Here is a 72,089-nt window from a genome sequence, read left to right on the forward strand (position 1 = left end):
AGATTGAAAAATAATTATAGTTGAAAAATCATCGTTGACAATAACAGATTATAATCGTGTTAAGTAATAATCAACCCGGTGATTAAAATAATAATAACCTTATTACTGATTCACATGCAAGGGTTATTATGAGCTGCATTCGTGTACTACAATTACCTAGGCGATAATTACTTGTCTGATATTACTCGAACGCGGTGGTGTGTCATAATTGTATGTGATATTTCCTATCATCGATCCTTGAAAGGCTTTTATCAAACTGGGACTGTCAACCAGGTATCAGTGATATTATCGCGGATTACTGTTGTGACAGCGTTGTATTTCTGCAATGATTTTTTTTACTGCGCGGTTTCAAGATTATCCTCGCGGGAGGCAAAAAAATAAAATTAATTCCTGTTGGTGTTTCAAGATTATTTTAGGACGCGGTCGTATTTGTGATGATATTCTATAGATGCCAAACAAAGCGAAATATTTATCACCGGGTGATATTATAGCAATCGTTGACGCGCGAGGACAGGATAAACCGAAAAACATTGCAGCGAAATACGAAATCGGGTTGACACGACTGTATAAGATATGGACTGATGCATCCGCGGATAAGAAATTCCCTGGTGGACTCGCCGGCACTGTTGCAGGTAAACATTTATCCGAGGAAATATCGAAGATTAACACTGAAATAGAAACTGCTCGTGAGACTTATAACCGATCACGGACACAATTACAAGAATATCACACGAAGACTAAAAAAATATCAGCGAGTATTGATGCGCGTCAAAAACAATTGTCGATCATCGCCGGTAAAATAATATCGTTGACGCAACAAGAAAAACAATTATCCGAGCTTGAGTCCGCCGCAACATCAAGAACTGTCACGATTAATGATCTCACTGCGAAGATCACCGAATACGATGCGACAATAGCACAACTCGAGGAAACAATAACGAAATTACAATCTCAGATAAATGACAAACGGGAATTAATTGCTGAACTTGAAACGACTCACAAGGATATCACGGAAACATTAAATAACTTCGATGATGATCCGATACAACAGCAACTTGATACGATTTTGGAAACACTCAGCGTTTCCGCGGTGTCATCGAAGACTGGCGGTGAGCGATGTCGCCAAGTTCATCTGAGTACAATATCAGAATTTGATTTCTCACTTGATGATTTACAAAATCACAGGGATTCTGAGAAAGATTCTTTTACCGCGACGTAAAACAGTTTCGGTGAGAATGCTTCGCATTCCCAGAAATGCAAAGTATTTCCATGGGAATCTTCGATTCCTGATGAGGAAAGTGGCAGAATTATATAATATTATAGTATCACTACCACTTTCCTCACTCGTTCAGGTCAAATAATATTTTATCTGAAACTCTTTGAGTTTTTATTTTTGTTATTGTACACCTGCACGGGAGATTCACAAAAGTCTTTAGGGGTCATCGAAGATTTTCTTGTCCGGGGATGAATGTGAACGTGAGTACTTCCGGAGGAGAATCTTCAGAGCATTTCCGATGGGGCAAGTGTCAGAATTAAAATTTATATATATAAAAATATAATCACTGACAGTTCCCCCACTTTTTGTCTTATTTTGTTAATCTGAACCTCGCCAGAAATGTGAAACATTTTCAGTTTCGGTGAGAATGCTTCGCATTCCCAGAAATGTGAAACATTTCCGATGGGGCAAGTGTCAGAATTAAAATTTATATATATAAAAATAATCACTGACAGATGCCCCACAAACTTAGAAATATTTTATCTGAAACTCTTTGAGTTTTTATTTTTGTCATTTTTATCATTTTGTGTCGGGGGATGTTTACAGCGAGTAAAACCACCCGTTGGTCTTCCACACTAAGAATTTTAATAATTTTATGTGTTCGGGAATGCGAAGCATTCTCATCGAAGAGAAGTCCAAGGACTTCCATGGGAATCTTTCGATGGGAATCTTTCGATGGGAATCTTCGATTCCTGTGAGGAAAGTGGCAGAATTATATAATACTTGAAACATATAATCAGTTTCGGTTTATGTGGAAAGTGTCAGAATTATTATATTATATAGTAACACTGACACTTTCCACACTTTATGAAACTCTGGGTTTTTCCCAAGTTAGTTTCGGTTTATGTGGAAAGTGTCAGAATTATTATATTATATAGTAACACTGACACTTTCCACACTTTATGAAACTCTGGGTTTTTCCCAAAATAGTTTTGGTTGATAAATGCAGAGCGTTTCCATGGGAATCTTCGATTCCTTATGTGATTTTTTTCTGACAGATTGCTCTGGCAATCGAATATTGTTCACATGAAAATGTTTCACATGAAAATGTTTCACATTCCTAAGAATCTTCAGTGAAAGTCCCTTGACTTCACAGCGAGTATAACCACCCGTTAAATTTCCATACTAAGAATTTTAACAACGCTGTGTGTTCACTCATCGCAGTGACATCATTACCAGCAACACCAGAATCATCTCTGATCATGTGAAGCCATTCCTGATCATCAACAAAGTCAGATCTGGGCCAACGAGGATATGATAACATATAATTATCCCGATCAGGATTTCTGCTATCCTTGGATTTCAGTGTGCTGCCAAATTCTTTGTAAATTATTTTAATTTTCTCGATAACGCCCTTGACTGTCAACCTACCGCGGCGATATCGCACCTGAGGAAATATTTCCGGGAAATGTTTTAAGAAATTCTCATACTGCTCGAGCTGTAATGGTGTCGCTAACATCCCTGTTATATTCTCATGTAATTGTTGTCGCTGAATAACTACCGGGTCTTGATCGAGACGTGCAGGGACAATATCGGGTAATTCAAGTATCGCGAACACGGATCTGATAATTTCTAGTTGCGACCGTGGACTAATCTTATCGGACCTGAACTGTTGCTGCGACACAACAGTACCATTATTAAGTTTATCAACAGCCGTGTGAAAATATCTCTGCAACCGCGGAATATTCTTGCTGATGCTCTCAATCTCGGATGCGGGACATTTGCTGATATCGGCCTGATAAAAGTTATTAAGGTATTTTAATTTTTTCACGTACGGTTCTGCATAATCATCTTCGTTATCGTAACGGTAATACTTCTTTGTTTTCGCGGAGGAATCGGAGATTCCCAGAGTTAATCCCGCGGCGATGATTCTTTCGCCGACTGTACTAAGCAGAAACTCATCAGTGATTTCCGATTCTTTCGGAATCCTTGATGGCTCATCAACGATATTATTTTTTTTTTGATTTTCTTGTGCCAACCACAATTCGTATTCGTCAGGCAATTCCCAGTCGACGACAAATCCTGATTCTCGCATGATCTTGACTAATCGCGGTGTGAAATAACAGCGGGAATTATTCTCGTCGATGGTATTACTGATGAATGCGTGGCCGTATCCGGTCCCGAGATCATTAAAGTTTGGTGCTCTGAATTTCAATTCTGTTTCCGAACAAGATCGCTCCCGCGACAGAACAGCTTCGGAGATATCCACGCGAGTCAACGGCAATGATATCTTTGGCGACTTCACAAACGAATAATGAATTTCAGTCACACATCTGAATCTGTGCAACGCCTGCTTGGTCGCTTCAACAGATCCAATCTCGTTACTGAAACAAAACAACTTTGTAAACTTGGGATCCGCGATTGAAACTCCTGCTTCGATGGTGTGATTGTATATTACAACATCAACATCTGTGAATGCCTCAGTGGTATTCGCGAAATCATTCTGTTTTTCAATCCTGTCAGTATCCGCGTGATAATATTTGACGCGACATTTTCCCGAGGGAGTATTTTGTCTCATTAGCGTTTTCGCCAGTTCTTCGACAGAATACTGTCCTCGCTGTTTGTTATGAGTGAATACAACTGCGCATTGTCCAGACTTGACTGTGTGCAGCAGTTTGTCAAGATTCCCCCGATGAGATTTTTCGACGATAAATTTCTTATCGTGATCGATCTGATAATTATTCACAATAAATTTTATCTCAGGACGATATCGCCGAAACAACGCTGCATCATCATCATGCGCGAGTGCATCAAGAACAATAACTCGTTTCGCTGCAGAGATCAACCCGATGAATTTCTCCCAGATGCATTTGCGGTTACATGAATTCATGACCTGTCGCAGAATACCGTGCCATTCATCAACAATAATAACATCAGGGACACCGACAACTCTTATCACAGATTCGATTTGTGTGATAACTCTTCGCGGGTGATCGTTGGAATCTTCGATTCTCACAGGGTCGAATTTTATTTCTCCGAGAATATCCCGATAACATTCGAGACCGTAATCGGATTTCGTTTTATCAGTAAAGGTTTTTCGATAAGACAAACATAACACCGACTGGGTTTCCTTAATGGATTTCCAAGCCGCGATTGATTTACCAGAACCGCAAGGTGACCCGTCTATGTAGTCTTCGTCAGGAATTATTCGACAACCGGGACCAGTCACGCCAGCGTGATCGCGTTCATGCGAAGGTAATTCACTGTAAATATCATCAGGAGTTTTTGTCGGAAATTCACCCGGATAATCAGTCTTACGATAGTTATATCTGCGTAAATATTTCTGATAACGCCTTTGTAATTCGATTTCGGAAATCTCTGATTTCTCAATCTCTGATTTCTCATCTTTGAAATCTTTGGGAATCGAAGATTCCTCTGGGAATGCATCGCATTCCTCGCGTGGTATCACAATCTTTTTACCGCTGGTTCGGAAACAACCTACAACGTAATTATCACTGTGAGTAATCACATAAGCATCAATACACTTGTCTGTGATATTCCCGTAAACGTCAGTACCGTGCCTGCGATCACAAATACTACAATAACTGCCAGGTTTTCGAATATACGCGACTGAATCCCCGCTGACATTATTTGGTCCGATAAAACAATCTGGAATTTTACTTAACGCGAGGGAAATCTTTTCAAGGTCTTGTTGTGGAATATCACCCGGGTCACAGTTAATAATTTCTTCGGTGATCTTTTCCACGCGCTGAATTTCCATAGGACACGATAAAGTGTCATTGGTGTCAACCGGGATATCTTCGTTGTAACCGTAAACGAGAGTTTTGCAAACACTTTTTGGTTTCCAAGACTTTGTTCCGACGACCTTAATATTGTGCAGTCCTGCAATGATGTCAACATTCCACGTGGGATTATCTTCAGCGACTTTCTTGAGTAACCGCACGTGATCGTCAAAACTGATTGCGCAGTCGCGTTTCATTACATGATACCCGCTTGTAGTTGTAAAAATCAGAATATTTTCACCGAAATATTCCAGGAGATCATCCTGTGACGGCGTTTTCGAATCAATATCGATTACAGGATATCTTCGACGAGATTTCGGTATTATTTCATTAACGAGAATTCCGCCACAGAACTGTTCCAAATCAGGATTGTCCACGTAGACATAAAATCGCATACCAGCTTGGATTATCACTCCCGGCTGCAATTCTTGTTGCTGTGAAATCTCCGATGAGCGGTGTTGACACCGCCGAGTCAGTAATTTCACAGCAGTCTTTTTCTTTCTCGTGGAAATCACATTAACGGCGGTGCCAGAATAATATTTGACCAAATCATCATAATTTTCAATTTCATCAAAATTATCATCGTAAATGTAATCATCGTTGTCATCACTAACGTTGTCAATATCAGACATATATATCATAAATAGTTAATCTAATTGAAAATAGCATAGTATATAATATGCCATATCACAAACTTGCCGTTAATAAATGCAACTGGTTATTCTACGGAAAAACCAATCGTTGTAATAAAAATTGTATGAAAGAATTGTGCAGCTATCACAGTTGGGTTTCCCGAACAACAGCATCACCAGGCCCTCATCCGTGCTTGATTTGTGGAAAAGGCGTGAGTGGCAAATTACAAGTCTGCGCGGGATGCGGTGCTCAACGATATCGCAACTACTGCAGTTATTGTCGCAGTCATAACCGAATTCCAGTATCCGAGAAAGAATTCTTTGGCGGGAATGCTTCGCATTCCTCTGAAGACACCTGTGAAAACTCAAATGTGGAAATCTCTGGAAACACCACCGAAGACACCTGTGAAAACTCCGCAGAGTAAAAAAAAGATAAAATATAATTGGAAATGTTTCACATTTCTGAGAATCTTTGATTCTGAAGTCTAAAGACTTTTGGAAATCTTCGATTTCTAGTTTCGGTTGGGAATCTTCGATTCCTGATGTGGAAACTGTCAGAATTATATTTTTTTATAGTAACACTGACACTTTCCACACTTTATGAAACCGAAACTAATTTGCCTCAATTATATATTTGTTATATGTATATGTTTGAAGTCAGCGCGAGAAACCCAGTTGATGTTGTTGCGGCGTATGCGCGTAGATATCCGCAGTGTCAATTCAAGGTTGTCAGCGGAGTCATTAAGACCAGGGACTGTTTTTACGCGATTGTACAGTCCCGTGATAACCGCGCCCGTAATCGACTCAGTAAACGCTATCATGCAAGTAAAATGTCAAACACGAAATAATTTTTGGAAATCGGAGATTTCAGTGGCAGTGTTAACACTGCTCAGGAAGTCCTTGGACTTCTCATCGAAGATTCCCGAATGCAGTTGTCGCTGCACTTATTTTTTTTAGATCGCACAAGTCTTAATCGAAGATTCCCAGAGCAGCAGGGGGGGGAATCCGGTCCGTGATTGTAAAAATAATAAGGATCTCAAAGATTTTCCAAAGGAATCGTAGATTCCCACAGGAATCGTAGATTCGGAGAAACGCAAAGCGTTTCCGGGCATAAAAACACTGATGTAATTTATGTTACGCAGCGTTATACACAAATTCCTAAAGTGATCCGCGATAACTGTAATCTTCTTGCTGTGTTTAATGGAGTTGATGTTCACACGCTGAGAAATATTCATCAAACCTGGTGCAGCGGTGATATGGATATTGTCAAGTTTAAGAATTTCTTTAGTCGCGCCCAAAAAATCCCGCACGGATTTGTTACAATAAATTTGTATGATCCGCGGACACGATACCGAGTCGGCCTTGATAAAATATTTGCAACATAAGAATGTTTTCTTAGGAATCGAAGATTCCCACGGAAACTCCTTGAGTTTCCTGGCGCGTGCTCAACTGAAAGTTCTCTCTCCGCATTTGAATGCGAAGCATTCCCAGGAATGCGAAGCATTCCCAGAGCAGCAGAGGGACTGGACTCCACCACAATTTTTTCATCACCGTATAAATTTTCAATCAAGCAAAAACAATTATAGTTTATAAGATAAACCCCGTAATTCAGCAAATAGACATCTCTATTGTCTATTTACTAAAAATAAGGGTTATTTTATCACAATAAGGGTTTATTTTATTTATTACTACGAGAAAGTGTTATTTTTACAAAATAGGTTGGTCTGTCCAGTCCCTCTGCTGCTAAAGGTGGAATGTATGCAAACCATGCTGGAAATAGATATGTGCCAGCAACTGCAACATGTAAGCTTCAATCAATTTGGAAACTATAAGCTTTATCCTGTAAATATTAACAGTTCACACCCTGTATAAAAGATGATTTTGTGTTTGATTAACTGGAACTGTTAATTTATTATGTTAAGGAATTTATTGTTTTAACCCTAGTAAATGTAATATAATTAGGTCAAAAGTTCCAGTTTGTTTATTGTTTCCAGAGTTGATTATTGTAACTTGAAGAACCTGTTTCTAAGTGTTAAATGAAATGAAAGAGATATTGTTTACTCAAGTGATATAAAATAAAAGTTTAAAATGAACTGAAAGAAATATTGTTTATTCAAGTGATACAAAATAAATGTAAAAGTGTATATTCATTAAGAAGTGTATTGTCAATTGCAAATAAATGAAGATTTATCTTATTTTGTTCTTTACTTGTGTACAAAATTATACCTGGATTGGGCAATAATTACTTGGACTCCATTTGGAAAAGAAAAATCTATATGTTCTAAATACCTAATGTTCATATCATAATGCTCTTTTAATGGATGATTATGCTTTTCAGCTGACGTTACCATATTGCCAAGTGAACTAATAGTATGGCCTTCGGTGTGGCCCACTAATCACATTTGTAAATGAATTATGCATACAATAGAGAAATAGCTCTTAAAATATCTTAGGAGTTGAACAATGTGTGTACACAAATAAACATAAAGCAAATCTTTGAACTTGTATGCCACACATGCAAGTGAATTGGTGGTTTTCATATGTAACTTGTGTACTCTTATGGCTTTTGTCTATATTACTTTTAGCCATTTCTATTCACACACCAGAACACAACCTTTTTTGTCTGATTCAGGTACTAATGCAAAACTTATTTCAGCTGTAACTGAAGTATACAGAATTTTTCCTGATACTGAGGCCTACTGTGTAGACAGTATAGCTGTAAGTCATCAAATCAAATGGAAGACAACAGTGTGCAGTTGAAGAAAATGATATATACCCAGTACCATTTAGAGTTATCTTAAAGAAAAGTCACAATGCACACTGATACAAGTAGTTTTAGAAAATGCATTTGTTCCACATACATTTTAACTTAACCCAAAAGTTCAGTCTCTTGCCTAAAATTCAATCAGATGTATGCATTTATTCCATAAAACACAAAGATATAATGAACCAAATCATTTTCATTATTGAGTTAGGTAGTAGGCTATGTTAAAGAGTGCAATCACTTTATCGATTTTTTTTTTTCCATTACATTTTTATTTATTATAAAATGACATTTCTTAGTGGAGTGCTAGCAACTGTAACTTGAGGAATATTTTGTACATGCTGGCCTAAGTGTCATGAATATACTGTGCTACATTTTGCTTTATTAGGTATAATACTATCATGAGACTTGCTTGATTAAATCCTGAATTTGTCAGTTACACTTACAAGTCCACTGGTAGAATTTAAAATCTGTGACAGTTTGGGAACTTTTTTGCAGTAACTGCAAATCACTTTGCCTTCACAGTCAATGAATTCAAGCCATTGATAATTGTCAAACCATTGTGACTGAAAATGTGATTGTCTCTTAGTTGTGTCCTATTTGATAATTTTGCTGCCACAGAGTCTGGATTGTGTCTCTGAAGAAATAGTTCATCTAGACTCTGTTGCAGTATTACATTTTATATGTTCAATTTAATGAATTTTCTTTCTTTGAATCATTCTTATGTCATAACTTGCGAAAATAGTTTAGTTAACAATATTTATTCAAACAGAAAAGATAACCTCACTTGACAAATCATCCTACTAAAGTGATCATGGCATACACTTTTATCTTTGAAATTCAAATATTGCCCACTCGTTAATTAACATAACTAATATTGCACATTGAAGGTGATCATATGTATCATCAGTTTTAAAAAAATAAAGACATAATACTATCATTTAATCACTGCATACAGGAAACAGACACTTGTGTCTGTAAAATGCCTTTCATTGGATTACTTTGGTTTATTAAAACCAAACAGCGATCCACTCAGGATTTTCTAGGGTAGATACAGAGAATATATTATGGTCATTCAGAACGCTATCAATACATCAGACCAGATTGTTTTTATTATTATTTAGGCAAAATAACTTAGTAAGTCAGATGGCAAACATGAGGATGGTGATAGGTTATGTGGAATTTGCATTGAATCATCTGATCCCAGAAGATCTGATACAATGTCACTGGTTGTGGTAATCATCAAGTGCAGTTGCACGGCACCATAAGACTTATCAAGATACCATAAGCTAGAAAGATGAAGAAAAAGAAAAACGATGACCCAAAGACAAATCCTGCAAACTGTGTGCAAAAACGATTCCACAGATTATAGATGAAAACTTTACTATATTTAGCTTCAAGATATTAATAAATTCGGATTACTTCCTCCAGTCTGCTACAGTAATTCATGCCCATTGCACTCATAAATTGATTATAGTCCTTGCAGTATTTTGTATGGGCCACAATATTTTAATTCATGCAACTGATGCTCCATTCTTCAGTTCAGTGTTGATTCAAACATAGCAATGTCCCTTTGGGATGTGTGCATAAATAAAGAATGCCTGTTCCTTCATTACCACACTTGTTGAATTTATCGTGTCTCTCTGAAAACTGTACCATGTGAGAAAGAATTTTATAAAGAAACTGGACATAAGTATTGCTAGACATATACTCAGACCTGAGACTTCATAAAAGACTGCTTACTTGTGAGGCATTATTAGTGCTAGGGTTTGAGGTAATAACTTGCTATATGTTTGGTAAGGCAAAATAAGGGGCCTTATGACTTAAATTGAAACTGTGAAAAAACAAAAGGTTCAAATGCAATAAACTTTTGTTTTTCCTCATTTGTTATATTACAGTGCCATGAAAGGTCATTTCTTTTATCTTTTTAATCCCTTGCCAATTTTAAGTCATCATCACTAACCAAGTCTCTAAATCAATTCTTGGCATATTTAGCTAAAATGGTGTCTACTGTTCCATTATATCATTGATTGTTTAGCTTGCTTGTATGGAGCTTAACACCATTTTTCAGGACATCATAGACTTTACATGGCAGCCAACATATTTATTGGAAGAAATCAACACACATAACGCTACTGGCAAACTTTCCCATATACACACATTGGTTGGACTAGAGAGAGTTGATTAGTGATGTGTATGCCTAGACCATTCTATAATCCAGGGCCCCATGATTGAATACAGCTTAAAGAAATTAACCCTAATTCAATTTCCTTGTTGCATTTAAATCATAACACCCACCATGCAAAGTGACACGTCTCAAGATTTTCAAATTTGTATATGTTTTGCAACTTTTAATTCTGAGTTGATGCATGTGGATGTGGAAATTCAGTTACTGAATACTTAGCTACTTATATAAGGAGCTCTCACACTGGTAAAAGCATGCAGTTGGGATTTTATTTGCAAGAGGGCAATTAATTGTTCAAAATACTGTTTTAGCTAACTACATATGCGAAGGGTTGATGTATAAAAAAGAGGATCAAGAAATCCTAGCTAGTAAAGATAATTGTATCCAACTTGATAGAAAGTCAGAAGGCCTTTTAATTTTGTACAGCAGTTTCATTAAGGAACCAACTATAATACCATTAGAAGTTTATGAGCAGCAAAAACCACATTTAGGACCAACTAGACATCAAAACCATATGCATAGTTCCATTTACGGCCAACCAGACATCAAATAGGTCATCTAGTGAAAGCACAATGTCAAAATGACCAGCCATCTAGGAGAAGTAGCAAGGAAGGGGTTTTCCAGATGCCCATTAAAACAGCCATATTGGAGGTTAGATTGGCACTATTTTCATTTACGTCCAACTAGACATAAGAAGTCTTTCACTGATATGACGATTCATTCAGGAGAAGTAGTTATAACAGGATTTTCAGGATGGCCACATTGGTGGCCTTATAGGATGTCTGTACAGCACCATAATTCTCATTCAGGACCTGCTAGACATCAACATAAGTATTTTGTACACATGTTGACACGCTGACACAATTATCCATTCAGAAGTAGCGATAAAAAGTTTCTTAATATGGCTACTGTGGCAACCACATTGTATGTGTGAGTGGCACCATCTTGTTTTTTCTTCCAGATATTTTCACACAAATATCATATTTAAAGATAACATGAATTCATACAAGATCTTGTCGGTTTATTTCATAACAGATTTTTCCCTCATATTAATATAATCTTTTGAAAACATTTATACATTATAGTTCTAGAAATTTTTCATGCTCTCAGAAACTATTAAAATCACAGCAGAAAGTGTTATGTTATATCTTTATTCAGCACTGAAAAATATTTATGAACTCTTAAAGTTTTTTCCCCTATATTAACTTAATTTAATGAAGATGTTCAGACTATAACCTTTCCATTGGATTTATTTTTTCAAACATGGCGTAAAAAGTATGTTATAGTAACCAATTTTTACATTGCCTTCACCATCGCAGAAATCTCTATAATCAATTTCCTAGTAAAGAAAAGCCTAGAAAATAAATGGACAGTTAATATTCACTTCAGGATCACAGACCTGAGGCAAATATGTCATTGTTAAATCAAACATTTTTATTGTGTTTCCTTAGACCTAAATATATATATATATATACTTGCTGTTACTCTAAACGAAGGCTGGTGATCCAGTTGATAACCTTTTGGGGGTTTTAAGGATGTCTTTAAAATTAAGGCCTTAAAAATGTTGAGATCTTATATTAAAAATGACAATTTGAGCCTTGCAGATTCATGTCCACAGGTGCCCAAATAAAAAAAAAGGGGGGGGGGTGCAAGGGGCAAGCTTGTTGGTGTGTTATAAAATAACTGACTTATCATCGGTGTGCTGACAGGTAATGTGTAATTAAATCACTGTTGTAATATTAATAATGAGCGAGTCTGCACAAAGGAATTTCATACAGCTAAACTAACTCAACAACTAGAGGCAATTAAGAAATATATCCACATTCGTGATTCTGTCAAATGGCAGATACAACAGCATCAGGAAGCTCAAGTGGCATTTACAGAAGGTAAAGAGCCGCTATACTTGTTATCTTTTTAGGGATGTGCTTGGATTTTGCCCTCAAGCTGGAGAAGTCATAGGATATATAATAAATCGCCACGGTCGGAATTTATCCCCAAGCTGGGGTAATCGATGGGTAAAGTCTTATCCACAGTCGGGGATTTATTCAAGCTTCAGGTGCAAGTTTTTGTGCATCTCCATGCCCTTGCATAAAACACAGTTACACGTTTTTTTATATAGATATTTTTCAGTTGTAGACAGGAATAATATGTATTTGCGAGTGTTTGAAATGAATGGGTTCATTATGAATTGAGTGGCACTACATTTCAAAAGCAAAATTGGATTGAAATGCAAGAACTGTAGTACGGAATTAGTGTTGGTTCTGGATCGTAGAATGGAATTGTGTGTGTGTGATTGGATTTTTAACGTAGCTTGAATAATTTTTCAGTCATATTGCTACGATGTCTGCAGTGTGGCAGTTTATAGTGATGTATAGCACTGGGGCATCATGCTGCAAACATGTAGTATGATGTTGCACCCAGTCACATTATCCTGACACCAGGCCGATCAGTCCTAACACTAACCTCTTAATGCTGAGCGTCTAGCGAGGTAGCTGTTAATACCATTTTTGTAAGTCTTTGGTATGACTTGGCTGGGGTTTGAACCCATGACCTCCCGCTTCTGAGGCGGACACTCTAACCACTAGGACACTGGAGTGGTCAGAATGGAATTGTAACAATTACAATGGAAGCAATTTGTATTATGCTTGTTGGGGCATTCCTCACTGATGGCTGTCAGTGACATCATCATGGGAATGTGTAACAGCCACATTTTGTAAGAACAAGGTGTAGTTGGTGAACAATACAGACACTTTTCTGCCATTTCCACTGGCATCATCTCATATGATGTTATTTAAAAAAACTTCCTACAACATACTCACAACATATAAAACCTTTATGCAAATCTGATGAAAGCTGCTTGTGTTTCTGAAACACATATTCCATACTGGTGGCAAGAATGTCCAAATCTACATTACAAAAATGAAAACATTACCATCCACCTAGGAGTTGCAAATGTATGAAATCCTCTTGTTGGGTAGTTTTACTAACAGGCTTTACAGCAGGGCCTTCCATTAGATTTAAATGTGGCAGGTAAGTTGACAAAGTAGGGTGGGGGGTTGGGGGGACCTACCCCAATGGGGATAATTCATTTTTTTTTTAAAGTAGCATGGTGTAAAGTAAAAGTAGATGGGCTGATAAGGAATCCACTGAATTTACAGACTAAAGGTTCAGACATTTGTTTTTAAGAGAAAAATGAAAGAAGGAAACAATACAACAGATATTTTAATATGACTTTAATGTTTATTTTCTAGATTTAATTAAGATTATGAATCAGAATCAGTCTCCAACTCCACTGTAAAGTTTATCTATTACTTCTTCTGCTCAGGCACCTGCAAATTAAAACAAAATTGTAATGCTTAAATAAAGTCATATCATCTCAGCACTAGTTACATATGCAGAAGTCATGTTAATCAGCATTATAAAAATGTATGAAATTTTCTTCACTGCACTTGTGCTTCCCTTACTATCGTTAAGCCATGATACAAGATAACTTTGCACTTACTTATCATTTCTGGCAAGTGGATGGTGCAATCAATTTGCACAAAGATGAATTTATTTCATCCAAATATTTCATGTGAATAAAAATTCCAAATGGAGGCACTTGTCCGATCAGACAAGATATATGCATATTGTAGTTAGCTGGACTCTAGCTTTGATAGTCCTGGGCAATAGGATAAGCTGATTTTGTTATCAGTTTAGAAATGCATCCGCTTTGCAAATACTATGCTTTAAAAGACGAAACTGAATCCAATATTGATGAAATAAGAGTCATTTGGATTACCTTGTTTTTTATCATTCTGCGTTGGTTGGGTGCATATTTGAGGGTCTCTGATATGGTCTCTTCCATTCCATTTGCCTTTGCTTTGCCATTAGTTTTCAAGCAGGCTTCTGCAAGAGTAATACAATGTTTTAAAAAAGTTTCACAACAAAGGATGCATTGCATTTTCTGAATGCCAGCAATAATCAATGGAATATTTTTAAAACATGTACTTTGAAATGTGGTCTCAAGTTACTTTATCAATTCATTTAAAAATCTCTGGCAAGTCACATGAAAAACACAATTTAAATCAAGCCATACTTACTTATCAAAACCTGACATATCACAAGCTCTTGAAATGCTTTTTTCCCTTTACGTCCCTTTGGACTATACTCTGGCCAGTCTTTTTGTTTTAAGCTTTTTCATCATCCTGCAGACACTATCCCCAATTGTAAACCTGCCAAGGGAGCTCAAGTAGCATATCTGAAAATAATAATAATAATAATATTACTATTTTTTGATTTTGATATTATTATTAGTAGTAGTATTTCATGATCGATGTGACAAAATATGCTTGTATATAGTTATTTTTTGCCATGGTTTTGCAAGCAAATTTAATTTCTCTAACTTGAAAAAAATTTGATAACATTAACTATGCAACACAATGTACTAATAGCAATTATAAACCAAATTAACCACCGTGAATCTATTAACTTCATAAATGACATTCACTCAAGGATTGAATTAAAGTAGCCACATAATATGTAATAGTGTATATGTAGTAAAATACCTGTTACATGTTCATCTCTAAACATGTTTTGGCCTACATCCGTAAGACAAAACAGCCGACCACTACATGTTCACCCCACCCCCAAAAATTATTATACAGGCACTGCAGAACTTGCATAAATTATTTTGAGGTTCACAACAGCAAATAAAGGTTATAACAGTTTTTTTAAATAGAAAATAAAGCCCCAATTTACCATCTTCTTGGAGAGTTTGGGATTCTCCTCCAACCTCTGGCAAAGGCCCTCTAGTTCCTCCACTGAATCACATGGCATTGCAAGAATTTCTTCTCTATATTCTGTGTCTGGGCCTTGTGTATGAACTTGGAGGGCCAGCTGCTCCAACAAATTCTCAATATTTGTGTCCAGTTTCATAAGTACATTGAACTGGAAATCTGTAACAGATTTGTGATGAAATTAGTTTTGAAAGATCAAGATCATTATTATAAACTCCTTAAAAAGATCTGTACAGTGAACATGGGTTTAACAATGAAATATATTTATGGAATGAAATACATGGTTTTTGTACAGTTTATATGAAAACTTTTCCCATAATCCTTTATTTTTTTATTCCCTGGATATGTTGTTTCACTGCTGGTGTCTGTAAAGTCTGCATTCAATGTAGATGGTTTAGGCGTCTGACTTACACAAGACAATGGTATACATCAGAAAGAAAAATAAAAAAAACCAATGGAATGATGAACAGTCGACACATCAATGAAAAACAATTCATTGTTTATTTGCACAAATAAGTCTTGAACAGTATGTTTTATGACCTATAATTTAATTAATTAACATCTCACAATGTTCTGAAATAACAGTATCTAAGCTACAAGAGCTTGTGCTTTCATGTCATAATCTTCCATTTTGCAAACAAATTTTGATGTTGAATCAATGTATATGACCTTAGCATTGAACACTAACATTCAAAATGTCTACAAGATGACAAGACTATTATCAACTGAAGTGACAACAAACCAATGAGTTTTACGTGCATTGAACATAAGCATTTTTAAATGCTATAAAATGTGTTTTTAGTGTATGGCCACAAATTACCCAATATTTTGTCAAACATAAAACAGTTCTACTACCTTAGATGAGAATTAAATTCATAAATACAGTGTATAATTGACCTACTCGTATTTAGAGAGCTGTAAATGAAATAAGAGATTATATAAAAGTCAACACCTGTAGTATTTGTTTCATTATTCTATAATGTACATTTTTTTTCCATCCTCAATACTTACTACTTGCAGAGGAACTGGCAGAGAGAAATCTTTATATTCTCCACTCCAGAGTGGATGGGGATGGTGATGGTGTTGTCCTTCTGGATGCAGCTAAGAGTATAAAGATTATCACTACTCCTTAATTGCAGTAAAAAAGAAACAAAGAAATCAGACTGGATTTTTTGGCATGTAAACAAAATGCATACTGGTTGCAATGACCACTGTATATAAAGCAGTGATACAATATATCACAAAATGCATTCTTTTTTAACAAAACATCTAATCTCATATATACAGCATCATGAGTAAGTAAGTACTCTTAAACACATCTTATTAAACAGACAGAAAAATGATGAAATTTATACATACTTTTGATAAAGAATTTCCAATTGTGGCATGGTATAAAAGCAATTGATAAAAAAAAAAAGAGACCAGATAAACTAAATAGAACATACCAGCAGGATAAGAGGAAATCTTGGAGTCTGCAAAATACTCTCCATTTCAGGAGGTTTTGGATGAGATGGCTGACCAGAAAGGTTTCCACTTGAGATTTTCATCTTTTTTCAGTTCTTCATTTTCATCTGAAATGTCAATGAGAACTTGTAAATACTGTATGAGTCCTTGAATACACTGACTCCTTGTGACATACAGGGTTTGCAGAACAATCGCTAGCAATATTCACCACTTTTTAATCCAGCTGGTGAATTTTCACCATGAAATGCATCCGAATGCAGTGAATAATCCTGGATTAAAGACAAAATAGTGTACAGAAATGTGCAATAAATTAGTCAAGCTCCAGACAAAACAAAGATATGATTTATCTCTGATTCATAATGACTTTTCTTGTGCTACACATTTTACCAATGCAAATTACATTGAATTTTGTAAATTAAATGGTACAATTAGGATATGTATGTCAAAAGATTACTAATCTTCAGCTTTCCAATTAATGCTAAACACAAGTATCAAGTCATGTATTTAGTCTCTCACCACCAATAAATGCATTTTTAAGTCATCATCCTAGAGTGCACCAAAGTCATGTGAACTTGATCCAATTCCAACATTACTGCTGCTTGAGTGCTTAGATCCAGTATTGCCTTCACTAACTGATGTTATTAATACCTCTCTCTCATCAGCATAATTTCCATCATTTTTCAAAACTCCCATTGTAAAACCTCTGCTGAAGAAACTAACACTACACCATAAGGATTTAAAGAACTACTGCCCGGTTTCTAATCTCCAATTCATATAAAAAATCTTACAAAAGGTTGTTCAATCCCAGCTTGCATCTTGTCTGAATTCAAACAGTCTTTTTAGCAATGTACAATCTGCATATCGCCCTTGCCACAGGACACAAATTGTGTCTGCAAATAGATTACACTCCAGCCCAGTTGATCTATGTTGTGGTGTTGCACAGGGGTCTGTTCTTGGACCTGTTCTCTACACTCTATACACTCAGCTGCTCTCAAGTGTCATAGATCATCATCCAGTGTCTCACCAGTTGTACACTGATGACACCCAAATATACAAATCTAGCCACCCAACTGAAGTTGATGCTACCATCCAAGGTGTAGAGATGTGCATTTCTGATGTGAAATCATGGATGACTTGTAACAAGCTGCAGATGAATGATGATAAAACTGAGGCCATTCTGATTACAACACAAAGACTTTCTCATTCACGTTCTTTACCTCACACAATAAATATCAGCAACACCAACATTAAATTCACACAATCAGTACAAAACCTAGGTGTTACTCTGGACAGTACTCTCACATTGCACCAACATGTCATGAACATATGCAAGGCTGCATATCTTGAGCTGAGACGCATCAGCTCCATTCTCAGATATCTTTCAGTTGATGCCACTAAAACACTTGTGTGTTCATTACTACTTTCAAGACTGGACTATGGTAACTCAATTCTGTCTGGTTCATCTTAATATCTACTGCAGAGACTTCAAAAAGTTCAAAACATAGCTGCTTGGATCATACTCAGAGTACCACAATCAGAGCACACCTCCCCGCTGCTCTGTACCCAACACTGGCTATCCATTCGATCCAGAATCAAACACAACATTAGTTCTCTGAGCAGCAGAGGGGGCGAATCGGACATTTTGTCCAATCGTTATTTTGCTTAATTATTACTTTCTGCACTCAACGATCTAGTGTCGTCAGCGCCTGGTAAAAAAAAAACGACGACGTCGTTGGGGGATCGTCGCGTCGTCATTTGGTTTAATTAACACCTTCTGCGCGCCGATCCCCCAGCGTCGTCAGCGTCCGGTAAGCACATCGACGACCGCGTCGATGTCATCGCCCCCTCTGCTGCTAAGTGGTTATTTACAATGAAAATTATTTACAACTAACCGAATATTTGGTCAAGTCCGATACGATATCGTGTCCGAGGATCATGTAAATTTATCGTTACGAATCCATGTGGGGTCGACTGAGCATGACTAAAAAAGTTTCGAAAAGTATTAAAGTCCATGTCACCGCCGCACCATGTCTGCCAAATATTTCGTAGCGTGTGTGTATCAACGCCGTTGAACACAGCAAGAATATTACAGTTGTCTCTAATTACTTTTGGAATCTGAGTGTATCGTTGAGTGACATATATCACGTCAGTGTTTTTATGCCTGCCTCTGGAAAATATCCTAGCTGGGTTTTTTTGATTGTCTAACATAACATCATCGTACACGACTAGATTGTTAACGTCGCCATCAATATCATCAATACCCGGTGCATCATTGATATCCGTAATAAACTCAATAACATTTTTTTTAGCGATCGCTGATGCATTCTCGTTGAAATCTTTCAACACCTCGTAGCATCGTTGATCATCTACGCTAGGAGCAACCAAATACAACTTATCCCACTTCATCCATCTCATTATTAAATTGAGTAACAATTGCGTCTTGCCGGATCCAGATGGTCCGATGATAATCATCCGGATCGAGTTTGGTAACGCTGCAACATGCTTAACTGGTTCTCTTGTTTTAGTCGCCGAAAAATCAATTATATTCATATCTCTATACATAAATTATGGATCTATATTGTGTGAAGTGTAGAGTGCGTACTGGCACAAATGATATGACAACCGCTACAACAAGAAATAACAGATCGGCGCTTACTGGTAAGTGTGTACAATGCGGTACAAAGAAATTTAGATTTATTTCTATTAGACCCGGAGATGTTTTAAAAAAAAGCGAGGAGGTGACATCGCAGCCAAATTGGCAAAACTCCCCGGAACACCGTGGGCAAAGTATCCAGGAGAAAAACACCTCCCAGGATATAACTACTGTGGCCCCGGAACACGATTAGATATTAGACTCGATGATCAAAATCAGCCCAAACCCGGTGAGTATCCAATAAACGCTATCGATAAGGCGTGTCATGCTCATGATATTGCTTACAAAAGTAGCGATCTGCAACAGCGTCATATCGCGGATGTAAAATTAATTCACGCGCTAAATGCTATTCCTGATAAATCCGTCAAAAAAAAATTGGCCTCATGGTTGGTAAAATCGGCTATGAAAGGTAAATTAATGATTGGCGCTGGTAATTAATAACAATCATCCAAGAAAAACGATGGATTCCATCTATTATTCTCCGAGAGGATACTGGAAGGGGAAGGCCGCAATTGGTAAGCTTGCAAGCGCTGCAAAGGTAACAAAGACCACTGCGGCTAATTGGTTATCCAAACAGGCTATATGGCAAATTTATCTACCACCGCCTAAACAAATCAACTTCTCGCGCTTTGATGTCAGCGTACCTAATGAAGTTCATCAGGCTGATATACTATTTCTGCCGCATGACAACGGTTACAAATACGCGCTAACCGTAGTTGATGTTGCGAGTCGATACAAACAAGCGGAGCCGTTAAAAACAAAGTCGGCAACTGAAGTAGCCGCTGCGTTTGAAAGAATTTATCGAAGAGGCCCTCTGCGCTGGCCAAATCTATTACAAGTTGATCCTGGTAGTGAATTTCGCGGTGCTGTTTTATCAACGCTAAAACATCATAGCGTCGCGATACGACGAGGTCATACTGCGCTACATCGTGATCAGGCAATTGTTGAACGATTCAATCGGACTCTCGCTGAACGGTTATTTGGATATCAATACGCGAAGGAATTTATCCAAGAAAAACGATCTCGTGAATGGGTTAAAAGGTTGCCAGGTGTAACTGCAGCGTTAAATAACGAGATTACCCGAGTAATCAACATGAAGCCCAGCGACGCGATTAAATACGAGTATATACCCGGAAAATTAAAAATAAATAGCGTTTCTAAGCCGATTCTCGGCAATGTCACCGTGAGATATCTGTATGAACCAGGAGAGCTTGAAGGCGGTAAAAAAAGAGCTACTGATCCTATTTGGAGTGTTACCACACATAACATATCAACGATAACACGATCAACTGGTAGACCACCGATCTATAGGCTGGATTCAACTGCTCCTCAGCGCGGATTTACACGCGAGCAACTACAAGTGATACCTAACGATACTCAATTACCCCCACGTGGTCTTAACTAGCGCCGTTGCGTCTATTGCACTCAAGACAGGTCAACCTCACATTGTTTTTGACATGACCGAGACTGTTATCGATCCTATCCACGGTAAATTGGCGAGTGTCTTTATCCGAATAACGCCAACTCATTATACAATTGCAACTTGCGCAGTGATTATTCTGTTGTTGTCGTAGCGAGATTATTAATTCGGCGTCAATATCAAAACGCCGCTGTTTTTTTTTATCCTGTTGGCGGTAACCCGAGAGTTTTCTATCAATGACGCTTGCATCGATGGTGACCTTGTCGCCGGCTTCGTCGGTGGCTTCGTCAATAACAATTCTTCGAAGCTGATTTATCCTTCGTACTCTGGACACTGCAAGATAGACTAGATTCGACCATTCGATGCGATTATCAACTATCCAAACAATTGTGTCCGTGATGGTTAGTCCCTGCGAGGAATGTATTGTTGTTGCGTATCCTAGCGTCCACGGGGATTTATCAGCACGTAGCGCGTCCTCGACGACGCTGATATCAACGAGCACGATATCATTCAGCACGAGAATTTGTTTTTCTGTCCGGCCTGGAATTTCAACTTCAATGTTCTGCCGCCGTGTGTCCGCGGGTCTATAACATAACGGCACTGGACGCGTTGGAAACTTTTCCTTATGCAACGTAAACAACTTTTGCTGAAGTGTGTCTCTGACTATCTTTCTACTCGCTACAATCAAATCGTTTGGTCTCCATGTTTCCCAGAATTCATTCAACGGCGTTTCCGGAATTACCTCGCGGATTATTTCACACTGAACTCTATCCGGCTGTAATCTGATTAGTTTTTTAACCTCGCGCAGTTGTTCATCAAGTGCTCGGTAATCATTATCGGTTTCTTCATAATAGTCCACAAAACCCCTTAACCAATCATGTGGACCCTCGCCGACAAATGGTGGTGGTTGGCCATGATCCCCACACATGATTACCGCTGTATTCGCGCGCAGCAACCACTCAAGAAACATTTGTAAAGTATCTAACGAAACAGTACATATCTCATCCCAGATGATAATGTCGGGAATAAATTTTTCACCCATTCGATCAGGAGTCCACTCACCGCCGCTGTATCGAAAAAAGCTGTGATAAGTAACGGCGTCAACATTTCGTTGTTTTATCTCTCGCGCTAGTCTATGGGTCGGTGTAAGCACGATTATACTTGCCCGCGTTCGAAATAATTCAATTGCCCGAGTCGTCTTTCCTGACCCGCCACAGCCGCTTAAATAAACCGTCTTGTGTCTACAAATTGGATCAGAACACGGTGGTGCATTAGACCATTCTGATAATTTATCACCGCGTAAGTAGTCGTTCTCAACGGTGACATCTGCTGACGGGGAATAATCGCGTCGTATTTCATTTTTAATTCTCCATGTACCCCAACTCTCGTCCGGACTAGTAAACTCGGCTACGTTTCCCTTATACGCTACGTCTATATAAAATGAATCAACGGCTACTCTAACCGCGGTGTCAGGAAATCTATTTATCATCGAGAATAAATTAATAGCGGCATAACCCAGCATAGACGCCCTCAAATGCGGGTATGCCGGGCTGTCTCCATCGCTGTAGGTAACAACTGTACCCAACCTCGTTCCATTGGACAAGAAAGCTGTTTTGCAGTTCACGTATCTATTTTTAGCCACTGCGTCCTTGATTACGAAATCATATTCTGCGTCATCTATAATCAGCCGTGAGCAATATCGTTTGTAGTCGTGGTTTTTTCCACCTTGTGTGAACTTACCAATTATTCTTCTACCGAGATCTTTTGCCTCGCGGTTTCGTTGGTTAAATATCCTCCTGGACCATTCGATGATATATTCCTCGTCGGCATCAATGTTTTTTCTGGACTCGTCAATTATGCTATCTAGACGCTCCGGTTCTGGTAACCAGACTTCAGTCTGTGCCCGGTATGATATAATCGCGTCACTGACAATCAACGAAACTAGCATGCTACAATCAATCATATACCGTAGCAGCGCTATTGGCAGCCACTTCTTTTCAGTCATGTGTCTACCGATCCAAATATAGCAACAGCGATGGAGTCCTGCCGCGAATTCAAATGATACTATGCGAGCGAATCCGGTTAAATCAAAATCAGGCAGTGGTCCATTAATAGCAACACGAGTCATTTCATGTCTGGGGTGTCCAAATCGTTTGAAATACTCAGCGGCGGATCCATACCCGAGAAAACTCGCTGGATAACAGGCAACCATATCAACCGAGATCATAGCGTCGCGGTTGTATTCAGTGTTCCATAGTCCACCGTGATAGTATTCCAAACAACTGGATTGTACATCCGGTAGAAATTCCCTGCGCGTTGGTCTCCACGCATTTTTCCTTGCTGCAACATGAGCTACAACCGATGAAATCGTAAAACAATTTGTTAGCAGTTGTTCATCATGCTCTTCAAATTCCATGGCGGTTTTTTTCATCCTGTTGTGAAATGCTTCAGTGCGATATAATTCGCCGTTTGGTCTTACAAACTGATCAAAGGTATCCGCATCGTTTTCAGCGCTGCGAAGTAACCACACTGATACAGGGTCGTTTTTACACAAGTAGGCAATAGCATCAAATAGTTTCCTCTCCGCGAGAAAACCTTCCTTGGAGAATTGTTCTCCCAGGAATTCTTCGGGTATATACTTTACTGTTCTATCCCGTGGAAATATTGTGATCACGGGCGTCCATGCGTGTTCGTTATGATCAATAATTTTGATTGGGGCTCCCTTCGATTTATACTTCGATTCGTATAATACTTCACCTGTTATCGTTGTAACGGTTATTGGAAATCTCAGCGATGTTTCTAATCTCGCTATGTCGCTGATGGTTGCTCCACGCTCTTTTACGGTTAGTTCCCACTGGTTGATTTTGCTACGTCGTAAATCAGTCAATTTGTTTCCTCGACATGCATTTGTAAAATGCTCTATTATTCGTTCTGCTACACAATTTATCCCAGTTGACTGTTTCATCGGTTTCAGTTTTCCGATATCAGGTTTCTTATTTAACGGGTATATTCCATAAACAACTGCTGTTTCAGGATACGCTCGTTCATAGTATGGTTTGTCAATTCCGGTTAACAACCCCGGCTTGGAGTCGCGGCTGACAGTGACTGTTTTCTTGTCGCTGAGAACTGGTTCAAATTTATCACGCATGATCCAATCGCCTGATTCCACCCGGACAATGAATTTTACTCTGAAGAAATACCTTTTACCGTCAAGTTGTGATATTATCATTGCTGCGCGGTTGTCGTTCATGGTAGCATCAACAATGCCATCAATTCGAAATGTTGACCAACTGTGAGATGCGCCATCACGCTTGAATTCATTGATACAATCGCGTATTTTACTCAACAGGGTTTTATCGTTTATTAACGCTTTTGGTGTGTCCTTGAGGACTCTATCGAGATTAAACCTAATATTTTTCCGGGGCTTAATTGCTGCCAATCTCTCGAACTCATCCATATAATTAAAACAAGTATTTAAATGAAAGAATATAGTATAATGAATCACTGCAAATGGTTGATGATTGGGTCGACAACCCCGTGCAATAAATCATGTAGAGGTGAATTCTGCGGGTATCATTTACAAAGCGTTCGTAATGGTTCTCTTGGCCCCCTCCCGTGCTTGGTTTGCCACGTCGGTGTAAGAGGAAAATCACAGTTGTGTATCAATTGTGGCGGAAAGCGATACAGGGAACTAAAACGCTATTATGACAAGCGAATTAAAAACGCCGTCATCAACCCCACCGCCGACTTCGTCATCAAAACCCCCCAAGACTACGTTGAAAGATTCATAATTAAACCAAATAATAAATTAGACAAGTAGTATTATTATACAAATGGACCAAGAATTTCAGCCGCATCCCCTGCTCGTCAATTACGAGGCATCTCGCGACGGCATTGTTAGAAATCGTAGACTGAAGAAGCCGGTTGGATGGAAAAACAATCACGGATATTTGATGTTTACTGCTGGAGGGAAAAAATATCTCTGTCACAGAATCATCTATGAATGTTTCCACGGATTGATCAAAGATAGTCTCGTTATTGATCACATTGATTCTAATTATCAAAATAATAGACTGTGTAATCTGCAAGCCATCTCTCAGAGTGAAAATAGTAAAAAAGGCCAAACTGGTAAATACTCAAAGAAAGCAAAACCCGTAAAGTCATTTGATACAACAACTCACGAGGAAAAAATATTTCAGTCGATGAATGAGGCAGGAAAATATTTTGACATTTGTATCGCCTCAATACAATTTGTTGCAGAACGAATATATCAAACAGTGATCTCAAAAAAGACGGGTCATAGAATTCGATTTTCATATATAACATCAAAGGGAGATAACTCGTTTTGTGATAGCGTCGCATGACAAGAGTTACGTCCCTTGAAGTCTAATTAATGTTGCGTCCCTTGAAGTCCAATTAATGTTGCGATTAATTAATCATTTTACGATGAAAACTAATGAAATACACGCTATTATCTAACAGCTTAATTCTTTTTTTTAATGTTTTATTTGAGTATTTGGTTTCATTTAAATGCCGTGAAACACCATTAATAAGTATTTAAGGATTCAAACGATTCAAGGGAATTCAAATTAACACACACCTTGTGACTGACGCCGCTGTATTAGTCACTTTATATATAAGATGACTCGTTATAAGCCTGGGGCTTTCGAAAGCCAATTCAACTAATCAAAACTAACCCACGCTCTTGACCCGGGCGTGTGGTTGTCTTTTGTTCACAATCATGCAACCGGGTTAATTTAATTGGGTTGCTTTTGATTGGTTGAATTGGCCGTAGAGTTCCGCCCCGCCGTTTTATGTTTGTGCTGTCTTGTGCCGTCCCATCATCCATCAATCATTTCATTGTAAATATATTCATCCTTAATTAAGTACATGTAGTGATGTCCCCCAAGCATATCTTCTGGGCGGTCTACGATGACGTTTGTCACCCTAGGCCTCCCTCCCGGAGATGTATGCTTTGGGGTTCCAAGATGTGAATGTCCTTAATTAAGTATATGTATATGCCTGTAATCTGCCACAACACTCGAGTGGAGATCTACGGCATTGTACTGTCCATGTATGCCTGCAATCTGCCACAACACTCGAGTGGAGATCTACGGCACTGTACTGTCCATACAAAAAACGAGGTCAAAAATGGCCCCAATAATTTTATTAAAATTTTTGATATTAGAAATAAGATGTTTTATAAGAATAATGAATATCGAAGACATCAATAATATATTAGCCGAGATTTCAAAATTAAAAAATCAAGGAATTGAATTATCTGATGGTCTTGACAGTGAAAAAATATTATCCGATTATGAGATTATTAACGAACAGTCGAAACGGGGGCGTTTTACCCTGGCCCGCGAGTACTTTTTTATAAAACGATTACAACATACGATTAATGAGAACCTGTACCACAATGACGCAAATGCATTCATTGGACTATTCACTGCCGTTGAAATAATACGAAAAAAACTCGGACGTGTTTATGAACGACGCCGGGAGATTTCTAGTAAGATCAAAAACATTAGAAGGATTATAGACGAAAACTCCGTGGAGCTCCCGATGGTACACTCGGCGGAAAATTAGAAAATTGCGGATCAATTTACAATAATGGTAGGTGAATCACTTACTACTCGGCTAGCCAGAGAGCGGCTAGCAGCGCTTAAAAAGTTTATACCGTTACGAGACAGAGTGAGAGAGAAACTTCAAACGCGACAAGAAATGCAAACCGATTTTACTGTTGGAAGCGAACAGTTATTTGCCCCGGTAACTAAAGCGACTAAGGATGTTACGGCGGCAACTGTACCCGTTCTTGGTGCGCTTGAAAAGATAGCGGCAGAGACAAAACAAACAAAAAGGTCTTTAGAAACACTCCCTGCAAAAATAGCGGCTGCTACAACACGGAGGCCACCACCACTCGCTATAACCGAACCACAAGAACCTTATGTTACAATAGCCGACGAAGAAGAACCAGGCGCCACCGCAAGAGAACCAGAAGAAGAAATACCCGAAGAAACACCAGAAGAAGAAATACCGGAAGAAAAAGAGGGGAATATACCCCGTATTGTACTCAAGAAGAGCACAATAGATCAAATTAGAGGCTTCAGCAACAGGGAAGAATTAATTAATTTTACTGCCAACAATTTTGCTAAGAACATACGAGATAAGAAGCATATCAATAGCGGTTACGAGAAAAATATAAAGTCGTTAAAAGACTGGGCAAGAATAGTGTATTTAGCAAGTAAACATAAAGATGCATTACCACATCGTAGTAAATCCGATTACGACGCATTCCACAAGGAAGTTAAGAGTATAACACCAAAAAAAGGAAAAGGATACCCTGTTGGTAAAGAATCCTACGGCGTTACCTGCCCTAATAGTGTTCTCAGTGATATATCACGGCTGGAAGTACTAATCGGAGGAAAACGAGCCGGAAATAACTCTCCGGAAATAATCAATGAGGCCGCTGATATTTGCAAGCGTTTATTTGCAGGCGGTATTATGGACATTAATGCATATCGAACGCTCATAGACGAGCTCGTGGATGATTAATTGGAAAACTGGTGTTTTTAATAAGGATGATCATACACTACAATCACGATAAACCAGTACTCGTCTACGTGGTAAACTCGCGATTGCCTGTTTACCGTGCGTACTATGGAGATGGTCTCGGTAGCACCATTGCGGGGTTATTTACAAGAATGGCTCCAAAAGTAGCGCCGTTAGCCAAACAATTAGGAATGAAGGCCATTGATGTTATTCGTGATAAGGGTATTAGTGCCATTGGAGATGTTGCCGGAAAGGCGCTTTCAGCCGCGCGGGACAAACTAATGTCGTTGGTGAGGAGAAAAAAACAGAAACCACCGGTGATGCCATCAACGACAGTGATGCCTGCAAATGTCAGTAAAGTAATAAATAACGCCGTGGAAGAAAAACTAGAGTCGTTGGCGGCTCAGTCATCCACCAACGCGCCCATGAACGCAATAGCGGGAGAGTGGTCTTAAACAGAATTTAAAGAATTTACGACGAAAAAATCGCAATTGAAAACATCAACATGATAAATAATAGAAATGTTTGCGCGAACCGCTGATCCCGCGTTTGATATGGACGCCCCAGTGCGCAGGGATGATTCTGTCCGTGATTATCAATATTATTCTTATTATGCAGCGCAACCCGACCTACGATCGCGAATTGAACTTCAGGTCCAAGATACCAGTAAATACTTTCTGCCGTGTGAAGCGTTTATCGAAATCGAGGGAGAACTCGTGACAAATGCCGCCGATAATGCACCGTACGCAGATGACGATCATGTTCGAGTTGGTTTCGTCAACAACGGTATCATGGCGTTATTTGAGAGCGCCAGATATCTTATTGACGGGCGAGAAATTGAATCAATAGAACGCGAGGTTGATGTTGCAACGACGATAATTGGGTTAGCGAGATATTCGGATGATTACACAAGATCGGCGGGTCCATCTATGATGTTTGCGAAGGACTCCGCCGACAACGCTGATCATTTTCAGTACATCAACGTGCTAATAAAAGAAAATACCACAATTGACCAGGATGAAGCAACCAATCCAGATCGCAGAGCAAAACCAGGCGCTAATTTCACTGTTATAAAAAGTCTTAACGATAATTACAATATGGGATTCGCAGCACGAATGTTGATGCTAAAAAGACCACGCCGACAGTTTTCATGCGCGATTCCACTCCATCACATATTTGGATTCTGCAGAAATGTTAGAAAAGTTATCTATGGGGCCAAGCATACAATCGCGCTGACGCGAAGGGGCGATGATAACAATGCAATATGGCATGCTGCTGGCGTCGCTGCCGGTAAGGTTGTTTTAACTAAAATGGCATTGTGGATGCCGGTGCTGACTCCATCAGTTACCACGGAGGCACGATTGTTAGCATTTATGGAACAGGGAGGGAAATCGTTGTTGAGTTGGCTAGCGGTAACAACTGATGCTAAAGAAGATAACGTCGCCGATACGTTTACATGGCACCTGGCATCAAAACAGGGTGTTTCGGCCCCACGTCATATATTCATAGCGCTGCAGAATAGGAATCGATTGGGCAGTCAAGAACACAGCCATATGATATTTGATCAATTAGGAGTCAGAGATGTTTCGCTGAGAATAAACGGACAACAGGAACCATCCGAGGATATACAGCTTAATTACGGCGACAACCATATCGCACGTGTGTATCATCGATTGCTGTCGTATATGGGTCGTGATCAAAACGTCGACACTGGTTTGCAAATATCACAACTTGATTTTAAAAACCGGTATCCGATTTATTATTTTTCGCTGGAACATCTTGATTTAACGAGACAATCCGTCGTTGATATACACTTCCGAGCTCGTATAGCCCCGGGTGGTGTTAATTATAGAGCGGTTGCTGTCATTCTCAGCGATAAATCAATGCTGCTAGAAGGTGTTGGTGGACGAATGAGAATCGTTGATGCGCCAGTGGAAAACATGTAATTGAAAGCACAAAACGCGTTTACAATAAAATGTCGTATAGTGTCGTCAGTGTAGAGTTGACTGATGGTCAAGTCAAGAAATTACGATCAAAGTCGGCTAAACAATGCGGGACCACAATAACGCTGAAGCCGTCGCAGATGGCGGGTGGTAATCATAAGATATCGTTGACGGCGCGTCAAATAAAACATTTCAATAATGCGATGAAGAATAAAAAGGGTGTTCAAATAGATTTTTCAGCCGCAGCAATTAAAAACATGGAAAAGACCGGTGGAATATTTCCGCTGTTAGCTGCGATTCCAGCGTTGATTGCCGCGGCCGCACCAGCAGTGGCTAAGGCGGCGGCGTTAGGAGCCGTTGGTACCGCGGCGGGGATGGCATTGAAGAAGGCAACCGGGAAAGGCTACAAAAAAAAACGACCCGTGGCCGGAAAGGGTCTAAGACTACCGGGAACCCCGTATTCATGGTACTCGGGAAAGGGTCTAAGACTACCGGGAACCGTTTATTGACTCGGGAGTCTATGACTCCTGAGTCAATGACTCCAATGTCTAATTTTGATTTAATAGACGCCGCAAACGCGTTAGCGATAAAAAACTTCAGAGGTGTTTTTATGAGGGATCAATTACCGGCGGCCCCAAGGAATACTGAAACCGGCATAATTAACCTCGATGGGTCCTCCGGAGCGGGAACTCATTGGGTTGCATACGCGATTGATCCGCGTGCGATCGTCTATTTTGATTCATACGGGTTACCCCCGCCGAAAGAGTTCATGCGGTATATCCGGGCGTGTTCAGCCCGGGTTTTTTATTCCACGCTGCCAACACAGCAATTAAGTGACCCACCGATATGTGGCCGCGAGGTATTGAACGTACTTGCGGCGATTTCATCATCGCGAAAACCACCTCATATGGTTGTAAACGAATACACTAGTGGGGTCGTAGAAGCTCAACGGATTTTAGAGAATAACATTTACAATAATAATGATTGATATCTGGGGGCGACCGGTTTCGGCGCTGAAAGAATCCACGGAAACGGCCGCCGCCGACATAAAAAAACTAATTGAGGATGAAATCGCTGATATGTTGAATCTAACAAGTGTTGACCCGGGCGAAATAGTTGTATTTCAAGACCGCCAGGGTAAATTGAAATCCGGTAATGTGTCACTGAATGACGTTTTAATACGACATCCTAATGTCGCCAATGGCACTATCGCGTTGTATACCGGCGACGGACGACTCAAACCGGGTAAACATATATCGGAGGTGACGAATGAGATAACATCCGTTCGAGACAGACTTACATCGTTGAATATATCTATGATCGAATTCGACGCGCGGGTGAAAAAATCTGTCACCGATATACAACTCACTACCGCTAGTTTTTTTGGGACCCCGACGGTAACCGAACCAAATCTTGCAATAATAAAGAATACTATTTCGGAGTTTACGACGCTGTCGGGCCAATTTTACACGTTACGAAAAAATGTTAACAGGATCGATGACAACTTTGATAAATTCTTTGGTAAAAAAAATATCAGGCCGGATGAAATCACAATAACTATAAATGATATCATTGCGTATAGACAGGAAATAGAAACAATCAAAACTAATGTTGCAACGAGCAAAGGGAATGTAGACGCGCATGAACGAGAAATAGGAATAATCGGCGCTAATGTTGCAACGATCATAAATAATGTAGACTCGCATGGACGGAAAATAGAAACAATCAAAACTGATGTTACAACGATCATAAATAATATGGACGCGCATACACAGGAAATAGGAACAATCAAAACTGATATTGAAGCGAACAAAAAGGGTGTGGACGCGCATACACAGGAAATAGGAACAATCAAAACTAATGTTGTAACGATCATAAATAATGTAGACGCGCATGGACAGAGAATAGAAACAATTAACACTAATGCTATAGCGAGCAAAAAAAGTATAGACGTGCATGAAGGGGAAATAGAAGTACTCAAAATTAATGTTATAGCGAACAAAAAAAGTATAGACACGCATATACAGGAAATAAATACACTCATTACTAGGGTTGCAGCGAACAAAAAAGATGTGGACACGCATATACAGGAAATAGGAACGATTAAAACTGATGTTGAAGCGATTAAAGACGGACTACCGAGAGTAGCAGAGCAATTCGAAAAAATAAAAATCCCTCATGAGAACATCATCAACACAGTATACACAATTCGGCATGGATCATTCGATTGGACTCCTACACAGAATACAGTAAATATTACCGCAACTGTTAAGGGTATTTATCGATTGACACTGGTTTCAATGATGCAGTTTAATATATTATCGTCGAGTTCATCCGGGTTTAACAATACAATATCAACAATTATAGACAGGAACGCAACTGAACAGTTTACAATTTATGCCGTTGATAGAAATCTAACCCGGGCAAACATTACATGGTATGTGGAATTTGCAGCGAATCTAAGTAATTAAAAACACTAGTTCTTTTAAAATAAAAATGACCACCAAGGAAGTTGAATCAGAGGTATCACCGACGTCACATCAATATCGATTCGATACCGCAAAAGAATTTTCCGCGAACTTGAAAACGCTTTCCGAACAATACCGTGTAAAAATAAAAAAATACCGTCGTAAAATAACCGCCATCGACGCGGTCGTGTACTCGGTGTCGGGTATAGTAGCTGGCGCCGGTGTTATTTTATCCACGGTGACCACGATAACCCCGATCGCTGTTCCAATCGCTGTCTCCGCAATGACAACAGTTGCTGGAGTTGCCAACGCAATCACTAGGAAGATATCATCGTGTTTTCAGAAAAAACTCAACGAGTATACAGTAAAACATCAAATAGTATCCGACGCATACTCGAAATTATCCGGGTTGATCTCGTTATCGATTGATAATTTGTTCGTATCCGATGTTGAATTCTCCACGATGGTCCAGTTGTATAGCTCCGCGATGTCAAAAATCGAGGATTTTCAACTGGAAGCCGGAACCACCTGGTTGTTGAAATTAGACACTAAAGACAACGAATAATAATAATGTCGCTGAACCCCGAAGGGTTTCAATTACTTCAGCGGATCGCGGAGAACACCACTCCGGTACAAACAAATATGATATCAATAACGTCAACGAAACCCGAATTCAGTGTGAACTTCCCGTCGCCGGTTCCAGTGAAGGAAATAGCGCTGGCAAAATTGCGAGTATATCACAGTTGGCCTAATATCCGAGCGGATGCATTTAACGGACAACAACCTAATAACTCGCTGGTTTTTGCACGGACAAATAAACCCGATGGGACCCCAGACTGGGAGGAGGTTACAATACCAACTGGGTCATACCAAATAGAGCAAATCAATAAAGAATTTCAACGCAGGATAAAATCGATCACAGGAAAGGAATCAAAAATCGCTATTACGGTTCATGAACCGACGTTATCGTCGACGATTGAAATAAGCACACCGGGGTATATGGTTGATATCTATAACAGTTCAATAAGAACCATACTAGGATGGCCTAAGAATCCACCTCATGAAATCCCCGCGGACTTGAGCACAAATGCGCAATCGTATCATGAGGTGAATCCCAGTTATCGAGATGTTTTGTTCGTTATGAAAAACGTGTCATCCCCCGACTGGTTTTCATTTCAAGACAGGAATACCATGCAATGGTATTTTCAGTACGAAGAAATTCCTAAATCGCGCATCAATGCCGAACTTAATTTAAATAATATCAATAGTTATTTTGCCGAGATTAATCATATTTACCAATCACAACTAGAACAACTACGGGAAACAAAAGCACGAAAACACGTTGAGGTATTAAATCAACTTATATCAGACATGGAATATATCAATGAACGAATCGTCGAGGTAATATCCACTGACAGAACTGGTAATAAACAAAAATTCCTAACCGAGTATAATATCACAGAAGCCGATTTACCTGATTTCAAGTTTCCAGGATACAACGCGCCAGAACTAAGAAAGTCTCTTAATGATTTTCTCGGTCCATCAACTCATATCCTCAGACACGATAACGGAGATGATGGTAGGCATATTGCTCCATACAACGTAAATATTGCATCGGTGATAGCAATCAATCTAGTGTGTGATGCTATCGAAGGGAGTTACCAGGTGGATACCAAGCAATCAAATCAGGCTCAACAGGGGTACATCCTTTATTCATTTTCACCAACAGCCCCTCCGGGATTTTTAATCGTTGAGAGTCCGATTAATCCGGACTATATGCGATGCCATGATCGGTTTTTAACGAGAATTAATTTTAGACTTACCGATCAGTCAAATAACCTAATTGATCTGCAAGAGGAGGAGTTAGTGATCACTCTGTTTGTAAGATCATAGCAGCAGAGGGGGCGATGACATCGACGCGGTCGTCGATGTGCTTACCGGACGCTGACGACGCTGGGGGATCGGCGCGCAGAAGGTGTTAATTAAACCAAATGACGACGCGACGATCCCCCAACGACGTCGTCGTTTTTTTTTTACCAGGCGCTGACGACACTAGATCGTTGAGTGCAGAAAGTAATAATTAAGCAAAATAACGATTGGACAAAATGTCCGATTCGCCCCCTCTGCTGCTCTCTGTGCTACGTTTCACTGACAGACTCTAGTCCAACATACCTATCCGACCTCACCTATGTGTACACACAAGCAAGATACTTACACTCCTCTTCCGACAATCATATACTCATTATTTTCACTATGAAAACAGTCACATGGACAGCATTCTTTTGCATATCAGGGCCCAGCAACATGGAATGAATTGCCCACTGAACTTAGACACAAAGATGCAGTGATCCCATTCAAGAGTGCTCTCAAAACTACTTATTCTGACTGCAAAAACAAACTTAATGACTTAATAATGTTAACTACCTTAAATATTCTCAGCATGTTTTTTATGTTTTCTAATTTCATGGTGTTTGTTTTTGTAATCATATCATTGTGTATGTTTTTATGTTGTCTAATGTTGCAAAGCGCTTAGAGCTTCTAAAGATTAGGCGCTATACAAAGTCCTCATTATTATTATTATTATATTTAGCTTGGATGAATATTTTTTAAATCAGTGGCCATAACTAAAACAATGGGATTTTGTTTTATGATCATAAAAGTATGTTGGACACCATCCATGATGTACAATGCTGTCTGACATTTCTATGCACCTAAGGTTTCCATCTCAAATATTAAAGCAAAATGCATACCAAATTTGACAGATTGACGAAAATAAAAAAAGCAATGCTTACCATTTGAAAAGAGGCAATTGTCACTAGAATATTCTATTCAAAATGATATTAATTTTGGACACAGGGGATACCACCCCCATGTTTTCCTGACTCGTGATATGTCGGCCTATTCTGTGCACAGCTTTAAAAGATGTAATGTTTATCCATCGAGCTATAGAAATGAAATACATTTACTGTAGACTGTTTCTGTCAGCAGTTAAGTTGAGTAATTAGGTCAGGTTTATAGCTAGTTTACAAAATTCAATGTAGAATGCCAATAAATGACAAGATATATTTTTGCAAACTAAAGTGATCTTGAAAAAAGATTAGTAAAGTTTAACATTTTATAAAAAATAAGCTATTATGTGGAAGAGAAACAACAATGAAATAGGATGCAATGTGTTTGCGTCTTGTTGATGGGGGAAAATTACTAAAGAATTTAGAAACAGACTATACGCTGGGGAATTTTTTGAGAATTTATGTTCTGGCGACAAGTCTACATATTGGGTAGCAGATGATTTTGCATGTGCGGGACAACTTCTTGCAAAATTGGAAACTTGGATTAAAATGCAGTATTGTTTTAAGGTATACATTACCATATTTTATATAATGTATTGTATGATTCTAAAAGATGCATAGTTAATCGGAATTTCTGGGTTACAGATTCAAGAAGGTCATGGAGTGGGTCTACATGTTGACTAATAAATTACTATTTGATCCCCTAGGTGATATTTCAATTCTAAATTAAAACTAATAATACTTAATGTATAACCAAAAATGCGACAACCTGGTGGAGAGGCGAAAATGGATATAAAAAACTTCCATATAGCCTCAGCAAATTTAAACTGAATAAATAGGGAAAAAATAATTTAACTAAACAACAAGACAAATTATGATATGATTTTCATACAAGAAACACATAATAAGTTGACTAAAGAACTAATAACTTCATATGAGGAAAAATTAAATGGGGTTATAATTGTGAATGATTATAAGGAGATGTAAGGGGAGGGGTAGCTACTTTTATCAAGAATAAAATGGGAGTAACTTGGGAGCAAAAAAACAAGGGAATCTTTTTTGCAGGAAGATTGATACATATTGTGATACAGGACACTCATTTTATAAATGTATAAATACCTGCTAATAAAAACAAAAAGCAACAATTCATTGAAAACCTGTTTAAATATGTAGAAACAATTTCAAAGGCCCCCCTCCAATCTGTGTTGATATTGATGGAAATATTGTGGATCTGATGTGCAATCTTACTGCATGCAAATCTTTCCAGAAAGCACCTATGTACTGTTTAGACACCGGTATTTGGTAACAGCCATATCTAGCGCAAAATTCAAAATGGTCATAGGACAGAAGGTTGAGTAGCTACAATGTCATAGCCTCAATGTCTCCACGAAGTAGGGATAGTAATATTTGTCCTAGGGTTGTGCTATTCCATGTCGATTTACAAGTAACCAAACAGGATTTGATTTGGAAATATTTTTCGCAAAAAGATCTCTTCTGCCAATGGTAGCTCAATGGCTGGGAGAAATACTGGCAAGTCAGATGTGTATAAAATGTACAGCAATGTGTGCAGATAAAATTGTCAAAAATGTTTGCAGGTTTTAATGAAAGGGCTATATCAGCCTTGAAAGTGCCAGAAATTATCATTATAGATGTGGCTTGGGTCTACATGTTTTCAGTTAACAAAAACAGAGTATCAAAGCTAGTAACTGGCATCCTTGTTAATTTGACTAATAACTATTTTTAATTAACCATTTCAGATTTATAAATATATACTCAATAGTAGTGAAGTGGGATGATATAGCATCAATGGGACTTACCATTAAAAACCACCCTGGGACGATATAGCGTCAATGGGAAATTTAACATTATGGAAACCCTTGGGACGATATAGCGTCAAGGGGAATTTAACATGGGAATATGGGACTGTTTAGCGTCAAGGGGAATTGAACAGGGTGGGACTGTACAGCGTCAAGGGGAATTTAACATGGGCAAAAAAAAAAAAAAAAAAAAAATCTTGGGCCTGTTGAGCATCAAGGGGAAATGGAACAGGGTCAGGACCCTATTTTAATAAGGTCCCGACCTGATGGGTCTATGGAAATGGAACAGGCGAATATTGAAACAGGGAGGGGTCTCTATTTTTTATTTTTTTTAAAACAAAACAAAAAAGAAAAAAAAAGGGTAGGCAATGAAAGTCAAGATCTTTTCGAGACCTATGAGTGGCCCTGAAAAGGGCCTTTGGGTTTCTTCTTCTTCTAACTCTTCCACTTCTTCAACCATCTTCTAACTTTTACCAATATTCCTGTCATCTTCTTCTTTATTTCTGACTCAGGCATCCAGTCAGGATGACCTATCACTCGGAATTTCTCCTGTATTCTTATCCAGTTATTGTTGAATTTCTCAAAGCTTTTTTTTTTCTTTCTATTTTCTTCTTCTTTTCTTTCCTTAGACCACTTTTCTTTGATGTTCTTTACCTCTTCCGTCAGCACTTTCCTCATTACTTCTTCCATTTTTGTCAACTGGTCGAACCCCCATTTTACGTATCACCACTCCATCCAATACAATACTTTTTCCAGGAAGCACCCGACTTGGATGACATGGTCCAGTGCTTCCTTCAAACTTCCCACTCTGACATAAGGTGGGTCAGTAAATCCGCTTGACTTGTTGACTTCTTCTTCTATCATCCCTGCGATGAGATCTCCGGCCACCTTTAGTCCTTTGACTTTAATAGTTAACAAGTCTTGCCTATTTCCATCACTCCATTCCTTTTCTATTCTTCCTACAACATATTCAACATCCATTATCCAAAAATAGATATCTCTTAATAGATTGAATAATTTTGTCACCTCCATCTTTGTTTATTCCGTGGAATGGTCTGAACGATTGTTGTTGTTGTTGAGTTGAATTATAGTGGCGTGCGCTTCGCATTGAGCATGTACCACTGGTTTATGATGCCACAGGCACCTAACTGATTACTCCTTGGAGGAAGGAATGGAGCCACTTCCTCCAGGCATATCTGTGTTCACAGAACACTAATTGATTGGGCCGTCAGGTCAAGGTACTTTTGTGTACACATCGATCTGATTGTAAGGCCTATGTTTTGTTTGAGTGGGATTGGACCCAGCACACACTCTGTCATTCATTTGCATTGATTAGCGACTAGTGGGATTGGACCCGATCTAGTCCGTATTTTTAATTTATGATGCATGCACTGCACGTATGTGTTTTGATGTCTGTCCGTCGCAAAGGGCGAAAGTGGTCAGGCTCGGGCGGAGTTGTCTTGCCACAGGTTAGCAGGGTTTTTCCGATCCAGGGTATTTTTGTTCTAAATTTCCGTCTTTGGAATTTTGAATCATAAAAACTCTGTGCTGTTTTTAAGAGAGATAGAGTCTATTGAGGTCAATGTTAGCTTTTAGGTGACAGTATTTGTCGATTGGTTTTGCAGCCTTGTGCTGCTGGCCCTGGATGGAGTTGGTGTTTTTTCCATCTTACTGAGTAATTGTTTTTGGGTCCTAATTATCTAGTTGTAAATTTTGGTTGCAGCCTTGTGCTGCTGGCCCTATAGTCACTGGTTTTTTTTGACTACCTTATACAAGTAATTTTTGGGGTGGTATTCTATATATTTGTTATATTTGCAGCATTGTGCCGCCGGGCCCGATAGTCGTTGGGTTTTTTTGACTACCTTATATGTGTAAGTTTAGGGTCTTAATACGGGGGATCCCTGATGGTCTATTCTTGCGACCACCTTTTACGTTCTATTTTGGGACTATATGGTTATACCTAGTTTTTGTCTTAGCTGTCACCTATGTAGAAGATAGACTTTTGGAGCTGTTAGGGTGTTAGGTGAGTATTAAGTTAGGAGAAGTGGAGAAGGTTTGTTTTGTTTTTCCCACCACCCACCCCCTGTATATTTCTTCCTGGTATTTGAACTAGGTGTTTTTTAATTTAATGATATTTGTTTGTAGAGTTTTATCAGTCAGTGGGCTAGTTTTGATAAAATGAGTTTTTCTATTGTTCAGAATTTGGTACTTGTTTTGTGAGTGTATTTATTTTGTAATACTTTTGGCTAGATTCGGATTAGATTCCCTCGTCGATCACACTCGCCTCTCATAAATGGAGAGTTCGGGGAGACCGAATCCTTGTCTTCGCCATTGGTCCAAATTTGATATATATATATTTTATGTAAGTATTTATTAGTGTAATTTAGATAATTTCATTGCTTAGCCGGTTTCGGATTAGATTCTCTCGTCGATCACACGGTCTGAATGACGAATACTGTAGGTTCTTATAGTTAAAGCGCAGACCTGAAGGAAAACATCCCCCTAAGACTAAAATCTTATATTACCAAGATCATCACTTAAAACGTACAATTCACAATATTCTCCTAGAGCAAAAGTAATCCACATAGTAAGTAATTTCAGACCACTGCCATTCAGGGTAACGTTCAAGAATCTCATTGAACTCTTTTGATGTAAACGGTCTAAAGCGATATAATAGTATGAATGCACCCTTGACCCAGAGAAATCTAACACACTGGTTGACTTTTTTCACTTATCTCTTGTGAATTTCTCGGAATAAAAGTTCTACAGTTATCCATTGAGATTTCACTCTGGCAAGCCCCTGCCAAACTTCCTTGTAAATCTTCTCTTGCAGTTCTTTAGGTAATGATTCAATATCGTTTTTGAAATGAAGTTTAAATACTGGTCTCGATGATGTCCAACATTTGACTCCTAACCAATCTGGTTTCTTCTTTAACGACATGGTAAGTTACTTCAATTTCTCGGTCCCACTAAGGGTAAGTAATGACAATTCGGTGACCAACGAGCATGTTCTAGATAGGCCGAATCTTGTGGTTCCCAGTGGTGAAGTGACACACCGCAACTGAAGCACTTGACTTTATCCCCTTCGTGCAAGTAGAAAAATCTGGCTCTGGCTAATTCTTTGGGGATCGGTCCTCCCAGATACTTAGGCCATTTTCCTTTGAATGATTGAAGACGATTTTCAAAGTCGCAGTATTCCGACAAACACACAGGGAACGAATATTCGTCTTTCACAGGTTCGTTTCGATGAGGGCTGGGTGACATGGACAGGAGTTTGCTCAAGTCTGGATGACATCCGTAGGGGGGTAGACGTGAAGGTGAACATCCACATTTAAAATGAAACCCAGTAAAGTGTCCAAGAGGACGAGCAGCATCGCTTTCGCATCCCTCAGGTTTGACACGCACAGCATCACTTTCCATGAGAGGGGTAGTGAGAACAAAGTTCTCATGATGCTTTACGGCATCGCTAAGGTCACAGCGTACAGCATCGTTCCCATCGCAAGGCTCACAATCACATTCCACTTCAGAAGCCCCAAACTTGAATTGTGCCTTTCTGAACTTGTTTTGTGTTTCTCTGAAAGGATTCATCTTGTTCGCTTGGTCTTGGTAGTCACAATGAACTATCGATCTTGACCATAGCCCCTTTTTATACTAGTCACAATGCAGTCTCAAGCTTGTACATCGTTCCTTTTTTATATCTAGGTTTTGAAGGTACTGTCTCTAAGGTACCGTCATAATTGTACCGTAGTGTAATGGGTGGAAAGGCCATAGAAAGGTAAGGGCAGTGCAAAGACCATCGAGTGTGTTCCAGAATAGCTGAACCTTTATAGATACATAGATCCATTCGTAACTTCAGTCCACAAGCGAAACACTGTACTTCGTATCCCAATCCTGACTCAGGTCCCAAGTAGACAAATCCTGTTCTAGCTAAAACATGCGAAGAAGGTAATCCTTCCCTATCCGTAAACTATTTCTGAAATGTGTCCAATCGACGGGCACAATCACAATAGTCAGGTAAGAAGACTGGAAAATGGTAGGGTTTGAACTTGGAGTTCTCATCAGGTTTCTCACTTGATTCTTGCTGTGGTGTAGTCATGCTTCTGGTGAGTGGCTATCCACTTACAACCAATGTTTTATACCGACATGTCCATATGGCAATATAAAGTGATTGGGAAGCCGCACTCGCTTCTTATACACGATTTGACAGACTTTTTCCAAGGGTCGACTGACGATGTGGTGAGTGGGTAAACGTACAATCTTGTTCGGTTGATAGGTGGTCACTTTAAAGTGTTCATCTTCTCTAGACTGCAAAGCTTCTTTCAATACGCCAAAGTTCACCACTCGACTGGTACGATAATTCAGAGTCAATCCTTTCACTTTACACTTCGTGTGCACTTCTCCTTGTTTGTCCCAGTATTCGTAGCCGTAATTTTTAAGACCGCCACTGGCGAAACTTAGAATCTTGTCGTCAGAATGCTCGTCTGTCCAGGCTCCTAAACGGTCTCCTTCGATGTTAGAGTGCTGTTGACTCGGGTGACCGATGTAGATGCAACTATCCGTGTCAAAGTACAGGACGCGTTCCCCTAACAGTTCTAAAGCTTCGTACAGTTTTAAGCGAGCATGAGCTGTCACGTAAGCTGCAATGATGACATTTCCAAAAGGATCGGCTTCTACAAAGTCCAGATCTTCTTCGTAATTGACTAAGATCAAATCTTCGCGAACGACGTCCACGTGTTTGATGAATTTAGTTTTGTTGTGAATCATCTGGAAGTAGCAGGAAGGTTCTGTCAAATATTCTTGGGTAAACACGGTCGTTGTGCCATTTTACCCCACAAGCAATTTAACATCACTTTGGCAAACGATCGCCTGCCTTTGTTTTTCTCGATGTGATCTAAAGTAATGCCTTCTTGTGCCCAGTATTTCTCTTTGAATGTCTTTTGGTCTTCGGGAGTGTGATACCAGGACGGATAACCACTGGCTTCTTGCTTTAGTTTCAAAAAGGCATCCACGTAGTCTGCCAAAATGCCTTTCTGAGTGGGGTCACCCTTGTTGTATTGTTCTGTCTTGGGAAAGTGACAAATTTCATACACTTCTAACAGTTGGTATCCCATGTCCAGAGCTTTGAACAATTCTACGCTGACCCACGTCCCCGTCAAGGCCCGTTCTTCCTGGGTGTGCTGACAAGGCTGGTCTTGGTTGCACGTTTCAGCACAAGTACGGCACAAAGGAAACATCAGTTTGTCTTGACAATGGAGAGGTAGAATGGGATGGTACAAGTCAGTGGGAGCCAAAACTTTACATTTGATCAAGCCTTCATATTGTCGAATGTTTTTCAAATCGATGTGTTCCGTCAACAATTGTGGGTGCCCTGCAGGAAAGCGACAATATTTGCACACGTAGGGATACAGTGAACACACGTCCAAGTATTTGATTTCTTCTCCTTTCTCTTCGTCGGCTTGGTACAGCAAACTGGTGGCATTGGTCCTTCCTCCGTACAAACTATCCCTCGTGTTCAGGGGGTCCATGAACTGGTAACTTTCCACGAGGTGTTTAAACTCTGGATCGGTTTTCAAACGGTGATGGTACTCGTGTTCCCACATTTCCACCACTTAGTATCCTTCCTGTTCTAACTTTAGGCGTTGCTGACATGTGGCCTGGTACAAGTCTTCCATGGTTCATTGTAAAAACTGATTTTTAGTGCCACGGTCAGGGTAACAGACGGGGCATCCGTGAAATAAGCAACCTTTAAACTCGTACACAATCTTGGGGTTTTCTAAGTCCCAACCATCGACCGAATGCATTCTGATGGTCTTTTCACCCCCTCCGTTGCGGGCATGCTGAATCCATTTGTCTTCCTTGTCACACAAGTAATGTAACCAGCGTAGGGCTTTGACCGAGTATTGACGTTTGACATAGTTGGTCATTTGAGGACTGATGACAGCCACGGTGTTTTCAGGCATGAATCATTGCCGGTACACTAAGGAACATGCTTTGGCAATGGTGCAAGCTTCTTTGAAAGGATCGACCCCTCCGTGTTCCATGAACAGTTCTCGAAATTTTCCACAGCAACACCGTAAAATGTCCACGTCGGAACGACAATACTTTAGCATTTCTTCCTGAAAGTCAAAAGGGTCAGAGGCGTGAGCCTGGTACCAAGCGTAGAAAGCTTCTCGTTGTTCGGTACGCATGTTGTCAGGGTCGTAATAGTGAGCCTCAGGCAAATGGGGTAGAACGGTGTGTTGATTGGCTTCCGTATTGAAAAAGTGTGGAAAGCACCCTTTAGCCATTTCTGTCATTCCAAACGTTTTAGGCATTCGACTCAAAGGCATGGCTAAGTAACTCATCGAATCTTTAAACTGTACTTGTCCCACTTGCATGAAAATGATTTTGGCTCCATTCAAAGTGACTTTAGGACGTTCGATGCCATGTTCTGTATAGTATCTGTGAAGAAACTGTCCATCGTATCCGGAGAAATTGTGAGCCATCACTGTGGCATGACGATGACAATCTCCGTAACGTTCGATGTCCTCTTGGATCCACGTCTTGTCGATGGGGTGTAAGACCCATCGAGCGAAATCAGCTAGCGTGTTCGGTCCTCGAAAGATTTTTTCACGTCCTCCAGAAATCTTGCTGCAGTGAAGGCAATGACTGAAAATAGGTTCTTGAATGCACTTCTCGCACGCTCGATGAGCCACGCAGAAATTAGGAATGTGAATACCAGTCTCTTGCATGCATTCAAAATCGAAAAAGATGAAATTGCCTTTCTTCTTGTGACCGATCTCTTTCTCTGGTTGGGGTTGGTATTTTTGCACATAGCATTCGTGTTCCAAGTCCACGATGTGGCAGCAAATGTGACATTTTTTCTTTCCTCGACACAGGTGTGCCTTGGCATTATTGGTAAGTATGCCTTGTCCACAGGTAGGGCACAATCTCAGCAGCTGACAAGCACATTTCTTCTGTGAACCTTGCATCTTCAAATGTTGTTGGTAACAGACAGGGCTGACAAACGTGCGCAGACCAGTTGAACAATGCACTCGTTCTTGTCCTTCGCTCAGACAGGGTGGAGAGGCCAAACATGCTGAGCATTTCAATCCACATCTCGGTGATGAACCCTTCTGCTTTCTCTAACAGTACTTCGGACTTGAAATCTTTAAACTTCACCGTGTATTTGTAAGCTGTAGTTCTAAATTTTCTAGAGGGATGCTCTTCCGTCTCTTGAATGGAATAGTACTTTTCACGGTTGACTAAGGGTGGTGAACTTTGTTTAGAGGGTTTGGATTCTGGTTCACTCATGTCCTCTTCAAAATCACTGGCATGAATTTGTGCCAAGACTTCAGCCCTGGTACGAGGCGATAAAGCACGTTTCTGCCTCTTACTTTCTTCTTCCTTCTTCTCAAATGAATTGGATCGTTTCATCTTGATAGCAAAAAGTCAAATGACTAAAGTTTAAACACCATGGACTAATTTATAGTCATAGCAGACCAGCGTATATAAAAGGGTATGTGTCTTGTCCTTTCACTATTCATTTCACTCTCAAACCGAGCACAACGATGGAAGAGACTACCCAGATCGAACGTTTCATCAGAGCTTTGCGAGGGGTCATCCAAAAATTCTCTTCAGACCAGCCGAGGGACTGCTCTCCTTCCTTTCAAGATAAAAGTCAAGATACTTGCTATATCTGTCAGAAGAAAGGGCATTGGTCTTCAGAGTGTCCAGACCGTCAAAAAAGAAAAAAAGGGGCTAGAAAAGACAAAAGTCAAGATACCTGTTATTATTGTCAAGAAAAAGGACACTGGTCTCCAGATTGCCCAAAAAAGAAACAAGGAGTCAGAAGAAGAGAGGGATTCTTCAGAGAAAGAAGAGGAAGAAAACAGGTGAAGAAAAAGAAACAGGAGAAGAAAAGAAGAAGAGAAGAAAGTGAGGAGGAATAGGAGGAAATGACTGTGGTGGTGAAGAAATTCAAAAAACTCAGAGAGTGAACAATGAGACAGAAGAAGTTTATGAACTTTTTAAAGTGCTCTGTTGTGAATTGTGAATTGGATTGTAAATATTTATAAAAGAATAAATTAGGTATTAAAAGGTAAGTGTCTTTGGGTTTTGATTTTAAAATAAGAACCTACACTCACACACTCATACACACGTACTACAGAGGTAAAATGTTTTTTTTTTATAGTTTGAATGGATGTTGGCAATTGAAAGTCTATCTCTTTTCGACAGACGTGGGTGGCCCTGAAAAGGGCCTTTTTTGGTGTAGGGGTGAGTTTAAGCAATCAACTTTAACTGCCTTAAGCCTTTGCCACGGCCAAGGCCTACTTCTGGACTGCGTAGTGTTGATGATGATGATTTGGTTGAAATCACTAAGGGTGGCACGGGAGGCTTAGTCACAGGGTTGGAGTGTTTAGCTCGGGAAGGTCGTATTCTCTTTGGTCGTAATAAAGAAGTCTGATAACATTTGATTCAGACTTCTTAACTCCGCTAAAATGTCTAACAGTACCGTGACCATTTGATTTTCACACCCTTGTTTCTTTGCTGCTGCTTCTTCTTCTTCTTGTTTTTTTCTTACCTCTTCTTTTTGCTGCTGTTGCTGTAGGAGAAAAGCTTGTTCCGCTTCCTTTTGCTGTTGTATAAATTTCTCCAATTCTTCTTTCTGTCTCTGTCTAAATTTCTCCACGTGTGGTAATGAAGGAGAAGGTGACGAAGGTTCCGGAACAAATTCTTGCGAGGTAAGAAAATCCACAAAATCCCAATTCACCTCTTCTGAAAGTAAGTCCGGTTTCCCTTGGGTAGTCTCCACAGCTGGTGCACCCCAATTTATCGTTTTCTGAGTTTCCGTCATGTTGAAAAACTGTCGCATGAATTGACTGCACACAGGTGCTAGCAAATCTATATAGACCACATGACGTCACAGACTGCTCTCTTCGGATTGGATGTGGACGTGTTTGGATTGGTCAGTGAACTCCGTTTCAATCCTTCCTCTCCCTATAAATAAGTGTAGTTCACTGCATTCCTTCACCTGTTCTCGGCGCCTCAACATGTGGACCAACGTTCAATCTTCTATGCTTGTGTCTTCGATGATGTTCAGGACAGACATACCGATGTACGTCCGATCCAAGTGGACAGTTGTCCATAGGACAGATACCAGCCTATGGATACGTAGGATCTATGTGGAGAGGCAAGGATGTCTCAAAAGAGTTTTAGTCTATGGTCCTGCAGTCAGGCGAAGCCTAAGGACAAGAAGAAGTCACAGATGCCCTTTATGTTAAGGGCATATTAACATAAACCCAAAGGCCCTTTTCAGGGCCACTCATAGGTCTCGAAAAGATCTTGACTTTCACTGCCTACCCTTTTTTTATTTCTTTTTTTTTGTTTTAAAAAAAATAAAAAATAGAGACCCCTCCCTGTTTCAATTTTCGCCTGTTCCATTTCCATAGACCCATCAGGTCGGGACCTTATTAAAATAGGGTCCCGACCCTGCTCCATTTCCCCTTGACGCTCAACAGGCCCAAGAATTTTTTTTTTTTGCCCATGTTAAATTCCCCTTGACGCTATACAGTCCCACCCTGTTCAATTCCCCTTGACGCTAAACAGTCCCATATTCCCATGTTAAATTCCCCTTGATGCTATATCATCCCAGGGGTTTCCACAATGTTAAATTTCCCATTGACGCTATATCGTCCCAGGGTGGTTTTTAATGGTAAGTCCCATTGACGCTATATCGTCCCACTTCACTACTCTCAATGTATTTATACCAATATTAAGTTTCTGTATGTCACTGTGTTTAAGTTTTGATTTTCTCTGTTTTATTTCACTTGATACAAACACATGCTGACTAATCTTGTCATGTGGTGTATCTCGATCATACTGTAAAAGTGCATAGCTTAACACAGGTTTCGAACTCTTGCTATGAGCAGCAGCAGTAAACATGGCATGTACCACTAGAAATCAACTTTTTTTCTTCTTGGCTATAAAATCATTAGGTACTAATGTGTAAACTATTAAGTTGGTAATTTTTTAAATATAATTATTGTGCAGATTTACTAAATGTACTTTTGCGATACTAAGTCCCATGTTTGTTTAAAGGTTCTAACAAGCTGGGGTTTTTATGCAATATGTCATAAGTATATAAGGTGTTGTGGGCTGCATGTATGAAGACAGCTCAGCAGCTTTCTAACTAATATTGCAATTACTATGAGCTTTCTTAAAAGTTATTTATTTTTTTTAAGTTGTTTCTTACTGTTCTGTATATAGTTTAGAAACTTTAAGCAATATTTTGGACTAGTCCGATAACATAAGACACATCACCCAATATATTTGTTGGGGGGCTGATGGGTCTTACTGCCTAACGAAGGGTGCTGTGTGGAGCGTTTTGATGTCGACTAACAGTGTAATGAAAGTCAAATTTTCTGAAATATCACACACAACTGGTAACCAATAACAATGCATTTCTACAAAGTAAAGTTATAATGTTTTTGTCAGACTTCACTTATCCTGATGTCTTTTCTCTAATAAATTCAAATTCTCACAAATGAACCGGACCTGTTTTCAAGTTTTGTTGGCCCACATTTCAGTTGGCTGGAAAGCGATGAAAGTCAGGAATGCCAAAATCGGGTTAAGCTGAAACATTATTCTTTAAGGAAACAAATAAAAATATGTTTTGCCTACTGGAACTGTAAGCAATGTTTTGTTTCATTCAAGAAACATATTCCCCACATGAACCTACTTAAACAAACTTTGGCGTACCTCGACTACCATTGCATTGCAACAAATTCAAATGTATGGCAATGGAACATGAAAATGTGTCCATTTGCTAGTGTCATATTTTCACTCCACCAGGATAAAGACAGCACTGCAAGTATATTAATTACACATAAATTAGTGGAAGAGTGTCGATATAGGCTGCCAAGTGTGTGAGCTATTCCTGAAACTTGGACTACTCATTCCGATGACAATTGACATTGGAACACATATACATGGCCGTTATTTGGGTAGTAAGACATAGCACTAAAACAAAATATTTTGGACTTGTACATTTTTGTTTAAGATTTTATTTCAGCACAAAATATTTATTGATGGAATTTAATGTGCTTTTCTCTATTCTAAATTATATAATTAATATTCATTCCTAACTTATTTTACAAGCAAACTACATATAGTTATATCATTTGTTATAAGAACTTGGCTATATTGTCAAGTGAGTGTTATCTTCACATACCAACACGTGTATGTACTGATTTTCTGTATTTAAGACTCTAATTCCATGCCTGAGAAATTTTTCTTATGCTGCAATACATGATTCAATTTCTTATACAGTATAGGTCCAAAAATGTTCTTAGGGATATAGAATACCCAAGTCATTGTGAGTGTTATCCTTGCTGATTTGATCTTTGCAATACAATTTAATCATTACTTAATCCATGATATGACTGAGGTTTTTTTAAACTAGTAATTTTTTAAATTACATTACATTTTTTTGTAATGTAACAAATCCAAATCACACACACACACTTAATCTAGCACTTCACACACATAATTCCAATGTCTTCACAAAAAGCTCAAAATGTCAAAGTCACTGTGAGTGTTATCTTCACTGACATAATATTCTAACTTCAAGTCAACAATAACTTATTAATCTAGCAATCCAGAAAAGCATAATTTAATGACATTTTTCTTTCATAATTTACTAGTTGTCTAAGTCTGAGGTGGGCAAACTATTTTTCAATGTAGCCACAGGTGTGGCGAATGAGAAGTGAAAAACATCATACGATGCCACAACTGAGCCAAACTTACATGGCCAATTTGCCACTTGTGGCAATTGGTCACAAGGTTGCCCACCCTGGGTCTAAGTCAGTGTGACCATTGTCATTACCAGCCTGAAACCCAATTTAATGCCATTTGTATAAATTCATTTCAAATAAATATTATGATATAGTTGAAGTGTAAAGTCAAGCGAGTATTCTGTTTGCAGATTTTACATTTTAGATATTACAGTAAAGTCATATTTTCTCTTGTGTAGTGAACTTTATTGCAACTGGTTCCAAAATAGTAAAACTTATTCAGTTTTCATTCACCAGAATAGGTATTAATACAATCCTGAACTAACTGTATGGTACTAAAATATACCCTGATCTTGTGTGAGATTGTAATATACAGAACTATACCTCAAGACAACAATAATATATTGAATTTATATTATATCAAGACTGTCATGGTTATGAACTCCAACTTTATTCAGGTTTTTTCATAATAAATGATCATCTTGTGTTATGGCTGAAAAGAAATCAGAGTTCATTTTAACTCCATTCTCTCCACATTTGTCAGTTGTTATGAGGCATACTCATCATCAGTGTTATAGTAAAATGTAATCTTATCTGGATCAATCTTGCTGGTGTAATATATGAATGGAGAAAGAATATTATCATCCAGATTAAAATATTTTTTATTCAGACTCTACTGAAAATTTTAGCTGGATATGTGATACGGAGCCTGATGTGTACGAACAAAGCAATGTGTGCCATGACCTTTTTAATTTAACATTTTAAACTCCTGCAGAAGAAAGAGATTTTTAGATCCATTAAATTGTATTAACAAAAACATTTCTTCAGTATGATTTTCCTTTACTTAGTAGTGACACAACTCATATTTTAAAGTTGTTGTTTTGTGTTTGGTTTGGCTTTTTATGGTAAAGCAACACAAGTAAGTTATTTAGTGCCAAGGCACTTTAAGTATAGTGCCTTGCCCAAGGACGCACCATGGTAGCTAACCCAGGTTGGTCCGATGGTAGAATTTGAACCTACCTTATTTCACAGGTCCAGAAAGCTAACCACTGAGCAACTACAGCTCCCCATCTTGTAGTGGAATGCTGGTATACTTTATGATCAAGAAGGATGGGTTGGGGTATGCATGTTGCATCTGAAAAAAGTGATGGAATTTTTGTTTACATAATATTTTAGTCATACAATATGAATCATTTTCTATAGATTTAAGATGTATCAGATCAAGTTAAGAAAAATTATATATTCTGTTTCCTGGGAATGTACTAAAATTCACTGTTAATGTTTGATTTTTTTGGTAGTAAGTTTACTTGGTATTTTTTTCTTTTTAACTTGAATACCTAATTTGTTAACATCCTGTCCTAAATCTTCATGGTTCTGTCTATAAAGTGACAACTGTTGATACATGTAGGGAAGTTTTTGTTTATATCTTTTGATTTTTGTGGTTCTGGAAGTTGCAGTATTTGTTGTTGTATTATTAACCATTTCAGTAATTTAATGAATGCAGAGTATACTGCTCTATAAATGAAATTTATGGGAAGATAATGTAAAAGTATGTTTCACTGCAAATATAAATTGTTTAAAATAATAATATATCATTTATCATATGACTATTCAATTGTGGTAACTAGTATTCCATCCAATATCTATATATTAAAATATGTCTTTTCATACAGCTGGTGATCATTTAGATACAAGTCCAATTGAACATAATCAAATTATCAGTGCAGGTGTTTTTATTAGTAGTAGTATTGCAAGTATAAGTGTTAGTATTAAGATTTCATATACAGGTATGATAAGTGTATCATAATGTTTAAATGATGCTCCTTGTTACAACATAAAATATGTTCATTGAAACAAATGGTTCACTGGTAAATTGGCAGTAAAGGTCTTCACTGAATTATGTTGCATAAACTATTTTACAATAAAACATATATGATGCATCTCAATTATGATGATGTGGAGGAGGAGGATTAATAATAATGCAGTTTAAGTTATCTTCATCACATAAGTTCTAGCAGATGTGTCATTTTTATGTGGCTCATTATCAGTTTGAAACTGGTCTATGATTCCTGGATCTGGACATATCTGGCCCCCTGCTGTTGTGCTGCTATGGTCTTTACAGTTCATTAGGATATCAGTTACACTTGGTTTACATTTAGAACCCCATGGGATGGAATGCCCAGTTTGAAACTGAGAGAATGGTTAATTATCCATAATATAACTCCTGCAGTTATTATTAGGTTTGATATCAAGGTCTTTCATTAAAAGCTTTTCAACTCATGTTCTGTTCTACCATACAGATAAATAAAGTCAAATTCAAGGCTTTCAGAATTGTCCAGTTTGTTTCATGTGTTGTCAGTTTAATGGGCAGGTAACTAAATGTGCAGCAGACGGACTGTATATTGCCACTGTACCACATAAATATCAGTGCTTAGTCTGCTCTCAGTGGCTGTGGTTTGATTAGTTACAAGTATCATCACATGTGACTAATTATTAACCAATGTAATGAAACTTATATAATTAGAAGGCTGTATTTAAAAACTCTAAAGATCTTAAATGTGTGCTAGAGGGTAGGGTTAGCAGTTATAATCCCAATTATGTTGTGACGAGCAAAAAGCACTGCACACATTTTAGCTTTTAGTTTGGTTCTGGTAGGGTCAAAACATGCAGGTACATTTTGATCTTTAAAAATTAACATAATTCCCATGTAATACTTTCCAAACCTAAGTATGCAATTGATCTGATAAAAGTTTTGAGATTACTGTTTAGGCTCTGTTCTTACAATACTAGATATACCTGACTACTCCACAGTGAAATGGCCAACTGTTAAGTTATATAAGCCAGATGAGTAATGTTAGCCATTTGTTTAAGTGTTTTCTCATTAATTTCATTTGTGTCACAGAGTTGCATGCAATATTTCTTTCTAGAATAAATTTATTTTATTTTCTAATTGTGTATTTTATGGTCTCACTGGACAGTTTATCTGGTGAATTTTCATCCGACAATGACCAATTACAGAAAAATGAGAATAATTTTACACTGAAGATACTAACAAAAACAAACTAATGATTTTTGTAGAAAGCATACATGTGAGATTTTGACTGCAGTAATCAGGTTAATTCCTGATGCAGCTATTGATTTCTATACTGAACCATCACTGCCACCATCTCCTAAATTTTACATTCATTTTTGACAAGAAATAGCTATTTTCAATATTTTTCTGTGACAAGGCAGCTAAAAGAATCAGTATGTGGCTTATGCATGAATAAAGTTCACTAGTACTATAACAAATTAGCATACTTTTTTCATCAACCCTCAACCATCTAGATTTTTTTATATTTGCCTCTGTAGCAGACACACATCAAGGTCAGCAGCTCATTTGCAGATCAAGCATTTGATCTCCAATGCTCATCTAACTGTGACAGGCAGTCACTAACAAGCCAACCTATTTCCATGCCTAACTCAAAGTAAATCTAAACCACATTATAGATTTAGCTTATGTGTGAATTTAGAAATGCTAGGCTTGTGATAATTAGGTTCATGCCTTCTACCTTAAAAATTAGGTGTATGTCAAAATACAAAATTATCCAGTGAGACCTATGATGTTAATTTTAATCCCTATGGGATTTGTGACATAAAAAACCCAAATGCTTTATGTATTAAAAGGTAACTAATGGTGGCAGGATCTGCAGTGAATCAATGGTATGTATGATAGACTCCTGATAAAAATGTTTGTGTTACAATCCTGTTATCAAGTCAACCAGGTTACCTACTACAATGTACCCTTGCCTTACTCCAATTCCCTCAGTACTCAGTAAACAACTAGTGTTGCTGTACATAACAAAACCAGTCCATATTGATTTTACCTATTTTACTAAATCCTGACAAAAATAATTCTCTAAATAAAGCATGATTAATATGTGAAGGTCTCGCATGTAATCAAACTCTTCCAAGCTTTTAATGATATGAACCGATTTATCAATGTTTATCAAATTTGCATGAAAAACTATTTCTTATTTGTTATCAAATATGTTAGATGTTTTGATCATATAAGCATTTCTGCTACATTAGATCAAAATAATCTTTTTGTCAGAAATAGAGCCCTTATAGTATTTGCAAGGTCAACCAATCAGATGCAGAATTTGAGTTTAATATGAATGAATATTTTTTTTACAAAATTGCTCCTTTGCTATATCTTGATGAGATAAATCTATTTACCAAGTGTGATAAAATTAATGAGAAATAGTTTTAAGAGCAGTAGCAAGAATGGCGAGTGAGATGTAGAACCACCACATTATTTGCATAGAATTTGCTTACAGCCTCAGACATACAAGCAAATAATTAAACAAGTCAGATCTAAATTTGACCATAAACACTGTTGTGCAAGTCGTAAGAAACTCTGCCAATCAGATGCAAGGTCACTTCATTAACATACCTTTATCACACTCATAATAAGCATCATTGTGAAGCTTGACTATAGAAGCCCAATGGCCAAGTATGATCAAACTTGAATCAGCAGTAGTGGTTATAACCTCGTGTATTTGTATGCATCTTCACTTCTTCAATCTAGATCTCATTTATATAAGCATGTATTCTAAATTTAGTAAAAACTGCACTATATGCATAAATACTGCATGCGGTGGTAACATGCTCAGTCAGGTGAAAGATCACTTTATTATTATTAATGGTTAACACTCATCAAACTTCGAGGACAACTTAATGATTTTAGTCGATATTGTGGAAGTATGGCTTTTAGGTTGGTTAAAAGAACTCAACTAATCTTATACATGATCACCTCGTGTATATACTTGGATTTTGCTGAATTCCTAAAGCATGGAAACATGCCATAAAAAACCACCTAGTACATAATAATTTTGATAAGCAGGATGATAAAATAACGAACTTGCGAAAACAAGATTCACTCAAGTTTATTTACAAAGATCTTTGACAGGAAGCTAAAAGGCAACACACTGCGAAGCAAGAAACTTGGATGCAAGTATTAAATAAAAATATAAGTAGTGAGGAGTGGTCTGATATATATAGCCGGGCAAAATGCTGTACCAAGGATACCAAGTTGATCTCTTTTAACTTTAAATTAATCCATAGAATAATCGCTACTAATGATATTCTTAAAAGAATTAACATATTTGATGACAACAAATGTACTTTCTGTAAGAGTGAAACTGAAAGTATTGAGCATCTCTTTTATGACTGCAGTATTACTTCACAGTTTTGGTACCGTTTCAATGAAGTTTTTGCACCTTTTTGCCCAAATATCGTACATCTGTCCAAAAAAGAAACATTTTTAGGAAGTGAACAACTGGACAGTTTGGATAATTTTCTGCTTATTTTGGCAAAATATTATATTTATACTTGCAGATTCAATATGAAAAATCCTTCTATTTTTGCTTTTAAGCAAATAGTTGCAATGCATAAGAACATTGAAAATTACACTGCCAAGGTAAATAAAAAAGAGGACCAATTTCTTCAAAAATGGACCTCAACAATGAACATTTAACTTGTCTCTGACTTGAGGGTAAACAGGAACAAAATACTGTAATATCACAAAAGCCATGTCACCTAGATTTTGGACATATGCATGTGTATATGCGTGTGTGTGTGTGTGTGTTTTTCTTTTTTACTTTCTCTGTAGATTATATTTATTATCCCTAGATTATCTGATAACCAGAAATGTTTGATTGTAAGGTGATCCTGGGATGGTTCCCCGACCCAGTGGTCAACCTATTACGGGGTTAATAAAAAAAAATAAAAAAAAAAAATAAACTTGGATTTTGCTCATTATTAGATTTATCCAAGATGTTGATTTAAGCCCAAAACCAAGTTTTATATAAACAAATTGATCAGAACTATGGACTCCAAAGTAGCTAATTTCTTACTGTTGAAAGACAGAAGGGATGTGAAATAAATAACACACTCTGGACCATTACATAAACCCACTTAGCCTTTTGACCAGTTGAGATAAAATAGCAACAATAATGTTAATTCAGATTGATAAATTATGTTTTCTCACATTACCTCTAGCCCTTTTCAACATGGATGGTATTTTTCTTCCACATATGTCAGCTCTTAATTAGTGGCCCTTTTCCATCATGAATGTTGTAGGTGAAACTCTCAGAATTAGGCTTTTTAATTTGTATCTGAAAAAGAAAAAAATTATTGGTCTGCATATATCAATGTCACCTTTTCTGTATTAAATTAAAATACCATATGTGTGTGTGTGTGTGTGTGTGTGTGTGTTCATTTTAGAATTTAAGCATACTTGTCTCCATGTGTTTATTTTACAATTGATGATGATAACACATAACTGGTTCAATTGATAAAATGTTATTTCTGACTTCTTACAACTGCTCATTATATCTGAATTTACATTCAATGTTTGTTTTAATTAACATATTTTGGATAATGGGCAAATTATTTATTTTGTAGTTTATCATTATATCATTTATCAGTAATTTATCATTCAAATATTTAAAATATAGTACCATTATACTGACTTCATATTCTATATGATATCCCAGCAATACATGTTAAGCAGATAAGTGCAAATAAAAATGTTTAGAATGTAAAAGCTACTCCAAGCTCAAAGAAGATCTGCAAAAGATGATCTCCAACATATTACCAAACAAAAAGCGAAGTTAACGCAGTTACCTTTTTTATGATGTCTCAAACACCAACGGTACTGTACAGCTACGTCTTCTGAGTTTTACCGTCATCTTGTCTTTCAAACCAGAATTAATTTCTTGAGCTCTTACAAAATGAAGAAAATTTTAAATACTATAATTTAAGCAGCTTCTTTACATGACATAAGATAAATTATGGCACAGTGTTATGTCTTTCAGCACGACGCAACTTCACATTTGGACGGCGTGCTGTGTGGGCATCCCTGACACAGCAACTGACATGAATCCTTTAATAGCAGACAATAATTCGGAATAAATCCTCCGCAAATCTAACATTCTCGATTTTTCATAGTTCCACTTTTTCACTGTTGCATTTGTTTGATTGTGCTCATGAAGTTCAATGAATCAAGTTCATCTGCTGTCTGAAATCCCGGTTCAGTTGGTATTTTCTTCCGCGCATGATGCCGTGTAAATACAAGTTACGGTCGACATTCAAAGTGGTTTAGGTTAATTTATTATTTTCCTTTATTAAGGTCATTTGCAGAAAGTGTTTCGCTAGGATGAGATAATTTTTAAAAAAATATATCAAAAATAAAACTTTCTTTTCCAACGCTAATACTGGATATATTTCAATTTGTGATTGATACTATAAATAAATATTTAAAAAAACATTTTAGCCCGTGGCTTCGGCGCGCCACTCGTTTTTGTGGGTTTTTTAAAATGTTGTTGGTGTTGTTTTGGTTTTTGTGTGTGTGTATCACACTAAGAAACATACCAGGTATTAGGCCTAACGTAGGAAAAGAAATTATCCTCTATTTGTTACTATTCTTACTGTAAAATGACGCAAAAGTGATCAAATTGCTATTAAGATTTTGTTTTATATAACACTTACCGCTCGTTTTCCTCGAGATAAAGCAGCCACTTCAAAATGATTATAAAATCTGTGACAGATGAAGAATGTGGTTTAAATAATTCGTAATCGCCTGCCTTAAATACTGTAGGGATTTGCTAATGTATTTCATGGCCCTCGTTTGAATAGATAACAACGATCATGTATATCGACCAAAATTTGTATATTCCTGCCCACGATCATGTATTTTGTATTAAACCGTATATTACACGAGCGCTCTGTGGCGAACTCGGCGGGGGGGGGGGGGGGGGCTCTATTATACCCGCTATATCAGTTGAGAAATATATTGAACTGATCAGGCCCAATACTCTCGCTCTGACAAACATTAAAATAATTATATGCAGAATATCGGTATGTCTCCCTCTTGCCGAAAATGTCAGCACCATATATATTTTGCAAGTAATGTAATGGGTATAGTAACACACACACGCACACACAAACACACTTTTTTTTTGGGGGGGGGGGCGCCGGAAATATGCCCCCCCCCCCCCATTTCCAAAAAATTAAAAAGTATTTTATGTTTGTGTCTTTCCCCCTCATATGTGTTGTATGTTTTATTTAAAACAAAATTTTATATAAAAAAATTTAGTTTGTAGATATTTTGATGGGGTATTTATGTTTCCATAGTGTTATCTAAAGGGTTGTTCGTCCGAGTCTGGTTTCCCTCACCTTGCTCGAAGTTCCTTCCCTTGAAATATTTTGTGACCTTTGCTATATGTCGCCTAGGTCTCAGTGTTTGCTATATGTAATGGTGCTATATTGTATGTATGCTATATTTTCTTTATGTTTGAGACAGCAAGTATAGATCAACTATCTTTCCCAGTTGTATTTCTTCCTTTATGATGTTATATTGTATCTTTTAATTTGTTTTATGGTTTTCTAATTTTGACGATGGAATGGTGTACTATTTAGATTTTGTTTAAAAAAAAAAATAATTTCTCATTTTATTATTCGAGTGATAATATGATCGTTCCTCATAATAGGTTTTAAAGATGTTGATAGGTAGGTTACGCTCGATCCAAGGTTCACGCTTCTTTATTCTTTATGTGTTTCTCCTGGGTCGCATTAGGCTTCCTTCATTTAGTTTATCTGATTATGCTTTATTGAAAGATCCAAACGTATGTATGAGACCACATTATTGTGCAGTGGTCAACCATGCAGTGCGGGAGCTGTATGGATTTTAAGATATAGAAGTTAGTAGGGTTTTAAACTAAGTGTTATACAGTATGTATTTGTGTCTCTGTTTTGTCTGTTTATGTTCTACATGGCGTGTTTTCAAAGACTTTTGATGGGCCTGTCCACTTCGCTTAGCGCCATGTGACTTAGCCCCATGATGTCATCGCTATTTACTTCCCCCTTATATTTTCCCTGTATCCCTTACTATATATGTCTTTAGAATTTTTTTTCATAGAAAGAAAAAAAAAATAAATTACAAAATTCTTTTATTGTTTTCTTTCTTCCTTTCTTCCCTTTTCTCTTTTAAAAAAAATTATATGGGTTTCTTTGAAATATTTGAAATATAATTTGAAATTTTCTTTAAAATATGGCTGTTGTGGGGTGCGAGGAGGGGGTATGGGTATGGCATCAGCTCGCAATTGCGCTACGCGACCCTTCGGTCTGTCATACCTATTCCTCTCTCCCCCAATTCCAACATAAATTGCGTTATATCAGCCTGACGGTAAGTATCTGTTCGTCGTAAGACGTACTGAGTTCGTATTGTGGTTAATATTCTTATTTTTACGGCGTATCCTATTTAAAAATCTTTATCACCTGTTCACAGGATATCATCGTAGTTACTATATAGTCTATACATTTTTAGAACGATTTTGTTTTCGTAGTCTACATCTATGAATAAAATGTTATTTTTGTTATACTTATATTTTTTTTGCAAATTTCCATTATTAACTTTATCCTATTATGTTTAGTTTTTTTACATTGGGCAATCGTATGTAGTTTGGTGAAGTTCGCTGTTTTACATAAAGGGCATTTCGGCATTATCCTGAGCATACGACGTTTGATTGCTTCTTCGTCTGTTAGCCAGGTGTTGTGCAGGTATTTAAAAAATTATACTTTGTGTTTGACAGATCTTATTTTCACCAATTTTTCCAAGTGTTTGTCCAATTTACCCCCCAGTTGTCCTGCTCTAATCTACATTTTATATTTTTGGTTACCTCCTCTCTAATCCAAGCGTCACTTTTACTTATTTCTATTTTCCATAAATCTGTTTTGTCTCTATATTTTAAAATTAGTTCTCTTATATATTTAAATTTGCGTGGCACTTCAATTTTTTATATTAATTTGTTATTTTTGTATATCTCTGGTCGGTTTCTCAAGGTGAAGCCGAACCAGTAGATGTACAGTGCTTCCCACGCTGTAGCCGGGTCTGATTGCAATTTTTTAATCTATTGATTATGTTAGTTAATTATAGTAGTAGGGGGCTCGGCAACCCCAAGCCCCCTTTACTTTTGGCCCTATATAATGTCTCTTTTTTTACATAATGCATTTTATGATTCCATATATAATCTATTATTTCCTTGTCTGTTTTGTTTAAAATAGTATTATCCGTATATATGGATTTAATTATGTAGTTAATATTTGAGTATAAATAAGTCTTGGCCACTTGGGCCCGCTCCATGATACGTAATGGCGCCATGGCCAGATTTTCATATTTTCTCTTATTTTGTTGATAATATGTTCATAGTTTTCTACAGCTTCTTTTCTTTTTTACCAAAGTAAACCCTTAGAGCCTTTACCGTGTCTCTCAGTAGGTGTGTGTGTGTGTGTTGGGGGGGGGGGGGCAATCCAGGGTGGTTGCCCCTCCAGTTAACTATTTTTAAGATTTCGTGCTTGTTGTGGTTTATTTTGGAACCCGACGCTTTACCAAATTTTTCAAATTCTTCTACTAGATGCATATAGCATTTCCCCTCTCTTATAAAGTTGGTGCAATCATATGCATGTTAGAGCATTTTTTATTCTTTTTTAGGTTTGGTATTTGTATGCCTTGCATTCAGGGGCGGATTAAGGCTCACTGGTGCCCTAAGCACTGACAAATCTTGGTGACCCCCTCCTTTCAACGTACACCTGGGAAGATAACCCTAGGGTGTACCATGATCAAGAAACAGAACATTATGATCAATTGGCACTAGTTTTATCAATTTGTTTTTACAAATCTTCATTCGCTTTTTTTTTTCTTTTCACCCTTTTCTCAACTTTGTGGTGCCTCCTTTGGCCCTGGTGCCCTAAGCAAGTGCTTAGTCTGCCTAATGGTTAATACGCCCCTGCTTGTATTTCTGGGTTGTTTCTTATCGTGTGACTTAGGATTTCTATTGCCATTACGTATTGTAGCATTGATAGTGGACATCCTTGTCTCACTGATCGTTTTATTTCAAATTATTTCGTGCATTTCCCGTTTAATTGTACACATGAAATTATCCCAGTTTGTAGGATTTTGGTCCATTTCAGAAACTGGGTCTGAAACCAAATTTTTTAAAAACATTCTTTATATAGTTTTGTTCAAATCGGTCGAAAGCTTTCTCCTGGTCGAAGAGTACCATAACACTCATCATACATGTTTCATTTATGTAGTTAATTATAGTTTTAATGTTTAAAATTTTGTTTTGTATATCCCTCCCCCACAAGTTTGATTTACAATAATTATTTTGTTTATCCTACCCGTTACTCTATTTGTTAAAATACTACTTAAAATCTTATAGTCCGTGTTTAAAAGTGATATGGGCCTCCAGTTTTTAATCTCGTCTCTATCCCCTTTCCCTTTGTATATAAGTGTGATAACTCCCTCCCTCATAGATTTAGTCATTTTATTTTTACTTAAAAATATATTGTTATACAAAGCGTTTAAGATCGGGGTCAGTTCACCGTGGAACTTTTGATAGAATTCCACGGTGAGTCCATCGTTCCCTGGCGATTGTTGTGAGTGTAGATATACTTTTTGTGATTTCTTGATCTGAGATGACGTCATCACATTGGTCTCTATGTTCTGTTGATGTCATCTCACAGTCGACATTTTTTAAGTAGCTGTCGATTGTGCTGAAGTATATGTTCTGTGTGGTGTATAGTTCTTTATAATATTGGGAAATATTATTTAGGATATCTTCTTTTACAGTATGGGTTACATTGTTTATTTTGATTTTGTTTAAAATTGTATCACCCCCTTTTCTAAATTCTTCTCGTTTATATAAGTTTTTTGCCTTGTTGTAGATCTCTATAAATTTTCCCGCCCTTATTATTCCCCCCTGATTTTCGTCTTCTTCAACGATTTATAATTTTGTCTGTCAATCGTTTTTTTTCTCCATCGTCGTTTGTTGTTTTGCTTAGTTCAAATTTGAGTTCGTGTTTGTCTTTTTTCTGTTTTTCCGCCCTCTATTTGAGTACTGAATATATATTCTTTTCATTATGTTTTTCAAAAACATCCCAATCAATTATTATATTAATATTTTCTTCATTTTTGAAGGTTTCAATTTCTTTTTTTATTTTATTATTTGGCCCATATTTTTCTATTATTTTTTTTTTCATTTTTAGGTCAATAGTGAACATGAAATGGTCTGATAGTTTTTGGTTGGTTATTGCAGCATTAATATATATTAATGGATCATAAAAATTCCCGTAAAATTTATAAAACCTGCTAGACTGGTTTTATTTATAGTTAAAGGTAAATTCTCTTCTTAAAATGTTCAGTTTTCTATGAATGTCATGTAAATTGTGTTTATTTAATAAATTTACCATTTCAGTTCGGTATATTTTGTTACTTGTTAGGTCAGCCGTTCTGTCAATTTCGTCCCCTACCCAGTTGAAATCTTCCCCTATGATTAGATTTTCCATCGAATATTGTTGTAGGTAGGTATGTAAGTTTTCTTTAAAATTAGTTTCTTATTTTTATTAGCTGGCATGTACACATTTATAATATGGCAATTCAACATTTTAACATGTAGCAACCGTCCCTTAAAAAAATTCCCCCACCTCAAACCTTTACTAGCTTACTGCCTGTTTTATTAAAAAATATTATTGTTGCAACCCACTCTAATATCATTGTTTGTAAAATTGTTGCATATCTTTATTGCGTTAAGTTTGTCTTCTACTAAAATTTTGAATTCTGGCTTAATTCCATAGTGTGTTTCTTGTATCATTATTATCTCAAAGTTTGTTTCTTTGGCTATTTTGTCTGCTTTCGCTTTGTATATCCCCTTGCTGTTGATAGTAGCGATCCGGAAGTTTGTTTCTTCCATTTTTGCTTTACTCCCAGGTGCCGCATCACTTTTAAATATAATTTAATTGTATATATTTCAGTTAAAGTTATTATATTTACACACACACCAGCACGCTCGACAAAGAGCGCTTGAGTAATATACAGTTTGATACATCCTACATGGTAGTGGGCAGGAATATATATATATAGGTCGCTATCCTTCTGGACCGAAGTAGTAATATTGTTCCAATGTTACCACTCGACGTCCTCGATTTGTGCTTCATCGTATTTGCAGTCTATACACTTAAAGTTACAATGGAAAAGTGTACATGAACATATTTATACCATAGACAGAGCCTTGAAGTACTACTTATTTCGGTTTAGAAATGTAAATTAAAAAAAAAAAAAAAAAAAAAAAAAAATTATAAAAATAAAATAAAAACCCGGCTTGTGATAGTTCATTTCGATACATTTGCACAAGAGCATTTGACGTTCATTTTGATGTCAATATTATTTATATCGACTAAGTGCGATTTGTTTTCAAAGTTACTTTATTGCTGGTAGTGCTTCTGTTTTCAAGTTCGATATATAATAAAACCATGGAGCAGTAGTAATAAAACAAATCATGAACAGCAACCATCATCATCATCATCGGGATTATTATTATCGTATATGTTGGTCACAGCTATGATCATTAATAAAAAGCGGTTGAAATATGAACAAGATTCCATCTCTTTAAATAGCAAATACCCTAGTAAAGTGTGTGTGTGTGTGTAATTTTTTACGTAGCTTTAAAAAAATGCAATCATATCGCTACCATGTCTGCATTGTGACAGTTTATAATGATGTGTAGCAATGTGGCATCATGCCACAAACATACAGCATTTTGTCCCACCCAATCCCATTATCCTGACACCTGTCCGACCAATCCGAACACTAACCTCTTAATGATGGGCGCCAAAAGAGGCAGCTGCTAGTGCCATTTTTACAAGTCTTTAGTATGATTCGGCCGGGGTTTAAATCCGCGACCTCTCGCATCCAAGGCGGACGCTCTGTAGAGACACTGCACCACCGGAGCGATCGCTTAACAAAGAATGTACGATATTGGTTCCTGTTGTTCTTGACAACTCGACCTGGAGACCTACCTGAGGGAAAATGAAGGCGCATTATAAGGTTATAATATACGAATCCAGAATTTTTTTGATAATTATAATTTTCAAGAAAGTTAGTGCCTGTTAGAATTTGACAAAGTGTGCTTGCAGTAGCGTACTAAGGGGAGGGGGAGTTTACAACATACTTCGATGCTGACACTACTGATTTCAAGCATAAAATTAAAGCTAAACAACAGCATAACATGTTAATATATTTTATTAAGTACGTCTTCATTTGTCTTACCGTGCGCCAAATGCCTTCCTACACGAACATGTTCCACATAGGTAAATAAGTTGTACCAATCGTAAACGACCACCGATTTCGACATATTTGATATCAATTTATAGGTTTCTCATCAGTTTAAATCGATCTATGCCACACACACACACACACACACACAATAAAAAAATATGGCGAAAATGAATAATAAAAAGTTGCTATTTGTGACTCATTGTCGCTTGCGACTTTACCGATCTTCGTATCCTTGATGCTTCCATCCTTGCCGTTTAGGATGGTAGCACATAATTGGATGCTAATACTATAGATTTGAAGCATGTAATTAAAGCTGTATAACAGTAAATAATATGTGTATGTATCTTATTAAGTAAGTCTTCATATATATGTTCGTGCGCCCAATGCCTTCCTATACGAACGGTTTCGATATAAACGAATAAGTTATACCAATAGTAAACAAACACCAATTTTGACAAATTTCATATTATTATATAGGTTTCTCATCAGTCTAACTCTATCTGTGCCAATAGACATGTGTTAACATGCAAAATACAAAAAAGTGTACTTTTTACTGAATATTGGGTTCGACTTTACTGGTCTTCATATCCTTGCTACGTTCATACAGCGTTCCCGTTCTGCGATGGTCGCACATACTTCCATGCTAATACTATAGATCTGAAGCATAGAATTAAAGCTGTACATAATTATAAAATATGTGTATGTATCTTATTAAGCACGTCTTTATCTGCCTTTCCGTGTGCCTACATCTGACCTATACGAACGTTTTCCATATGGGCGAATAAGTCATACCAATCGCAAACAAAGAACGATTTTAATACGTTTGATATCAGTTGACAAGTTTTTCATGAGTCTAAATAGATCTGTGCCAATATAAATGGGTGAAAATGCAAAATAGAAAAGTTAATATTTTTCACTCAGTATCGCTTGCAACGTTACCGATCATCGATTCCTTGCTACGTCCATCTGCCATTCCCGTTTTGCGATCGTATCACATTTTTACGATGCTAATTCTATAAATCTGAAACATATAATAAAAGCTGCACAACGGTAAATAATATGTGTGTATGCATCTTATGAAGTACGTCTTGATTTGTACGTCCTTGCGTTTAGTGCCTTCCTAACCAAATATTTTCCATATAGGTGAATAAGTCATACCAATCGCAAACAACCAGCGATGTTGACAAGTTTGATATCAATTGATAGGTTTCTCATGAGACTAAGTCGATCTGCCAATAGACATGTGTGAAAATGCAAAATCAATCGTTTTGTTCTTTTTACTGAATATTGGATGCGACATTACCGATCTTCATATCCTTGGTACGTGAATCTACCATTGCCGTTTTGCGATCGTACCACATATTTCGTTGCTAATACTATATATTTGAAGCATGTAATTACAGCTGTACAACAGTAAATAATATGTGCATGTATCTTATTAAGTACGTCTTCATTTGTCTGTCCTTTCGCCCTCTCTTCCTATACGATCGTTTTCCATATAGGTGAATAAGTCATAACAATAGTAAATAAACCCGGATTTAGACAAATCTGATATCAGTTGATATTTTCTCATCAGTCTAAATCGATTTGTGCCAACATAAATGTGCGAAAATGCAAAATAAAAAAGTTTATATTTTTGGCTCGGTATCGGTTGCGACTTTAACCATCTTCATATCCTTGATACGTCCATCAACCATTGCCGTTTGCCACGGTACCACCTACTTCAATGTTAATAGTATAGATTTGAAGCATATAGGGAAAGCTATACAACAGTATATAATATGTGTATGCATCTTATAAAGTACATCTTTATGTGTCTGTATGTCAGCTCAATGTCTTTCTCAATGTGCGTTGTCCATATAAGCAAATAAGTTACAACATTAGTAATTTTTTTAAAAACGCGATTTAGACGAATTTGATATCAATTGATAAGTTTCTCATCAATCTAAATTGATCTGTGAAATATATAAATGTGTGAAAATGCAAGTAAAAAAGTTGATATTTTTTACTCGGTGTCGCTTGCGATATTACGGATCATCAACGGATCATCATATTCTACCTACGTGCCTCTACCCTTGCCGCTTTGAGATGGTACCATATAGTTCGATGATAATCATTTGAATGTTAGTGCTCCTAGATCTTTACAACACGAACGTTTATCTTAGAGTCGAATAAGTCATACCAATCGTAAGCACACAAAGATTTTGACAAATCTGGTATTATTTGATAGGTTTCTCATCAGTCTAAATTGATATATGCCTACAGAAATGTGTGAAAATGCAACCTAGAAAAGTTAATATATTTTACCCATTATCCTTTGCGACTTTACTATTACCAATCTTATATTCTTGTTACGTGCCTCTACCATTGATGTTTTGCGATGGTATCACATATCTCGATGCTGATACTAATGATATGAAGCATATACTTAAGCAATAAAACAGTAAAAGTTATGTGTATGTATCTTAAGTACATCTTCATTTCTCTGTCCGTGCGCCTATATCCTTGCAACATGATCGTTTTCTATAAGGCTAAATATGTCATGTTAATCGTAAAAAAAACCCCAAAGATTTGGACATATTTGATATCCATTTATTGGTTTCTCATTAGTCTAAAACGACCCGTGTCAATATAAAGGTGTGAAAATGCTACCTTGAAAGTTGCCTTTTTTGTCTCGGTATTGCTTGAGACTTACCGATCTTCATATCTTTGCCACTCGCTTCTACCCTTGCCGTTTTTTGATGGTTTGTATATAATCAAATAAGTCATGCCAATTGTAAAGAACCACCGATGTTAACACATTTGATATCAATTTATAGGTTTCTCATCCTCCAAATCTTTCTGTTTTTAAGAAACGTTTTTCTAATTCAACTAACGGGTCATCACGCTAAAATTATGCTACTGACAAATGTCATCTTAATATCCTACATACTAAACTTAGATAAGCAGGTAGTCTCCTGAATTCCGACCTTTACATGGTGAATTTAGTTAACTCTTTCACGTGTGCATGTGCTTATGATAATGAAGAAGTTGAGCACTTTGTCTATTGCCCCTTACCTAATGCCAAAGATCCCAGCTCTTTCGCTCTACCTTTCAACACACTTCTTGGTTAAGTCTAGATTTATCATTGAAAAGTGACGTGACTACCCAGCTACAATAAGATGTCTTTCTGCTTGTGTGATGATCCGTTAGTTAAATTAGAGAAACGTTTCTTAAAAATAGAAAGATTTGGAGGATTTCGGATAGCATCAGGGAGAGAGTTCTAAAGACGAATCGTATATGGTAAAAGGTCGTGTGAAAATATAAAGTTTGGTAGAGATTGGTGTGATACTTTGAGAGTAACGTAGACGATAATTAGATGCCTCATATCTCCTTTGTGGAAGAAGTTCGCTTAAATAGTTAGGTACTTGAGTATTTATAATCGAATACATAATGCATAATCTCTTCCTTTTCCTTCGTTGTGCAAACCAAAGAGTTTCCGCATAAAGAGACTATCTAGAAGAATTAATGGGTATAGATCTGGAACGATCCGTGCATCTTCCATCTGATTTTCCCCCCTTTATTCTGATCTTTCCGAATCTTCAATAGAGCAATTATCCCAGACTCCAGAAGTATATTCTAAGGTTGGACTTATGAATAGTGTATATAATTTAGCTGAAGTCAACAATTAGTCTGTATTTAGACGGTAGTGTTTTATCTCCTTTCTTATACATCGGTATGTCATAACGCTAGCTTGCACTATGTTAGGAACACGCTGGCTGGGAGTGATTTATTTAAAAGTATTTGCAATGGAACATACATTTCTTCAACTATACTTGTACAAGTTTATTACTTATTGGATTGGTTCCAGCGGTTTTGTTTAGGTCAAGACTAGTTATTACATCAATAATTTCTTGTTTATATATAATGATGGCAGAAATAAAAGTTTGATTTCTAACTTCAAAATGCGGTAACTGTTTATCATAATTTTTTAAACGTGTAACATATCAAACTTGCGAGTTCAACAGATCGCACTTCTCCTGATCACTTTTGCAAATTTAGATGATCATTTCGTACGTTTCAGTGGAAGTAATAGGTTCCATGTCTTTGTAGAATGTACTTGTTATCTCATTATTTTCCAATAAGGTCAAGGATTTGATCCGATGGCAGGGGTTGAACCTGCATCCTTTCGGTCGCAGGTCTGAGACGCTAACCACTGAGCCAATGTGGCTCCTCTTAAGATTAATATACCCATATGATATTTTCCAGTATCATACGTAACTATATGATACGTTTAATAACACCCAATAACTCAGCAAATGCCGGCATGACGACATATGAATTGAAGGTGTAATGATGAATGTAATTTAAAGTCAATTATGTAACCTATTTTTATGCTTTTTATTGAATATCATTTCTGTCATGTGATACACATAACATAATCTTACATTTAAGATTATTTAAAATGAAATTTATGAAATTCATTAAATAGTTTCAATCTTTTGCGACTCTCGTAAAAGATCCTTCATTGTTGTTCATGTAATTTTACATGTCATTATATTCCTTTATTGATTTGCACTTTGGTTATACAAAAGAGACAACTTTGTTACAAAAGAGACAACTTTGTTACAAAAGAGACAACTTTTGCAATTTAAAACTTATTTCATCTATACTACACTAGTATAGCTCATGAAATGAAGGCAGTTTACTTGGCCTCTAATTCATCTATAGGGAATGATACCTGCGGGAGACTGCTCTATCTGATCAGTGTGTAACTATGGAAACGGTAATTTAGTGACCTCTTCTCCAGCATCGAGCTTTAGGTTAAGACTGAAATTCGTTGTCTTATGTAATGTTCTGTCTCTGCAGTTTAAAGCTGGGAGAATTATACAAAGAGAAAAGCAAGTAAACCCTTCTGTAAACGGAGCAAACTCGCACTTTTACATTGTAAAACTAATTTCTCTTACAATCATTTATGAATAATTAAAAATTACTGAGTAGTAACTAAGAATATATAAATTCTTTAGATGGAGACCCAAATTTCATTTTTTAAATTATCGTATTTTTTATGTTTACTTTCCAGATACATTTTAAAAAAATTTCTCAAGAAAATATGAAATCTAACAAAAGATGAACGAAAGTCTTATTATTTTGATTTTTTGTAAAGAGCAAAGAAAGAAAACTATTGATGACATAACCTTTCATCATGACATATACACACTAGCCTCCACAGAAGTACTTTTATGACAGTACGGTTAAAATAGAAATAAATATGCATATCCAGTTGTAAACTTTCCCGATTTATGACTAAACATTTATACTGTGATAGGGTATTCTTAGTAAGTAAAATGTGTATTATACAATAAATGAATAGGAGGTATTCGATGAATGGACTGCATGCATTTCAGGTGCAGTGGCTACTCAAGATTATTTACTGATGCACAAACTAGTTAGAGTTGTCATACTGGTTGTCATTCCAGGGATACTGACAGTCAGTGATTTCCACCTTGTAAAATCTTTCCTCTAGGGCGGACAATAATAATAGTTTCTGAAGCTGATTTTATTAGCAATGGTTTGCAAAACAACAACAAATATCCTTGTGTTTTATCAACTCATTATGGTTCCGCTGCTTTGATAGAACAAAAAGGAATGCTCTTTATTGTTTTATGAATGTTATGCCCTGTGACAATGGCCAACATTATGCAGGTCACGATCACTTTGGCATAAACTTATTTTATGCATGGCAGTTGGAAACTACGAAAATCTTCTTAGAGGCGAGCTGTATAATCGGCAATTACATTGTTATTCTGAAAGAGTTCTGATAACTAAATAAAAAAGTAGATAAATAAAAACACCAACTTTTATCATTAAAAGTTGCCAAGTGTTGTTTATACATTGTACGTGGCGTAATTCGTAAGTTTACTCGGCATCTTTTCAACTCAGTAACGCCTGGTAACGGTCATAATTTTACCTAAATATGTGGGTCCTTTGAGAGCATCGTAAATGTATGGAGGAAAAGAAATTGTCTTTTATGCTCATCTCAAAAGATTTGTTTGTATTTCTGCGAAATAGTCACGCCTAACCAAAGAATAGCAAAGAAAATCCCCCCCCCCCCATTGTAACTACAAAACCTTGAACAAGTGCGAAGTTACCAGTTAATTTTATTGTTTGTTTCTATTTTTCAAGTTGTCTTCGTGTGTGTAAATTGAAAGCTTTTTATTACTAGTCAATATCGTCAATCATATTTGCTCCATTATTCCATGCAGATAAGAAAGGAACTAATTTTGTGTTGAATTTGTGCCCCCACCCCCCACCCCACCCCGGCACGGTACAATAAACAAACACTTGATTGAAAATAAAATAAAAGAAACTAACCTTGCATTGTTATAATGTATTCCTTCTTTTTTCATCATGCGAAATTTAGAGAACAAAATATATCAACGAACTCCGTAAATGTAGCGGATGCCGGCATGCGTATGCATCCTTACTGTGTGTGTATCGCTAATGTCAAATAAAAAAAAAATATCGCAAAAGAAACGAAAATATCACCAGATTGCTTGAAGGCGCCTGCCATTCACGCATGATAAGTTACAAGGTGCAAACGGACCAAGATTGTATTGTATCCAGGTTAACTATACGACGATATCTCGCAAATAAAAAAAAAATCATTATTTTAAAGAACATACAATGTGACTGCAAATGATAATCTTTCGCTAGTATGGGTTACGAAAGTATTATTATTTATTTATTTTTTTTTGGGGGGGGGGGACGCACCAGACAGATGCACCCCCCACCACAAAAAATAAAGTGTTTTCATGTACTCTTGTATACCCCAAGATGTGTGTGCTTGTTTAAAGTTTTAAAAAAGGAATTTTGATCAAACGTTTAGCTTATAATTAGTCCCAGTGTTTTCTAAAGGGTAGTAGTCTGAAACATGGGTCTTATTCCCATTTTCAGATTTCATATCCTTGATTTTTAGTGATCTTTGCCAAGGATTTCCTATGTTCCGTGTATGCTATGTGTATCAATGCTATGGTGTGTGTATGCTACATAGTCTGTGTATAGGGACAGCAATACTATGTCAAATTTGTCCCTGTTGTCTTAATATATATTTTTCTATGGACTTTTCAAATTTATTTGTTTGTCCTGGTATAAATTTAGTTGCTTTTGAATTAATTTCAATTTAGAATTCCGGCGAGATGAACGGTATACTACCAGTTGAAATTAAAACAAAACCTATTGTTTTATGTGAGTGACTATGGTGTGGCGTTTCTCACATTAAAGTCTATTTTCAAAATGAGGCAGGTTGTATTCGAGTCAGGGTCCGCACTTTCTTTAATTATTTGTGTTTCTCCCAATTCGAGTTAGGCCTCCTCTCTAGTATTTCATTTATAATGTAAAAGAAGTAAATATCCAACCCAAAACCCCTTAGGAAGCTTTATACATTTACGGGTTTGGTTTTAGCATGAAAAACGTAAGTGACATCTACAAAAATAATAAACTGGTAAAAAGACTAGAAAAACCAAGGACCTTTAGAAGTATAAAGGAACTTTTATGTAAATATAGGGAAAATGAGGAACTTTGGGGAATTGAAACTAAGGAAACATATAATTGGATAAGGGAAAACTTAACCTCTAAAATTAAAAATAAAGTAGAGGAGGAAATATCTCGGTTAATTGGGACAGACCTTGGAGGTACTGGACCAACATCGGCTCTCCAAAAATACAAAGCTTGATATTCAAATATCTACACGACATATGGCTGACTGGTAAAGTGGCACTCCGAAGGAGAATGATACGCATACATGTAAAATATCTCATGTGCAAATGTGCGAACTCCACAAAATATCATGCGATAGCACAGTGCGAGTTTAGGAAACAAGACAGGATACAATTATTATGGAGATATCCAAGAAATAAGAATACAGAAGAAACCAAATTTTATATCAAGATGGCAACTTTAACAAAAATTTAATAGGAAAAATAACAGATTACATAACTAAAACCATGATGGCATGTGACCAAGTCATAAACATAAAAAAATGAATAGGCCAATTTTTTTGTAATCCTTTCAAATTAATTAGAAAAAAGACCTTCTAGGAAGATTTGTGAATGGGAGGGACGGGGCTGCAAAGGGTGAAAAGAAGGGGAGGGAGATGGGGCAATGGATAGTCTCCCCTTAAAGGGGACCACCACAAAGTGAACCCTTGCCCCCATACCCCCACCCCGGATTGGAATCTGCTGTAGCCGCCACCCTTTTAATTTCTTATAAATTTTCCTAAAAAGCTTCAGTTTCTTTTTATTATCCATTAAAATTAAAATTAAATAATTAAATAGACTTTAATTATATTACGCAACCTATCACAAATCTTAATTATCGGGACAGAGAAACTATATGGGAAAAGTACGAGATAATGACGTCATGGGCTATGAAAGAGTCGGGGAAAACACCCCATATAGGAAACTTTACATACAAACACGAAAACAAAGGATCTAATAAGTCTCTCTTCTAATTCTATTCGCTCTAAATGTGCAGCTCTCGCACTGCACGGTAAATCCCCACTGTGTGTGTGGGGGGGGGGGAGAACAACCATTTTTAGAGATTTTGGCAGAAATCCAATGAATAATTTGAGACGGCCTAACTCTAGGTGGGAGAAATACAAGCAAATAAAAACGTGTATGGACTCCAACTCGAGTACAGCGGATTTCAATTTACAAATTCAATATGTGAATAATGACACAATATATTTGCACACAGAACACATTAAGGTTTTTTTTTTCTTAATTAAATTATAATACACCGTTACTTCGCCAAAATTCCAAAATATATTAAATAAATAAAAATAAACCTTTTCTTGATCCGATTATAAGGTCCTAAGATTACTGGGGAGATTTGGGGGAAAAAAAATATAGGATATCCCAACATGGAAGCAAAATATAGCATACACAAACTATAGCATATATACATATAGCACACACGGGATATAGGCGACCTCTAGCCAAGGTCAACCAAGAGTATAGGGAAGGGATTTCAAGTCAGGTGATGGAAAGATGGAAACCTACTCGGAAAAACAACCCTATAGATAAAACTAAGTTTTAAAAAAATACCCCGTTAAAAATTAGAATTAAATGTTTTTTACCTAAATTCTTTTGCATAATATAAAACATACAACACATGGGGGGGGGGGAATAAATACACATAAAACACCATAATTTTTTGGAAAAGTGGGGGGGATCTGTCTGGTGCCCCTCACCCCCCACCCACCCCAGTACTTCGTCTTGTGGGGATAAATGTACGTCATTTCCTGCTGGCGTCCTCTATAGGTGGAAAATCGTAGCTAAGTAACAGTGATGTATACTTTTATTTCGAGAAATTAAATTATTTTTTCTGTAGACTTGATAGTTTTTTTTTTTGGTTCTTTTTGTTCAAGTATAACTACTTTTAATCATGTTATGCAAATCTGATGCAAAAAGAAAAATGTTGGTGCATGGCCGGTAACTTTTATTCGTCATGGCAACGGAAATTAAATTCCGCGCATGCGCATTTTGTGTGGGAGCACAAAAAAACCCACACAAAAACAAGCAAGTGAATGCAAACATCTACTAAAACAAGCCATTATGTGAGAACTTGGCCTGAAAAGAGCAAATATAGGTACTATAAAATGTTGTCTAGTCTCGGATTTGACAATCCT

The 72,089-nt window shown here is 37.4% G+C and overlaps 1 long non-coding RNA gene across 7 annotated transcripts; it reads right to left on the reverse strand.

Annotated features, from left to right (window-relative positions):
• Positions 1 to 13,818: 13,818 nt before the first annotated feature.
• Positions 13,819 to 56,032, reverse strand: LOC149795647 (uncharacterized). Of its 7 annotated transcripts, none has more exons than XR_016422379.1 (8): positions 54,931 to 56,032; positions 54,298 to 54,419; positions 49,282 to 49,396; positions 16,824 to 16,949; positions 15,341 to 16,479; positions 14,683 to 14,840; positions 14,382 to 14,488; positions 13,819 to 13,929 (listed from the first exon to the last, which is right to left on the reverse strand). It is a non-coding gene; the product is annotated as an uncharacterized LOC149795647 (long non-coding RNA). The 7 variants fall into 7 exon arrangements; XR_016422381.1 differs by lacking the exon at positions 13,819 to 13,929 and having other exon boundaries at positions 13,948 to 14,488; positions 15,341 to 15,537; positions 16,390 to 16,479; XR_016422382.1 differs by lacking the exon at positions 13,819 to 13,929 and having other exon boundaries at positions 13,948 to 14,488; positions 15,341 to 15,537; positions 16,390 to 16,506.
• Between the last annotated feature and the right edge of the window lie 16,057 nt (positions 56,033 to 72,089).

Source organism: Sinohyriopsis cumingii, chromosome 7 (assembly GCF_028554795.1).
Source record: "Sinohyriopsis cumingii isolate HCF-2022 chromosome 7, ASM2855479v2, whole genome shotgun sequence".
In the NCBI taxonomy this organism is placed as follows: domain Eukaryota; kingdom Metazoa; phylum Mollusca; class Bivalvia; order Unionida; family Unionidae; genus Sinohyriopsis; species Sinohyriopsis cumingii.